General features: G+C 34.3%; 1 protein-coding gene across 1 annotated transcript; it reads right to left on the reverse strand.

Moving 5' to 3' along the window:
- Positions 1–14,763: 14,763 nt before the first annotated feature.
- On the reverse strand, positions 14,764–54,198 carry LOC6042307 (D-aspartate oxidase). Its single transcript, XM_001851385.2, has 5 exons — positions 53,950–54,198; positions 41,004–41,233; positions 16,613–16,736; positions 15,422–15,567; positions 14,764–15,366 (listed from the first exon to the last, which is right to left on the reverse strand). Exons 2-5 carry the CDS (start codon positions 41,189–41,191, stop codon positions 14,808–14,810), a joined length of 1,017 nt encoding a protein of 338 aa, XP_001851437.1. The 5' UTR covers positions 41,192–41,233; positions 53,950–54,198; the 3' UTR covers positions 14,764–14,807.
- Positions 54,199–72,089: the final 17,891 nt, after the last annotated feature.

Here is a 72,089-nt window from a genome sequence, read left to right on the forward strand (position 1 = left end):
ATGATCACCACAATCTTTCCTCGTTTCCCCGCGCCCTGCGCACTCTCAGCTAAGACTCCAACCGTCCAGCACTTCCTCATTTCACTATTGCAAGATATGCATGTAAGAATGAAGAATCCATCGCCAGGCATCGGGCAAGAAATGGCGAAAGGTTAATGGGTTTATTTTGTGCAAAAGCCTCTGAGGAAGAAGATGTAAGATTTGCGTGCTGAGTTGGAAGTTGCAGCTGCAGTGTTGCATTCCGCTGGTGAAGTCGCGCAGCTAGACAAGTATATTAATGATGGTTGTTCGGACGCATGCATGCAAATTTATCACGGCTTTAACTCTTTGAGTGTGCAGCTTATGCGTAGGACCAAAGAGGGCCAAGGAATAGCCTGGAGCTAATTGCATTTTGGCATTAGTTTGCCTCTGTCCAGCATCCATGTGGACTCGTCTCAGTTTGGGCCAGATATTTTTTCAGATGTTGAGACGTGAATCATGCAGAAGGAACGACTGATTGGAATTTACGATTTGGAGTTGTTCTTTTTATTTAAATGTTGAAGAATTTCTTTGAAATCAAAATCAATTTACAGTATTGCAAAAAGTATGTCAGACGGACTATGAAGATAACTGAACCCATGATTGATCGTTACTAGGTGACAGACACCTGAAGCTCTTATTGTTTTGCACATTTCGCTCTCAATAATTGACATTCATAAATCGTTATTCAATCATTCTCATCAGTTGCAAATTGCTTCTTAGTCTGGATCAGCGATTAATTAAAGCTATTAAAGTACTCGAAATAATACACGCCTTCTTTTGTGTTTGCACAACTACACACACGGTTGATTAAGTCATTTATATATAGCCTGAAATATATGCAAGAATCATTATGAATGACAGCAGTATTGGTCATTATCATTATCGAAACCGATTTATCTGTCACTCGGTAGACAAGAGAGAGACCACACAAGTGTGACTGTCTGTCTGTGAAGGCTAAATCGGGCGTGAAGCTTGCTAGAAGTTGAAGACTATGTGAAAGTTCAAGGTCAATAATGGAAATAATGAGCTATGTTTAGTAACACATTTCAAGTACTTTTTTTCTTTGCTTTAGTGATTTGAAGGAAAAAAATAGGAAAAAAAGGAAGGCCTAAATTTTAGCAAAATTCGTGCAGAGCAACCCACGGTTTACAGTTATTTTGGGTTTGTGTTTATGTGATCTAATCGAATACCAGCTGGCCGGCAGTGAAATTATGGGATTGGGAGACTTGTGATTTTCCAAAAAGATTATGGGCAGAGGTGCTCCTCCTTCATGAAACATTGTTAAATTGCAAAAAAAATAGCCTAAAAAAATCGTACAGCTTAAAAAAGGTGTATTTCACGACAAAAAAATGAACGTAAAAAAAATGTTTCACAATTTAATATTTTTTTTCAAATATCGTCATTTTTTATTTATAGTCGCGGTACCACCCTTAACTCAATCGCAAAAAAATTGCTTTTGGTCTCATCGAAAGTTTCAAAAATTTCCGAAAATAAAAAATACATTATTTGCAGTTCCAGAATAATAGGGTACGTTATCCATTAATGGAACCCTTTCCTAAAGTGGATAATCTGAAGTGTTTTTGATGAAAAATTCAATAAAATCACACATTCAAGCGTGTTTTCATCTGCAAATATTTTATTTGGCAAGTTCAGCATCATTTAAAACAATGTTGACTTACACAGCAAAAAATAATGTAAATTTGGAAGCTGTAATTCTGGAAGGTTGAATATTACCTCTTTTATGATGTAATTTTACCTCAATTTAGACTGAAAAAAAGACATTACACCAGAAAAGTGGTAAAATTACACATTTCCAGAGGTAAAATTACACCTTTTTTCTGACATAAAAAATGTACCGCTTCCCAGATGTAATATTACCACGATTTTTTTTCTGTGTACATTTAATTTTCCTTTTAGCCAAAATAAGTGTTTTGAGTTCGACATCTGAAATCAGCTATGGCCACAAGCATTTTCGCAACAAAACAGCATTCTATTTTATGATTGAATTAATTATCCAATCATTTTTTGACTGATTATTTCACCTAAGTAAGTCGAAATAATGTAAGTTTAAGGAACTTTACTAAAATAAAGCGAAGAACTTCTCATTTTGCAGCAAAAATTAGGGGATTCTGTGTATTTAAGCAAATGTTACTCTTAAACATTCAATAAATGCTTGTTTTAATCAACCTGTAATTAATCGTTAATTGTACTTAACTGAAGCATGATATTTTATAATGATAAATCAATAAAAAAACATATTTTGAAAATAAACATGCGTGGTTTTTAGCAAATGTAAACAAATCTTTTGATTTGTTTCGGTCAACTTTTATGTAATTAATATGGAAAAAATTGCATCAAAATTACTTTTTTAAATTATTTTTATGTTTACAGTGGTTTTATGAAACGTTTTCTCTGATCTTTTTTGGAAATAAATGTGTTAAATGTCTATTATGTTTTTTATGTTGTTTTAAGCCAAAATGGTAAACAAAACAACATTGTTTATGATGAAAGGTGAGCAAAATCCATCTTTTATTCATTATATCTATCATTAGACCTACACCATGCATCAAAACATCAAATATTGGATAAATTTGGTATAAAAATAACAGTTTTCCTATAGTGGACCCGAGACTTTCAAATGGCTATTTTTCTGATCAAAAACAAATCTAGCAAAACAATGTAAATGGCTCAAAGCCGAAGTGTAAACAAAGAGTCTGTCCTGCTTACGTGAGTGGATTACATTAAAACCGAACAGGACAGACTCTTTGTTTACACATCGGCATTGGCCCAATTACATTGTTTTGCTTGAAATAACTGATGAAACAAATAGTCAAAATTGTTCAAAAGCTTCAGATTTCATCATTCATCCATTCATACCATAGAATGGATAGTTAATATCTTTCAGAACCAGTGCTTAAAAGTTCTACTTTTCAGCACTAGTATCGAAAAGTAACATTTTTAATTTTTTTTTTAAATTATGATCGATGAATTTACTTTAATTGTAAGCAACTTGTTGCATAAGTTGATTTTTTCATCACACGCCGAATTTATTTAACTCGGTAAACATCGTTGGATAAATGTACGACTCGTGCTGAAAAACCCGTCCTTTTGTAACTTGTTGCATAAACTACTATTACCGTAATCTGGGGTGAATCGGGACTACAGTCTGAATAGGGACAGCAGTTTTTAGAGCTCTTAAAGCTTTTAAATTTGGAAATGGGTGTACACATTTTGTTGGCCTGAGTCTGCTCTAACCGAAACCAACCAGAAAAATCCAAATATTGTGCTCGAACATGATTAAAACTGCTGTCCAATTCGCCCCATGTGTCCCTATTGACCCTAGTTTACGATATGGAATATAATTAATTGTGATTGGATGGCTATTATTTCTCAACAGCTTGCATGATCATATCCTACAACATTGCCAAAGACATCTAACCGATCAATAAATTCCTTTCTCAAGATACAGATTTTCAAATAATCACATATGTTCTTTTTGTATGACTAGTTAAAATTTTAAGGGGACTAGTATGGAAAAAAAACTGATTGTGCCTGAAATCGACTTTTTCAGAGTATTGAAGGAAAATCTGCATTGTTGTTCGAATTCTTCGTGTGTTCTCAAAGTTAGTTCACAGTGGTCTAGATCGCAAAATTAAGTGGGAAATGGATTTTCCGAAAAATAGTGAAATTTTGGAGATTTGGTGTCTTGAGAAGAGTTTTTTTTTTCATAAAATTATTTTTATTAGGTCCTTTTCGGTACTGGGACCTGGTTAGGACCGAGTCGGCTTTTGTAATTACATTTGACTTAATAATTACAGAGGATCTTGTATGTAAATATTAGTGGGAGGCAGGCCCGTATCCAGGATTCTTCAATGGGGGGTGTTTCCTCCCATAAGGCGTTAGGGGTGCATGTGTGTTATAGGAAAGGCGTATATAGTCAACAAATGAGTACCAAAAAAACCTGAAATTTGCTTTATATATTGTAACAGTAACGCTAAAAAATTATCTAAACATCAATAAGTTCATGAAAATATTGTTATTCATGCATATATTATTGATGTGATATATGTGATTGAAAATATTGAAATAACGTTATTGCATCCTTAATAGTTTAGATTGTTTTTTTCAATTATTTTTTTATCATCAGTAATTTTTTTTGCCTCCAAATTTTTCGGGAAAATTTTAAAGGAGAGCCTTTTTTACCTGTACACAACTTGAGCCATCCCAAGCCAAATCAATTTAAAATGGAAATCAACTATGCGTTTTGGTTTTCGCCGTTTTTTATTTTTCTTAAATATCATGAGCTTATAAGTTCGTGTTTTAAGGAACAAGTTTGCCGAAGACATCAGCGAGATTTGTTCGTACCAAATAACAAAAAAAATTATTAGGATTTTGTGTTGAGAAGTATTTTTTTAATCAAAGTGTTTGGACAGTGAAAATCTATGCTCCACAACAATAAAATTGCTTTTAAATTTGTCTCAGTGGCCATAAAGTTGAAATGAAAAAATACATCAAGCAGAAATAATGTTTTCATGGCAAATTAGTATTTTCAACTTGTGAATAAATAGATAATCATTGAATTTGCGTCAAAATCTAATTTCTAACGTTATTTAACTTGAAACACTATTTCATGAAATCATAACTCAAAGTTTTACAATATTTGAAGTGAGTTTTTGAAAAATGGTTGCATTCTTTGGGTGAATTTCATATTATACAAAGTTGTATTTTTAACGATTTTTTATGGTTCCATTTATGGTATGATTTTAGTTATATGGTTATATGGCCTAATATTTAAATTTTTTAGACAAAAATAATTTTTGTTGCCCAACATATAAGCAAACAATATTCCTAGTTGTGAAAACTTCATAAATAAAAAAAACATTAATTTGTCCGTACAACTTTCCATAGAAGTTTGACAGCTGCCCATATAATTGCTTACGAGGCCATTTCACGAAGCCTCGTGAACCACTCGACCACTCGAAATCGACTTTTTTGAACATGCTTAAAATTTTGCGGAGTTGTTTATCCTATCGAAACATGCAAAATCCCTTCTTTTTGGCAACGCCCCATAGTTTTACGATTTTCACCTATTTTTTATTCAGTTTTCAAATGGTTATATCTTGGATACAAAAAAATAGAGCAAAACTCGACTGCTTTTAAGAAACGCTGAATTATATTGCGTCATCAAATTTTTGATTCGAATCAAACTTTACTTGTTAGGGCAAGTTGAAATCTCTTGTGAATTTCAAATGTATAAGCTTGCAGTAGCAGAATTTACCTACATCGATACATGATACATTTTTTTAATTGTTCAAAATGCTGCAATGTTTGATTTTAATCAAAATGATGACGATGAATTGAATCAGCGTCAAATTTCTTTTAAAAATAGCAGTCGAATATTGCTCAATCATTTTTATTTCAAAATATTTGACAAAGTTTTTTTAAATTAAACAGTTTAACCAAATTTCAGCAGGATCAGAAAAAGTAGACCCAATTTAAAAAATCACTTTGGCGTTACAAAGTCAAATTTGGATTTGGATCTGGCCGATAACGATCTAAGTAACTATTTTACTTAAAATCCAGAAGGGCCTATCCAGTTAGTCGAAGGCTTTATAATAAAAATAGCTAGCCGTCTATCAAAGTGTCTTTTTTTTCCAAAATATTTTTCTTATGGCGTATCTGGTAGAAGTTGAGTTTTTGTTTTGGCGACAACGATCAAAGTATTTTTTGAAATATTTTTATGAGGGCGTATTAACCCCTTCCTGCCCAGAGCAAAATCGAGATTTTAACGTTTTTCACCATAACTCGTAACTGGACCGATCAAATTGGATAAAATTCTAATGGTTATAAGCTAACAATCTATATAAACTAATGCAAGTTGAATCAAGTTGAAAACATGCATGGTTGCAGAGAAATTTAGTTTTGAAGACAAAATTTAGTGGTGTTTGGAGTAACCATGGGCGTTAGAGGGTAAAGCTTTTGGTTAAGCTAAACTTTAGTTTTTTTTAAGGCGTCAACGATTAAAGTTTTTTTTTAATATTTTCTTTAGGGCGTATTTAGTGAGAGTTGAGTTTTTCGGTGGCCATCAATGATCTTTTTTTAATATTTTTATGAAGCGAATTTAGTGAGAGTAAAGTTTTTCTCTTGGTGTCAATGACCAAAGTATTTAGTAAATGTTTAGTTTTTCTCTTGGCGTCAATGATGAAAGTATTTATTTTTATTTTATTAAGGCGTATCTAGTGGGAATTAAGTTTTAGTCAAGGCGTCAACGATCAAAGTTTTTTTTTTTTAATTATTTTTATGAAGGCGTATTAAGCCAGAGTTTAGTTTTTTTCAAGGCGTCAACGATCAAAGTTTTTTTTATATTTTCTTGAGGGCGTATTTAGTGAATGTTTGGTTTTTTCAGGGCGTCAACGATCAATGTTTTTTTTAATTATTTTATGAAGGCGTATTTAGTGCAAGTTGAGTTATTTTCAAGGCATCAACGATCAAAGTTTTTTTTTAAATATTTTCTTGAGGTCGTATTTAGTGAATGTGAACATTCAGTTTTTTTTGCAAAAATTTGTATGAGGGCGTATTCAGTAAGAGTTTAGTTTTGTTCTAGGCGTCAACGATCGAAGCTTAATTTTAAATATTTTTATGAGGGCGTATTTAGTGAGAGTTGAGTTTTCTCTAGGCGACAACGATCAAATTTGTTTAAATTATTTTTCGGAGGGCGTATTTAGTGGGTGTTGAGTTTATTTTTTGGCGTCAACGTTTTTAAAAATCTTTTCAGAAGGGCGTATTTAGTGAGAAATTTGTTTTTTTTCTAGGCGTCAACGGTCAAAGTTTATTTTAAATATTTTTTGTGAGGGCGTATCGAAAGAGAGTTGAGTTTTCTCTGGGAGTCAACGATCAGCTTTTTTTTTCAAATATTTTTATGAGGGCGTATTTAGTAACAGTTCAATTTTTCTCTAGACGTCAACGATCAAAGGAGCGTTAGAAAGGCGTATTTAGCGAGAGTGTAGTTTTCCTCTAGGCGTCAACGAACATGGTAGTTTTTAAATATTTTTAGAAGGGCGTGTTTTTTGAAAGTGGAGTTTTTTTTCTTAGCGTCAAATGTTTTTATGAGGGCGTATTTACTGAGAGTTGAGTTTTCACATGATGGCGTACCTAGTGAGAGTGAAGTTTTTTCCTGGGTGACTAAATTTTCATATTCATAAAAAATGGCGGCCCTTCGGGCCTTGTTTTTGTCGGGGCGTTAGGGGTGTAAGCCATTTTTTCCATGGGGGGTGTTGAACACCCATAACACCCCCCTTAGATACGGCCCTGGTGGGAGGGGAGCCGATTACCCGCGGCCTACTCGGGGTTAGTAGGGAAGGGATTGATGTTAAAGACAAGGCGTGGGAAGGGACGGGGGATTGTGTAGGGGTCTTGGTTGGCTCTGCTGGCCTTTGCTTTTGTCCTCAGCCGCAACTCGGTGTCCAGCTGCTGGGGCGTTCTTGCTTTGCTTCCGGTGCAAACCAGAAACGTCGGCTTTGTGTGAAGGCGAGTTATACTAACTGAAGAAAAACTAACTGGAGGAAAACTAACTGAAGAAAAACTAAATGGTTATTTTGGAATCTAAGAGGAACTGATAGATCGGAAAGAGAATATCAAGGTCTAGTTGAGATAACGCGTCTCGCATCGGGATTTCTGGTGGTCTTCCTCGGGCCCTTGAGAAGAGTTGTTGCAAATGGAAAGTGGCAACTTTTGGTTTAGTTGAAAATTAGGGTGGTTAACGATTAGGATGACTTTGAAAATCTAACTTGTCAGGAATATTTTTGAGATTTTTTTTGTCTTCTAGAAAGTTGTTGGACTTGCCAATTCAAGCAACTTAGTCCAAGACAACAAAAATGTATCTCGTAATCTACGCCTTTTACGACCAATTTGAAAGAAAGCATCTGAGCAAACCTTCGAAAATCAGTTTTTTGAACGTGACAATTCGGGGTTAAGTTTTAAAGAAAAGCTCTGAAAAACGAACATTTTTATTTTTTGACATGTCAAATTGGACTTAAGGGTAAAAAGTTACAGCCATTTTAAGGTAAAAAAGTCTTTTCACATTTTGCGTGATGTTTTTAGAGAGGTGGACAAAGGTGGACATCATTTTTTAATTTTAAAGAAATTCAATTAACCAGATTTGCTTTTATATGGTTTAATCGAGGATCAAAAACTACTAGTTCATTAGAAGTAAGTTATGAAAATTATAGGTCGATAGGTGGCTAGTGTCATAGAAGAAGAGTGAAAATGACAGAAAAAGGGCAATTTCAGAGACTAGAATTAAATTAAAATACTTATTTTTTATAGTGATAAAATTTCATAAAACGGTGGACATGATGAGAAAATAACTAGTTTTATTATATATTTTTTGCAATTCCGTCGTGAAACTACTTACTTTTCCTGTCATTCTTGAACGACGAAATAGCCTACTTTTCTGTACCAAAAATAACAGAATCGAATAGCAACACTTTTCAAAATAAATGCTGATAAGTTCTACTTTTCAGCACTCAAATGGGTGCTGAAAAGTTGAACTTTTCAGCACTTGTTTCGAAAAGTAACACTTTTCAACATTTTTTTTTTATTTAAACGGTTGACAAAATACATGAAAATTTTACTTTAAATTTCACTCAATGGGTGTTTTTCGGAATTGCAAAAAATTTTGTATGGAACTCGTTGCAAAACTTGATTTTTTCAGCACTCTTCGTATTTATCCAACTCGGTGAACCTCGTTGGATAAATGTACGACTCGTGCTGAAAAAATCCTATTTTTGCAAGATGCAAGAATTTAAGATGATTTTGATAATATTGATAAAAAAAATATAACTGGAATATTTCCATTTCTTTTCTTATAAATCAATCAATGTAAGCTTTTCAATTAATCTTTAATTCTACCTTTCCTGATACTTTACCCCACCCTAACAAACTTAACGAACAGCTGTTTTTGTGTTACTCGGCATCGCCTTCGTCGTCAAATGCGAAGATCAACACACACAAAAAACAACCTCGTCAACACACAAACTCACACATTAGCTGAGGTGGACAACGCTTCTACACGACGATAACAAACTTCATCTCTGCGTTTTACATTTCGCCACAATTCCTATCTTATCTAAACAAACCCTACCTCCCTTTTACTAGCTTAAACTGTTCCGATATCGCATTTTTTTTCTCTCATGTTTGGTGGAAGAAAATTCCGCTTTTTCACGATTCCCACTAATGTTGAGCTTTACTTTCGTCACCCTGATTCAATCGATAAATGCTGATGAGTTGGAGGAGACTTCTAATGACCAAATGGCACACACGCTGAATGAAACGAGCGGATTGTTGTTACGATTGCTCAACCGCAGTTGCAGGTCGAGCCGTTCGATATCGATTTTAATCTACAAGGTAAAGTCTTCCCCCAGAACAATCGATTTCTTTCACACTGTGACCATGGAATACCTTGCGAACCTTCCTTTTTTTTTGCAGCATGCTTTGACCTTTGACCCAAGGTAACCCAAGTGGCTTTAACTCGTGACAACTTATTAAATTAGGACGACTTTTTTCTCTGGTGCGGTACTCACCTCCGAAGGACTCATGGACATTTTCTTCGAGGAGCTATCACCTTTGCTCATACGCCACAGGACGACCTGTTTTGAAGGGGGGGGGGCAGACCTTTCGAGATCTTTTTCCTCAGCTCAGCTGGCTGTTTTGATAGGGGTGGTTCTCCGGAACAGATCCAGTAGCACTTCCGCTTCCTGGCGGTGCACACAGAACAGAAAACAATAACACACACCTCACAACAGGGGAAAACACTCGCTCACGTGCGACGACCGACGACGAGGACCCACTTTGACGTATGTGCGCAGATATGAAAACAACCGCAACTATCCGTCGTTTTGGGATCGGTTCGATTTTGTGTTATTTTTTTATCGCTCCCTTTATTATTTTATGTTTTGAACAGTGACACCCGCATACATGACGAATAACGCACAAAAGCACAGGACTGCTAACTGAGGGGATAACAAAAGTGACAGAACAGACAGCTGCGTGCCGTCAGTGGGTGTGACAGTGTGAGTGTGTTTTCGCGAAAAAGGTTTGAAAACATTGGACTGATGGTGACAGATGTCACTTGCGAAACGCATGCGCCGCGTTGTCAAATGCAGCGTTTGTGACATGGAGGAAACCGTTCGGGTGCAGATATGGACAGCTTTTGTATTAAATACCTTATTAAATTGAAATGAGTGTCTTTCCCCTTGCGTTTCTCTGAAATTAACATTCACTCCCACTGAGAATTTGGGCTCGAGCCTCGAGTCGATCTGGCTCGAGATCGAGTCGAGGCTCGAGGCAAAATTCTCAGTGGGCTGACTTGAGCAGGATACAATTTTTGTTAAATTTCCTGTTTGTCGATTTTCGCAAAAAAAAAAACAAAATGGTGAACTTTCGTAACAGGATTCCGAGATATGATTTCTTGAAAATAAAATCTGGATTTTTCGAAGCGCCGCGCGCAAAATGACGAAAGAATGAATGATTTTCTAGTATATAGGTACAGTCCAGACTCGATTATCCGAAGGCCTTAGCGAAATTTCGGATAATCGAATCACGATTAAGAGGTAAGCGTGATTGCCACTCACCCAGTCGGCCTGGGTTCGATCCCAGAAGGTCCCGGTGGCAATTTTTTGAGACGAGATTTGTCTGATCACGCCTTCCGTCGGTCGGGAAGTAAATGTTGGCCCCGGAATAACCTAAAAAGGTTAGGTCGCTAGCTCAGTCCAGGTGTAGGAGTCGTCTCCCTGGGTCCTGTCTCGGTGGAGTCGCTGGTAGGCAGTTGGACTCACAATCCAAAGGTCGTCAGTTCGAATCCCGTGATGGATGGAAGCTAAGGTGTAAAAAGAGGTTTGCAATTGTCTCAACAATCAAGCCTTCGAACACCTAGTTTCGAGTAGGAATCTCGTAATCGAGAACGCCAAGGCAATGCTGTAGAGCGAAAAGGGGAAATATGCCCATTTTAAGCCTAATAAGCGGTCGTGTTTGAATGATGCTGGATAATCTGGATTGTTCCTTGAAATTCACTAAAACCAAGTACACCAACAGTAAAGCAACTTTTTGTGAACATTTCTGTTTATTTTCACTTTTATTGAAAGTTACGCTATTCATTTTACAAGCATTTCAAAAAAATATTTCAAAAATGCATTCTAATCTAAAATGCATCTAATGATCAAAAGTGCATTAAATTTGATCTTTTTGGCCAGTAAATGGCAAAAATTTGAATCAACTAATCAAATTTGACTAATATAGTGTCGCAGAAGTCGATTTTGATTTTTAAAATATGAAAAACCAAATACACGAATTTCTTTTCGTGATTTGATTATCCGAAGCAGCCATGTCAGATATACAGATAAATCTGTATTATACTGATTTTTCGATCCCAAAAATAAAAAAATCGGCATATACAGATATTTTTTTTAAAAGATTCAATTTTAAAATTACAACAATTTAGTAATTTAATTATGCTTTAATAGTAGTTTATACAACAAGTTGCAAAAAGAGGATTTTTTCAGCACGAGCCTAACATTTATCCAACGAGGTTCACCGAGTTGGATAAATACGAAGAGTGCTGAAAAAATATGTTTTGCAACGAGTTCCATACAACATTTTTTGCAATTTTGAAAAACACTTATTAAGTGAAATTTGAAGTCAAATTTTCATGTATTTTGTCAATAAATCATTTAAATCAAAAAAATGTTGAAAAGTGTTACTTTTCGAAACAAGAGCTGAAAAGTTCAACTTTTCAACACCCATTTCAGTGCTGAAAAGTAGCATTTATTTTGAAAAGTGTTGCTATTCGATTCAGTTATTTTTGCTACATAAAAGTAGGCTATTTCGTCGTTCAAGAGTGACAGGAAAAGCAAGTAGTTTCATGACGGAATTGCAAAAAATGATTTTAAAGCTTAAATCTGCTGTTAAAAATTAAAAAAAAAATGTTCTGTGTCTTCAAATTTGACATGATACAGATAAAATACAGATTTATTTTTAAGAAAATACAGATCTCCCATAAAATAATCTGGCATCGTAGATCCGAAGTCCCATACGAACCATCGGCCTGTATTCGTATGAGTTATTATATTTGGTTGTAGATTTTCATGATAATGTTGCAAACAGTTAATGAAGAACAACATATTTAATTAAAATAGTGCAACTTGGAAAAACAATATCAAAAAATTAATTTGAAAATTTTGTCAATCATCAAATTTCATTTAAATTAAGCGTCAAAATTAAACATCATTCAAAATATATAAAAATAAACAAAATAAGCCTGTTCCCGATCCTTGGTCAAATATTCGATGGATGATTTTCTAAAAAATTATTCCAATTTGATTTTTATGTACAAAAACCGTTTAAAAAAGGAATCAAATTCCATCACTTTAAAAACATATCACCAATACCACGCAACCATAAAAATGCAATCAGCCATTTTTAAATGCCCGTCGCCGTTATGTTGGAGAATGTTCTCGATGCGTTGGGATTGGTACGTTATGCTGTGAGCATAGTTTCATCGACTTTTTACACAGCATAACTGAAATGTCACTGCTGCCACTTTGCACCTTTATGGTAGCGCAACATTGAGCCTAGCTACCCTGTGGAACATTTTGTATACACGCAAGGGGATGAATGTCTATATAGCAAATATTGAGTGTGTTTTGTGTTGCACAAGGGGTTTGTTTGGTGAGGCAACATGAGATGGGTGGCGAAATCGAGTGAGCGATTCTATGATACTGTGAGACGACTCGTTTGAAATGACGGTTATCGGTAAGCAAAAATAAAATGACAAAAAAAAACAATGAAATTAGAAAATTAGAAACAAAATAAGGATTGTTGTATTTTAAATCTTATTTTCAACGGTTAATTTTGGAATTTTTATTTCACACCCGCCTACGAGTTAGGTGCAAGGTCGTCTCACCTAATTCCAGTCGATTTTTCATGATATTTTAAGTTCGATTTTAGATTCAATGATCAAGCCAACCAACCGAGATTTGTTAACAGAACCTTCTGCTTGACAGACAAAAGCTGCAATTTTGCTATTTTGTACGTATCGTGGACGACATATATGATTTAAATGAGACCATTTTTAATAGTTTAAAAAAATGATAAAGTTTAATAAGTTGCGTATTTCAATTACGAAAATTTTGGTACCCTAACATGTATAGATATCATCGCTGAAATTTTCAAGTTGTAGCAGTTTTAGTGAAAAAGGTAGATTTTGTCATTTTCGTCATTTTCCCATCTTTGCGCGTGGCGCGTCGAAAACCCTGGTTTTTATTTTTTAAATCATATCTAAGAAAGTTGAAAACATAACTTCACCATTTTTATTTATTATGTAAAATTTTCCGAGGAGTCAGATAAAAATATTTTCAGACATAGGCTCTTTGGTCCCGAGACCTTCAAAACAGCATTTTAAGTTTACATACGAACTTTTCAAATGTTAAGCTAGATTTTTGAAACTTTTTACTATTTTTCCCAAATAGCCAAACTAATCACCATTCTTTTGCGTCTAAAACAGCTAAAATCGGAATGAATGGCGCAGAGATATGATTTTTTGAAAAATGTGGTTTTTTGTGAAAAATGACAAAAATTTCCATTTATCGGACCACCCTAACACGGCGTAGGTCACCCTTAAGGCCAAACAAAAAAATACGGGTCAAATTAAAAAAATGAGCCCGATCGGAGAGCTTTTCCCGAATCATGCTGTTTTCGTGGGGAATTGATGTGTTATTGCATTCTTTGAGAAATAAGGAGTAGCGATATTTTTATATTTCCTAAAATATTTTGTAAACTTATGTTCTGTGATTTATAGCATTCTTAAAAAATCTTAAAATGTTTGAACTAAAACATATTTTCGTATTTTTATTTATACCAGAAGAAAGTTAAATTTTAATTTTTGAAAAATACAATTAAACAATTTTTTAGTAATTAAACCAGCGGCTATCAATGATTTTGTTTAAGTAGTACAATAAATTTGATTTGATTTCAGTGTTTCTGTTCATTTGAAAGGGTTTTGAAATGATAAGATGATAAAAACTTAATTATTTCATGCAGAAACTTGTTTCCAAAATATAAATAATAAAATTTGTTAAATTATAAATAAATCAAATCAAAGATGTTCATTAGAAAGCTGATACAAAATAAAATTTTATTTAAAAATTAAGCTGATTAAAAAACTTGCATTCAAAATATAAATAACGAGATTTGATAGATATATTTATCAGGCAAATAAAAATATAATAAACGGTTATCTGTCCAATAAAAGTCTGTAAACCCTGTCGTTAATCAATTTTACTATATTTTACATATTATTTTCAGGTTTATTCAAACCGGCTACAACTTTTGTTGTTTGCTATTTTGCAATATTTGTGCACCAGCATTGCAATTTTCAATCTGTGAAAATATTTTGCGATTCCTATTAAGGTGTTCAATATTCATGAAATGATGCTATAAAATGTATTCTTATATAATTACTAATATCCTTAATTTCAGTATTAGACAAGTACAAATTTTATTTAACATTTTTGTCAGAAAGAAATCAATGTGGTAGAAACAGGAATGTGATATCAAATAAATCAGTTTTAAATTTGACAAATTGACTAGCATAATTTTAAAAACGAAGCGTTTAAGTTTTTAAATTATATTTTCGAAGATAAAATATATTTTTGGTCAAATTTCTTACAAATAAAGTGTCGAAATTATGAACAACCTGGAATGCATTTTATTTCAACCAAAACCAATCAAATTTACAACTTGCTGTTACTCTTCAGCACATCCCCCACCAGCTGTGCCGCATAAATGGCCGTTCCGGGTGCCGTCGTCACCCCATACCCTCCATGACCATAGTTGTGCACCACCTTCAAGTTTCTACCCCCACTCTCACTGCCCATCAGTTCCACCTCAACGCGCACCGGATCCCGATGTGGTCTCAACCCGACCGCTTCCCGAATCACCGGTGCACCCTTCAAGCTGGGCAGCAGCTTCTCGCACCGTTCCCGGATCGCACCGGAGTCGTACTTGCAGGGCAACGTGTTGAAGCTGTCAAAGTTCCGACAACCGCCGAGCGTCACCCCTTGGAAGCCCGGGATGATGTAGGTGTCGTAATCGGCGTAGAATGCGGTTTTCACCCAGGGGGCTTTGACCTTGATGACCTGGCCCCGAATGGGGACCAGCTTGTAGTCGGAGCAGAGCTTTTTGGCGCCCATGCCGGTGCAGTTGACCACCACGTCGTACTTGGTGCTTGAGGCAAGGTCTTGGAAGCTTTCGACTTTTTGCGTTAGGATGCGACCACCGTTGGCTAAAAATCTTTAGAGGAAAAAATATAAATTTATTTAAAAGAAACCCCTAAATTTGAACTCACCTCTTGGTGGCCCACGGCTGAAACAGTCGACATTCGGCCAGCACCGTGGTGAAAAACGATCCGTACTTCCACTCCCCCGGACAGAGCGTCAGTTCCTGCTCGGTGGCGGCCCGATAAACGGGCACAATCTGCTCGATGTAGTGGTTCTGAAATAGGAAAAGCAAAACAAGTCCCGATGATGATGCATCACTTTCCACCCCCCGGAAACCAAAACAGTGATTGATGGTTGCGGTGAGGTGGAGCAGCCTGGTGAATGAGCTTCAAACTGGGGTGCCAAATTGAAAGGAAAAGTTGTGGTTTTGTGTTGCGATGAATGGGAATAAGCTACTTATTAGTTCTGGATGAAAAGCAAACAGTTTTGAGTTGATTTCTGGGAGTGCTTTTTGCGGAATCATGCTGGGAGGAAACTTTTTAATACTTTATTTTTTCAACTGTTGAGCTTGATTTTGAAATTTAAGATTTTTTTTTTCTTGATAGCCCAACAAATCTTCTTTGTATGCATATTAGAGAGTTGGTTGAAATTGCTTGGAGTTTTTGAACGGCGTAAGCAACTCTAGATTTTCATTCAAATATTGTTTTTCGTGTTTTGCCTTTGTTCTGTTCTGTTGTTCTGTTGTTCTGTTGTTCTGTTGTTCTGTTGTTCTGTTGTTCTGTTGTTCTGTTGTTCTGTTGTTCTGTTGTTCTGTTGTTCTGTTGTTCTGTTGTTCTGTTGTTCTGTTGTTCTGTTGTTCTGTTGTTCTGTTGTTCTGTTGTTCTGTTGTTCTGTTGTTCTGTGTATTGTACACCTCACAAACACATTGATCGCATTCATGAGGATGGAAAAGTCTTCCACACAAAAGATACAATTGAATTTCCTCTAATGTGACACAATTAGAAACTTTTGTTGGAGTCACTCCCATTAATCTTTCATGCAACTCTCCCCACCCCCCTTGGGTAACCAATTATCCCAAACTTTGTAAAAGAAACCTTTTAAGGGAGGAAAACTCTCATCTGTCCCACCAAACTAATCCGGTTTCCTTTCCGAAGCATCACCATGATGCATCACTTGAAACGCTTACCAAAGTCTTCTTCTATCCTTCGACCAGACTTTAAGTAGAGCTCAAACAATACCGAAAACCCAACTCAGAAGTGGAGAGGATAAAGGCTGGTGAAAATACTGAGCGGAAAAGGAATGGAAAAAAGCTCACTCACCCTCACGATGCCCGGATCGATGCTGGAAAAGATGTAGCCGGACAGTTGGGCCACTCCGGCTTCGGCCGCATCCGCCGTCTTCCGGATTTCGTCCCAGTAGCGGTACGCATCGGAAATCCATTTTCTGAGCGGTTATGAAAGAGGGAGAAAGAAAAAAAAAAAAGTAGCAAAGAAAGAAATAAACAGAATGAATGGTGGTGCGGAAATAATTAAAGCTGAGAAAAATTTACGACGGGTTTAATGGGCAACGTTTGCCCCACTAAGGTTCTAATTTTGTGTCCACTAGCAGCGATGAAGGGAGGCAGCAAAAGGACCTTCATCAATGAAGCTCGAGAATAGAGGACAGAAAAAGCAACAAATGGACGTACTGTGTACACATTACATGACTAATGATATTTTGTCCGGCGACAAACAGAATGGTAGCAAAATGGCCTGAGGATTTTCCTATTTGTAATTTTCATATTTTCCTCCATTCAGTTGATTTTATCAGCGCTGGCAAATGCAAAAACAAGGAACAAATTATACTAATTTAAAAAGTTTTTTTGGTCTTTTCGTTTTTTTTATTTTGTTTGTTCAATAAGGCCGTTGCAAATATTTTCATAGCCTTTGTTCCTTCCTACAAAACTGGTCCGAAAAATCAGAGGACAAAAAAGTATTGCTTTTAGAAAGCCTCAAAATTTCAAGCGAGGTAGAAGTCTGACGAACTGAAAACAATTACATTTCATACATTTTCTTACAATGATAATCATATTTAGCATGTTTCGGCTCGTTGAAAATTATTTTGATTTTTTTTTTCAAAACAGTTTACAGTACCGAAAAAAATAATTGCCAGGATTTTTTCCGTTAATACTTTAAAATTTTGAAAACTAAGGATTGCGAAACAACTGGATCGGTGTAAAATATTTTTTCTAAGCTTCTAAGTTATTAGAAACACACCTTTGATTGTATTGAAGTTAGTATTGGTCAAATACTTTCAGTTAAGAACATTTAACATATTAAAAAAAAGCATTAATTTAACAATAAAACTACCGATTAGTTTTCTAAATTTTCGCAAATGATTACGCCATATTAAATTAGTATATCTTACAATTTGATTGGCTGGTCATATAAAATGGGTACCGTAAACTGAGGTGACTTTGATAGCCCGGGGTGACACTGATAGAAATTTGATTTGGCCACTTATTTTGATACATCCAATGTAACAGTGACATTTTTGCACATATGTTCGATAATAAGCTATCCCTTAATACTTACATACTCACAATTCTCAAAAATGTTAAGATATTAATTTGACGGGCATTTGAAAAACCTATCAAAGTCACCCGGGCTATCAAAGTCACCCCAGTTTACGGTATATAAATGTTTAAAATTGTGTATCTTCACAGAAAAAAAAGTTGAATTTTTCAGTGTTGAAAATTTGGTAGGTTGAATATTACCTCTTTTTTGCGTAATATTACATAAAAAATGTGTAAAAATGTGAACCTGAAAAATATTCATCAAAAACTGATAAAAAATCATCATTTTCTGAGGTAAAATTAGTCAATTTTTGACACAAAATCTGTCACCATATTTTTTTTTGTGTTGAGAAGGTATTTTATGATCGATTTGGTTTCTTCGAAAAGTGGTAAATTATTATTAGGAACTATCAGAAAAAATAAGTGCAAGCAAATAATTTGCGTTTTTTCAGTAATCTTTTTATCGCTGAAAGTTGAATTCACAAAACAAACATCTTTTGAGTCATAGTACATCATGGTGCAAAATCTGGTTCCAGAGGTATGAACTTTTGAAAAAATAAATTTAACGTTGAAAATCGAACCGATGATTTCCGAAATATAGTCTGTTAAAAATTACAGGCTAACTAGATGTCAATTAGAAAAACTTATTTTCATCGATTTGAATTATTAGTGTGGCTGTATCTAAGAAAAGAATTGTCCGACTTTCAAAGTATTTAAAGAGTATTTAAAAATTAAATTGTTTAAATTTCCGAAAAAAGTAATAAACCTTAAAGTGACAATAATTGAAAATTAAAAATACGTTTTTTGGGAATTTTATTTTTACAGTCATGCCTCGGTTAAGCACCGCATATGGGGGATGCAAAACCGAGGCGTGCATAACTGAAGCACAAAGCTTATGGGATTTTGACTTTACGGAAGACATTGGCTCGAATGAAAAATCATGCAAACATCAAAATATTAAAGTGTTTTTGAATCAGAATGCAGCTATCCATTGCACTTATAATTACATGAAAATTTTCACAAAATACGTATTTTTCCTGTCTGCAAATGCAATTTTTTACTCTAAAAAAAACTCAAAAAAATGTATTGCAATATAGGTATCGTATATATAGTTTTTTGAAAATACTGAAAATTTTCACAAAACTACGTATTTTCAAAAAAATACTGAAAACTTCCGTTTTTTGCAATATTGGTATCAAATAATTGAAATTTTTTCATATATTTCGAATGTAATAACAACATTTTTTGAAAATACTCAACATTTTCACAAAACTTCAAATTTAAAAAAAACTCAAAATTTCAGTTTTTTGAAATATGTGTATTAAATGATTTGGACTTTTTCATACATTTGGAATGTTATATCGACAATTTTTGAAAATAATCAAAAATTTTCACAATATGGGTTTCAAATGATCAAGAATCGAGATATTTTAATGAATTTTGAAAGCTATAACATTTTTTTTTGAAAATGTTAAAAAAATTCAGCAAAGAACGAATTTTTGAAAAAAACACTCAAAATTTCATTGAGTAACAAATGATCGGAATTTTTTCAAACGTATCGAATGTAATACATTTTGGAACTTTGAATTTTTTTGTATAGGAGCAATGATTTTCAATGTTAAAATATGAAACATTCGTGAAATTTGCCGATCTTTTCGAAAACAATATTTTCAAAAAATTTAAACCAAGACTAACATTTTAAAAGGGCGTAATATTGAATGTTTGGCCCTTTTGAAATGTTAGTCTTAGTTTAAAAAATTTGAAAATATTTTTTTCGACGAGATCGGCAAATTTCACGAATGTTTCATATTTTAACATTGAAAATCGACCATTAGTTGCTGAGATATCGACATTAGAAAATGGTGTGTTGTTTGGGTGGGACTTAGAAAACAACAATTTTCCTGTTTTTAAACCTTTGCATGGCAATATCTCAGTAAAAAATAAATAAAAATTTAAATAGAAAGCCAAAGTATCAACATTTGAATGCAAAAAGTGGTTTAAAATGCATTTTACACTAGTTCAATTGTTTTGCAAACATTAGTCTTCAAAAAATGCATGATTTGACGAAAACAAAAATTTCAACGAAAAAAACTTTTTGCGATACTAAAGATCGAATATTATCGAATCCCTGTTTTTTCGGGCCCATTTTGAAGGGGGAGCGACAAAAACTTTAAATATAACTTGTAGCAGCCCACAAAGATAAATAAAAAAATCGTTTGCCTATATTTTCGCGAAAAGTTTTAATCGTAATCAACAACATTTCCGAAGAAACGAAGAAAAGATATGAAAATCCCTTCTCATGATATAGAATTTCTTACATTTACATACCAATTTTATATGACCAACCCCAACATTTTATGGAGACTTGTATGGAAATGATGCATAATTGCTTCTTTTGCCATAGGTCAAAGTTTCATCAAAAAAATACGATGAAAATTTGAATTGTTCAACTAGTTCCACTCCTTGAACCTTCCAATTTCTCAAATCAAACATAATTTTCAACCTGCTAGAATTTAGACCATAATGACCACCAGGCTACCCATTTCCGGCTTTTCCGTACAAAGAATAGAATTGCTCCATCATTCAAGCAGGCCAAACTGTTTGTTGCTGCCCCACATTCCATAACTCGCAAGACCTATGCCACGTGGTTATGGTTGCGTGCCAGTAATGTATTTTTCCTTTTAATTTTGCGAGCCGCCCTTTTCCACCACGGGCAGGGCCATCCATCTTGGAAGTCGACAAATTGACATTTTCCAGGTCTTTCCTCTGTTGTGTGCTGGCATTTTGTAGAAAATAGAAGAATGAACTTTGCAAAAATAGAAGGTTTTTTTTGACGTTGATGGTTTCCTTAACAAAACGAACAAGAAAAACGAAAATATATAAATATATATACCTACAACACACTTATTGGACCAGATGAATGTTTACTTTGCTCATAAGGCAAGCACACACAAACAAAGACACGCGTTTTTTCCCGCTATTTTTGGGACATTTTTGTCTGCGTCATTGTTCAGCTGTTTGTGTCGCTCTGTGTGTCGCGCCTCGCGAGTTCGAGTCTCGAATCTACTGATAATAATTTGTGTGGCCTGTTGTGTTTGTTCTTAAGTCGCTACCGTCATTGCCAAAGGCCGCAAGCAAGCAAGCAAACTGAATTGTCTATTTTAATACGAACATTGTTTGGCAAAGTGAAAGCAAAAAGAGAAATATACATTGTAGAACATTGAACCAAATTTGTTTAAAATTTCTAAAACGTAAGAACATCTAAGTAAAGTAAAATAGATAAGTAACTCAGGAAAGTACGTAACTTACCGCCGTCACCTACAATCAACTTAGAAAATTTGCTGGGCTGATATACGTTGCTATGCAGTTGTTTGTTTACCTTTGATATGGAAACGTCAACTTACCGTAGAATTTGAAATTTTCCAAACCATACGTCAAGTTTCTGATTTGATTACTTCTCCATTGTAGAAGATCGATCATTTAGGGGAGAGTGGGGAGACTTGATCCCCGGGGAGACTTGATCCCAAGCCTGTATCTCGTCAGCATGTGGGTAAAACAATTAGCTTTGTTCTAGAAAGTTGTGCGAAATTGACTAAAACTCATTGTAGAAAACAAAGAAAAAAATTAAAAAATGTTTGGATTGAGTTACACACATTTTTCTAAGAAGTACTGCAAAAAACTTACAAGAGATCTTTTTTCTTTGTTTTGATAAGTATAGAAAACACTCAAAAATTATTCAAAAAAATATTTTTTATACATGAATTGTTTGATAAACATATCAACTCCAAAACCCTTACGCATTTGACGTTAAATTTATCGTCATACTATTTTTACAATCAATTGTTTAAAAAAGTGCGTTAAGGGAGACTTGATCCCTGCATTTTTACAGTCACTGCAATCAGCCCCAAGATTAAAAAATTTGGCTGGGTTTTCGTGCATAGTTTCCTTTAGTATAGTTGTACATAACTAACTGCAGTTTGAATCATTTTTCAAAAGTTCTGTAAACAAAAACTACCAGCTTTTGTAAACATGCTCAATTTAGGTCTAAAAAAGAAAATTTTAAGTTTTTAAATATTTTACATGCTAAACTTGTTAATTTTGAACACAAACGTACAGGTTTAATGTGAAATTGCTGTATCTTATAGAAAATTAAAAGTTTGGATGAATAAAAAACATTTTGCTAAAGATTTCTTCAAAATGTTGAAAGGGGGATCAAATTACCCCCAACATTTAGAAAATGCCGGTTTAAAATATTTTTTTAAAAAGCTTGGCCTTATTCGAAGAGTTTATCTGATGAAATACCCTTATCAGCCAAACATAGTTGAATGTTTAAGCTTTCAATTCATGCAAAAAGATCATAGTTTTGTGAGAAATTGACAGAGTTATGTGCGATACAAAAAAAGGGGATCAAGTCTCCCACTCTCCCTACATTAATTCAAATTCCTAAGCTAAGTACATTTTTTTAGCTAAGTGGTTGTAGATAGCCCATTAAGTCTTTCAATGAAAGAAAACAAACTTCAAGAATGCAGCATACTCTACACAATATGCAAAACAAAAAAGTCACTCAAAGTAGGCCACCCCAAACCAACGGGAATTCCCCACCTGTCGTGCTGTCAAAGCTGTCTTATTTCCTCGCGCGAGAACACTCGCGGGACATGCACTGCCGTGTAGTATCGTATGAACTTGGTGCCTACCTCTCTCCCCCCACCCAAGGTTTTATTATTTTGCTGTAATCAAGTCAAACCTCCACTCAAGAGTACGCACCGACATGCCGTGGCACGTGAATGTTTGTATGTGTGTGTGTGTGTGTGTGTGGTTTGCGGTTAAACTTTGTTTTGCGAATATTTGATTACATCGTCCCGTGCTTCATGATGTACGGGGTCGTACCTGTGCGGCTTTTGACGTTTAATGCAAATGTGTCCTACTGTATTTTATTTGAGAATTACACATTTTTCCAGCTGTCTCAATTTAGTTTTATAATTTTGATTTGATCAAATTGTTAAAAAAAAACTCACAAACAAAAGTTTTTAAAAGTTAAAACTTGATGGTTGAACAGACAATAAATCGGTTATAAGTAATTTGATTTTGACTGTTTGAAGTTTTGTTTAAGCGGCGGTTTCTTTGGGTTATGTTTCGCTCCTAAATATACATCAAGTACTGCTGCGCAAGTTGTTTTTAATTTATGTTTTAGTTTGAAGGGTTTTTTCTACTAGGAAACTGATATTTATCAAATAAGATGAGTGTTTGGATCAGTAACTCCAGAGTTTATTGTTTGGTAGTAAATCAATATTGAGACATGCAAACATATCAAACCAGAACAAAATAAGCCATTTTCTTCATCCAATGATTCATACAAGTCCATAGAAAATAGTAAAGTGTCTTATAGAACTAAAAGATTATGTCGCCCCCTCCCTTCAAAGTTTGCCTGAATAAGGCCGATGCAAATATTTAAAAAGTTTTGTCCTCGGCCCTGGCCGAGGTCAAGAGGGGGGCAAAAAAATAAAAAAATATGAAAATTTGAATAACAAGCCATAATCTTCACATTTAAATGAAAAAAGTGTTTTAAAATGCATTTTACACTAGTTCAGTTGTTTTGCAATCATTAGTTTTCAAAAAATCTAAGATCAGACAAAAACAAAAATTGTATCGAAAAAAAAGATTTTTCATCGAAAATTTTCAAAAAATCTTAAGATTTTTGAATAAACCCAAACACGCTAAAAATGATTTTAAACGCAGAAGAATTGTATTTTAATTTGATTTCAGCTGGTTGCACTTGAATTTTCATTGAAATTTTGAAGTTTATTGTAAAAATTTTTTTTTTTGCCCCCTGATTTTTCGGGCCAATTTTGAAGGGGGTGACAAAAACTTTTAAAATATTTGTACCAGCCTAATCAGGGGACAAAAAAAAATTTTTTCGAGAAACTTCAAAATTTTAATGAAATTTGAAGTTTAATCAACTGAAAACCAGTTAAAATGCATTTTCCCGCGTTTATATTCATATTTAGCATGTTTGATCTCCTTTGAAAACATTTCAAATTTTCATCAAATACCAATGTACAGCCCCACGAAAAGTTTTTTTTTTTTTGCGAAAAAAAAATCCGTCAATACCTCGATATTGTCAAAACTAATGATTGGAAAGCAACTGTACGTCTGTTGAAATTTTAAAGTACAAAAATGATATGTAAATCATGGTTGCAATCCGGAAAATTTTTAAATCAGTTCAACCAAAAAAAAACAACTTGTACTTTTTGTACTTTGTGTACTATTTGTACTTTTTGTACTTTTTGTACTTTTTGTACTTTTTGTACTTTTTGTACTTTTTGTACTTTTTGTACTTTTTGTACTTTTTGTACTTTTTGTACTTTTTGTACTTTTTGTACTTTTTGTACTTTTTGTACTTTTTGTACTTTTTGTACTTTTTGTACTTTTTGTACTTTTTGTACTTTTTGTACTTTTTGTACTTTTTGTACTTTTTGTACATTTTGTACTTTTTGTACTTTTTGTACTTTTTGTACTTTTTGTACTCTATGTACTTTTTGTACTTTTGTACTTTTTGTACTTTTTGTACTTTTGTACTTTTTGTACTTTTTGTACTTTTTGTACTTTTTGTACTTTTTGTACTTTTTGTACTTTTTGTACTTTTTGTACTTTTTGTACTTTTTGTACTTTTTGTACTTTTTGTACTTTTTGTACTTTTGTACTTTTTGTACTTTTTGTACTTTTTGTACTTTTTGTACTTTTGTACTTTTGTACTTTTGTACTTTTTGTACTTTTGTACTTTTGTACTTTTTGTACTTTTTGTACATTTTGTACTTTTTGTACTTTTGTACTTTTGTACTTTTTGTACTCTATGTACTTTTTGTAATTTGTACTTTTTGTACTTTTTGTACTTTTGTACTTTTGTACTTTTTGTACTTTTTGTACTTTTGTACTTTTGTACTTTTTGTACTTTTGTACTTTTTGAGCTTTTGTACTTTTTGTACTTTTGTACTTTTTGTACTTTTGTACTTTTGTACTTTTGTACTTTTGTACTTTTGTACTTTTGTACTTTTGTACTTTTGTACTTTTGTACTTTTGTACTTTTTGTACTTTTGTACTTTTGTACTTTTTGTACTTTTGTACTTTTGTACTTTTGTACTTTTGTACTTTTGTACTGTTTATACTTTTGTACCTGTTGTACTTTTTGTAATTTTTATACTTTTTGTAATTTTTGTATTTTTTAAGTTTCTCTGTATGTTTCACATTACTCATAACTTCCAAAATCCTGCTTTTTAAAACAGTCAACTGCGTAAAGTCAACCGCAAAGATGATTCGTCGAAATGGATTTTGTTTGGGCACGAATGTTCAAAATTAATTCTGATTTATTTTTATTTTTTAAATATCATTAAGATTTACAAATGTAAAAAGAGCCTCGTTTTTTTTTCAATCAAGATTTTTTTTGTCGCACCAAAATTACATTACGTACACAGAAAAAAAGGTAATACTACATCTGGGAAGGGGTACATCTTTTATGTCCGAAAAATGTGTAATTTTACCTCTGAAAATGTGTAATTTTACCACCAGAAAGTAATGCCAATATTTCAGTCTAAAATGTGGTAAAATTACATCATAAAAGAGTGTATATTCAACCTTCCAAAATTACACCTTCCAAATTTACACAATTTTTTTCTATGTACACAGCAAAAAAAATGTAAATTTGGAAGGTGTAATTTTAGAAGGTTGAATATAACTTCTTTTATGATGTAATTTTACATCAATTTAGATTAAAAAAGTGACATTACACTAGAAAAGTGATAAAATTACATATTTCCAGAGGTAATATTACCATGATTTTTTTTCTGTGTAACAATCGATTCACCTTAAGCTTCATAACCTCAATAGTTTACGGTTGCGGTGAAACCTTGGTTTAACCCTCTTACACTGTTGCACCGCACATTTCTAGGTCATTTTTCTTATGTAGAACAGAACGCACCCTACAGAACATTCACAGACAAATGAGTATGACAAACTGTTTCGAATAATTTTAAAAACCTCGTTCAGCTTTTTAAAGCTAAAATCCTTAAAAATAAACAATTATTATGATTTAACCCAACCCGAGCAGACGGAAATAACTTGGGAATTACATTTTTTTATACTTGAAAATACTAGGCCAATAACATTTTATGTTCATCGGGCTACCTACGTTGGAGCCAGCCATAACACAATTTTAGTGCTCCGTTAAATTTTCAACTTTTTCACGCCGCGGGTGAAGTGTTTAATCGCGAACTTGCCGCCCGGAGATGCCCAAGCGTGGCGCTAGGCATGGCAACTCGAGTGCAGCACCGGGGACCTCGCGGAACCCGTCTCCTGGCCGGATTACTAAAAACAATCCGGCCAATAGTCAACTCAAGCCTTCCACCGCGGCGACAGCGTTGGAAGGCATTGACAAAACAAAGCTGCATCCACACTATCGCAGCCCGTACCAGCTACGTGTGAAGACAGCTAAGGCAGGCCGGCAGGCCTCCGGCGTCCCCTCCGTCACCCCCGTCCCCACACGCAACGAGTTCGAGCCGCTGAGTGGTGACGATGAGGACAATAAAGACGACTGCAGCACCAGCAGTAGCGACGACGACGACGACCCTGCACGCGGGTCGAAGAAAGCTGGAACAAGCAAAACTGCGGCGAAGGAAAGAAGACCTCCGCCGATATTTGTCGTCGACACACTAGCAGATCATGTGGACGAGCTACTGGAGGGTCAAACCTACTGTTTGAAGATCGGTAAGAAGAATGTGCAAGTGATCACGTTGTTAAGAGCGAATTACGATAAAGTGTTGATGGTCCTCAAAACACACAACGTGAAATACTTCACATTCGATCCGGCTGAAACGGTGCCGGTTAAAATAGTCCTGCAAGGGTACACGGACCGGCCAGTGGAGGACCTGGCTGGGCACCTTGCCGACGTAAACGTTCACCCCCGGGACATCAAGGTGCTCTCAAGAACGACTACGGTCACAGGTACTCACGTGCTGTACCTACTCTACTTCGATCGTGGTACCGTCAAGCTCCAGGATCTCCGACGGAAAAAAACGTTGGACGGTTTCTGGGTGACTTGGAGGTATTTCTCAAAGAATTCGACAGACGCAGCCCAATGCCACCGTTGCCAAAAATTCGGCCACGGCTCAAGAAATTGCAACCTCCCGCCGCGCTGCGTCAAGTGCGGCGAAATGCATTTCACGGAGAAGTGCAAACTTCCCCAGAAAGCGAGGCTGAGTGAAAGCGACGCTCAGCAGCACCGATCGCTTGTCAAGTGCGCGAACTGCGATGGCAACCATACAGCGAACTTCCGTGGCTGTGCCGCACGTAAAGCATACCTCGAGGAGCAGGCTAAGAAGAAAAAGAAGCTTCCAGCGACCCGGCCGCCTCCAAGATTAAGCCCAACCGTTCCTGTAGCTGGACAAGGCGCGGCAGATCGGATTACTCCAGCGATTCCTCCCGGCTGGGGAGGTTCCTACGCAAGCGTGACCGCGGCGAGCGGTACAGTTCCGGAACAAGCAGCTGTGTCCGGAGATGACCTATTCACTCTGCCAGAGTTTTTCGCCCTCGCGGGGGAAATGTTAACTCGTTTTCGTGCCTGCCGGAACAAGGCAGAACAGTTCATGGCTCTGGGAGAGCTCATGATCAAATTCGTTTACAACGGATAAGCTGCCTCGTGCAGCGCTGCTTTTCGGCGTCAACAGACAAAATCATTCTGTGATCTAGCTTTAAGTTTTCCTCTAACTATCCCCTTTCTATAGCAATTTTGTAGGTTTTTTTTTCCTGAACTTTTTCCTACTTGTGATTAGCCTTTAGAATAACCAATTGTGTCGAAAGACAAATTTATCAACACATAGCTGAAAGGACCTCCAAATCTCTATTAGGTTTAATTGCAAAGAAAATTGTGAATTGATTATTTACTTAATAAAAACTGAATTGAATTGAATTGAACATTTTATGTTATTTATATCAAGATTTGTTATTCGCCGTTATGATTTATTTGTTATTGGATTGTTTTGTAATAGCAGACTAATAACATTTTAAGTTATTTTTCGAACAAATCTTTGTTATTATTTTTTTGTTATTTTAACATCTAATCCGATCATCCCAATAACAGTTTGAGGTATTCTTCCATAACAAAAAATGTTATTCCCAAGTTATTCTGGCCTTCAATCAATATCAGACCGATAACAAATTTTGTTATGATAACATAAACTGTTATTGAACTCTTATGCAAAAATGGATTTTGCAAGAATATTCCATAACATTATCTGTTATTTTAACAGTATTTGTTATTGAAATGGCATGAATTTAGTTATTACCGTCTGTTCGGGAAAAAAAACATTGAAAAACACATTTATTTGTCTGTGTTGCGAAATCCATACTAACAGGTGCACTTAAAGTCTTCCAATTCATTTTATTTGCATATCGCCCGCCACACGCTCGTTACGTAATTTATGGCTTCTTCGTCGTCAGGTGGTGCCGGTTCCGCTAGCATGTTGTGGCCAAGTCGGGCCAGGCCAGGCGACAGCATTGGCATGCCGGGGTTGATTCGGTTCTTCAGGGCGGCGCGGATCTATTTATAAACACCACACGGTTGTTTATACTTCCGTGCGCGTCTCTATTTACGGATTATAAACACCCAATAAAAAATATATGTGTGTGCGAAGAACACCTGCCCGGTGGTGCAACGTTTTAACGTTTAAGGTTTTAAGAGTGGATATTTTGGGTTCAAAATTTTAGTCAAAACATAAGGTTTTTTTTATTTGTGGAGTCAAGTGAAAACTAAATTTAATTTTCAATTTAATTAGACTTTTTAAGATTTTTTTTTCTTAATTACAAATTATTGCTTGACTATCAATTGACGGGTTAGGTGAACTAAACCGCAACGATCGGTGGTTGTTGATGACTTTCACGCATTCAAGCGGTGATTTATTGACTTCTCTGTTGTTTGCGGACAGTCCCTCATTTAGGAATTCTGAAATCAATATCGTCGTGTTTGAAATTGTGTTGATTCAGTACTAAACTATAGATAAGATGTTTAAAACTTCTTAAACATTAGAAATTCTGCATTTTAAAGTGAGCTCAAAATATATATTAAAAGAAAAAAATAACCGGAAAATGCAAAAATCACAACTATAGCAAATGAAATGGAGAGCCTATTGGGATACCGCACAGCGCAATTTATTAAATCCCATCCATGTTTCAAGGTCATGAATGCAACTCGCTGATCCAGCGTCACCGTTGTGTTGACCAAGCGTGCGTTCAATTAACTCTCGACGTCCAGAAAATAATTTTCCACACATTTCCCGATTATAAAACGGATGGACACTGGAGCTTTTAACACGTTCAAGTGAGGCCCATCGGTCGGCGCTCTTGAAACCAATTATCAGCAACGGTGTAAAAAAAAACGTCAAGCACATTCCACACATCAAGCGAGGACCTTCATTCCGTGCCTTTCTGGGTGGCTGAGGGAAATCCAATAACGCAGCATTTTACTGCATTCATATGATCCTATTTTCCCTCCCGAGCAGACGGAAATAACTTGGGAAGGTCAGTTTTTGATATTGTGAGAAGATCGAAATATGTTATTGGGATGATCGGATTAGTTGTTAAAATAACAAAAATCAATAACAAAGATTTGTTCGAAGAATAACTTAAACTGTTATTATGTTGTTATTGCAATAACAAACCAATAACACAGAAGGAATCATGAAGGAATAACAAGATTTGTTATTTTGTGCGGAGAGGTGGAGCAGCATAATAACAAAAAATGTTATTGAACTGGTATGTTTCCATAACAAAAAAAGTTATTATTTTGGTTTATTTGTAATTTGCAAATAAACCTGCAGTTGCCATAACTCCTCTGTCGGGTACCTCCAAGCGACTTTGAATCCATACTTTGAAGACAACTCCAACACTGGATGCAGGATATGACGTCAACGACGAATTCAGCTCTCCAAAAATACCCTACTTCACAGATTCCGACTCCAAGTGAAAGTTGCTGAAAATTTGCTAAATCCGATGCAGTCTCCGAGGTCTCACTCCTGCTCGAACTTCAACGTCAGTTCCGACTTCCTGGCTCTGTGAAAATAATAACAGTTTTTGTTATTCACACATCAAAAATTCTCAATAAATAAATCAATTTCGTTAGGGAATATAACAAAATTAAAAAAAAATGAACTCTCAAAAGTTAATTTTATCGGATTAATTTTAGCTTGAAACCCCATTTCATGGTGAAATAAATGACCCCGATGAAATTGGTCAAAATTATTTCATAGTTCTAGCCAATTTTAGTAAAAAATCAACTTTCAAAATTTCAACTTTTTAGAATAATTTTGGCTTAAGGACCCCATTTCATGGCCAAAATAATGACCCCAACGAAATTGGTCAAAATTATCCCATAGTTCTAGCCAATTTTAGCATAGTCCCTTTGGGGGTATATCAAATAATCAAAAAAATCAACTTTCAAAATTTCAACTTTTTAGAATAATTTCAGCTTGAGGACCCCATTTCATGGCCAAAATAATGATCCGGCCGAAATTGGTCAAAATTATCCCATAGTTCTAGCCAATTTTGGCAAAGTCCCTTAGGGGGTATATCAAATAATATAAAAAATCAACTTTCAAAATTTCAACTTTTAAGAATAATTTTGGCTTAAGGACCCCATTTCATGGCCAAAATAATGACCCTGACGAAATTGGTCAAAATTATTCCATAGTTCTAACCATTACATTTTCTAACAAAGTCCTTTAGGGGGTATATCAAATAATTAAAAAAATCAACTTTCAAAATTTCAACTTTTTAGAATAATTTTAGCTTAAGGACCCCATTTCATGGCCAAAATAATGACCCTGATGAAATTAGACAAAATTATCCCAAAGATCTAAACATATTTAACAAAAGAAAAAATAATAACAGATTGTGTTATGGACACTTAGATACTTTTCCATTTTTGCGATATATGGTAATTTTATTTCTAAGTCAGTATACCGAACGAATAACAAATTTTGTTATTAGAAGAGTTTTTGAAATGTATAACATTTCCTCTTATTAGCGTGTTATTAAACATTTTCAATATAATATCACTTCAATACCAAATTTTGTTATTTTATCAGAAACTGTTATTATTTTTTCTTCTTGAAGTTGAACTTCAGGATAAAATAATAACACTTTTTGTTATTTTTACAGGATTTGTTATTGGAATATTATTAATTTTGTTATTACCGTCTGCCCGGGCTCCCTCGGGGGTTTCTCCCTCCCACTCGACCTCATTTCCCTCGATTTTCCTCGTCAAATTGCTGCTCGCAAGTCATTGTGTGTAACACTCTCTCCTTACTCCCTGTTGGGCACATTTAAAAAAGATGCAAAACTTACATTTAAAACAGTTAAATCTTTATGCTTCAATATGTTAAAATAAGTCAGAAAATTGATTTTAGATGTTCCTTTTTCAATCTTTATTTATTTTTTCAACTGTGTGCAGAAATTCACCTGTAATAGTTGCATATTGCACCATCATCATGCGCCCCGGTTGATGCGCCCATGGGTACAAAGCTTTCAGTAAACGGGAGCCGGAAGATGGGAGCCTGCTGGGGCTGGGACCAGGAATCGTTGCTGCAGGTGTGCATGGCATAATAGGACATGCACGCCAGGAAAAGAGGCCATCGTATATCGGGTTTGGTTACATTGCAATTATGAAGCTGCCAGTTGTCGAAGTTTATTAGGTACTGTGAAGTCTGTAATTTGAACTGATTCGGATTCAAATATATGCTAAAATTTTAAAGCATTATGTATTTTCTTCATTAAACGAAACTAAACATTAGTTTGTGAACTGAATTACTTTACGCCATATGAAAAAGTATATTTTGAAAGATTACTTCAACAACCTCACATGACGATTTGTTTAATTTTAATGTTAAATTTGAATGATCTGTAATTTGAACTGTTTGGCTGATAAGGGTATTTCATCAGATAAACTCTTCGAATAATGCCAAACCTTTTTAAAAAATATTTTAAACCGGCATTTTCAAAATGTTGGGGGTAATTTGATCCCCCTTTCAACATTTTGAAGAAATCTTAAGCAAAATGTTTCTTATTCATCCAAACCTTTAATTTTCTATAAGATACAGTAATTTCACATTAAACCTGTACGTTTGTGTTTAAAATATAAAAGTTTAGCATGTAAAATATTGAAAAACCTAAAATTTTCTTTTTCAGACCAAAATGTAGCATGTTTACAAAAGCTGGTAATTTTTGTTTACAAAACTTTTGAAAAATGGTTCAAACTGCAGTTAGTTATGTTTAACTATACTAAAGGAAACTATGTACGAAAACCCAGCCAAATTATTTAATCTTGAGGCTGATTCCAGGGACTGTAAAAATGCAGGGATCAAGTCTCCCTTAACGCACTTTTTTAAACAATTGATTGTAAAAATAGTATGACGATAAATTTAACGTCAAATGCGTAAGGGTTTTAGAGTTGATATGTTTATCAAACAATTCATGTATAAAAAATATTTTTTTGAATAATTTTTGAGTGTTTTCTATACTTATCAAAACAAAGAAAAAGATCTCTTGGAAGTTTTTTGCAGCACTTCTTAGAAAAATGTGTGTAACTCAGTCCAAACATTTTTTAATTTTTTTCTTTGTTTTCTACAATGAGTTTTAGTCAATTTCGCACAACTTTCTCGAACAAAACTAATTGTTTTACCCACATGCTGACGAGATACAGGCTTGGGATCAAGTCTCCCCGGGGATCAAGTCTTCCCACTCTCCCCTACGCTAAAATACAGTAGCTGCTGGGATGGGATAAACAAAGAGAAAAAAACCTATTGTCAAACTAAACCACTTTCAACATGGCCGCTTCTGTCAACCTAAACCAGTCCTTTCTTATGAGGAGAAAATGAGAAGTATTGTAATTTGAGTTGAAAAAAAATTAAATCAATTTCACAAATAATTGTAAATTGCATTCCCGAGCAGACGGTAATAACTTTGGAATAACATTTTTTGATATTTGAAAATACTAGGCCAATAACATTTTTTGTTATTAATAACAAGTTTTGTTATTCGCCGTTATGATTTTTTTGTTATTGGAATGTTATTGTAATAACAGACTTATAACATTTTTAGTTATTCTTCGAACAAATCTTTGTTATTAATTTTTGTTATTTTAACAACTAATCCGATCATCCCAATAACATTTGGAGTTATTCTTCCATAACAAAAAATGTTATTCGCAAGTTGTGTTTGCTTTCAATCAATATCAGACCAATAACAAATTTTGTTATGATAACATAAACTGTTATCCAACTCTTATGCAAAAATGATTTTTTCAAGAAGAATCCATAACACTTTTTGTTATTTTAACAGAATTTGTTATTGAAATGGCATAAATTTTGTTATTACCGTCTGCCCGGGTTAATAGATTGATTAAAAGATTTTCAATTGAAAGGCTTTTATTTCTATCGTACACCGAATGTTGACTTATCATTTTCATTTAAAAAAAAACAATACATTTCATGAACTGACTATTCTTTTGCCCATTTGTTTTTTTTTTTTGCGCGTTACATAGAAATGTCATCTAGATTGAACAATATTAAACCTGTGCTTCCCATGAAATTAAAATGTGACGTGAAGAAACAACATCGTGGAACTGAATTAAAAAAGCAAAAATAATGATCACAATTTAGCCTATTCTATTTTTTGCTTTTTTGTTTCAACACATTGCCACAAATTGAAAAACAAACTTTTTTGCACTTTGAAGTGAATGAATTGGTACAAATTTGAATTTTGACCAGCCATTTCTTTCGATTCTGACACCTTAGGGCGTGCGACCTATGGAATGTTAACTTTCTTTAAAGTTGAGTAAAAACTGCCGTTGAATTCGACGTGCTCCTCTTTGGGGAACTGGGAAAGATTTACATATTTACTTTCTTTGCGTAACGGGACAACGACAGGAGCAGATCTAAGAAAAAAATCTCACCTCCCATTTAATGACTTGCAGGCTCTTTAGGATTTTTTAGATTGAAGTAAGAAAACGCATTTAAATCGTATTGCATTTTCACATCCAAATGAAAATTAAAAATCTTTCATAAAAAAACACATTAAAAATTGAAGAAGTGAACATGTTTTGACTCATCTTTGATTTGCCAACCATTTCAAGTAATTTGTATCCTGCAGCTCCTTATGAACGGATCCACCGTAAAACGATGGAACATAAACTCAGCCCACGCAAATTTTAACAGCCAAATTCAAAAAAAAAATCTGCGAGGAAAAACTAAACAACACTTCAACCAAAGAAAAAGTCATCCGCATGCTTGAGCACTGAGTTGAAAAACATCATCAAGAAAATTTGAATTGTCAAGCTATCTGAATCACAGATTGCTTGATATTTGTTTTCGAACACGAATTTTCTTGCAAAAAACAGAAGAAGAATACAAACGTAAACACTCAAAAAGAAGACTCTATCCAGCCGTCCCGTCCCAGAGTAGCTGTATTTGGCAAGACGACATTTTTGGATGACTTTCAGTCATCGAAGCTAAATTTGCAAGATTGACATAATTCCATTGTAAAACCTTTTGATAGTACCAAGTTTCATTATTTTAAACAAAATAATCAATTTAATATTAATATTAGGACGTCCTAGGACCCAAGCTGGTGATCTAGCAATTTTTTGCCATTTTGAATTTTGTGTTTTTTTTTAATTGGGTAAAATTGTGGCCATCGATTCCTTATGACCAAGTAAGCCACATAAGCGTACAAATGGTATTAGAATTCTAAAAAATAATTTTCAAAAAGGATGATAAAATATACAAAATATTTATTTACGTTGGGAATCAAAAGAAAACATTCTTAACCCTCTCACGCCCATGGTTACTCCAGAGCACCAAAACTTTGAACTCAAATATCTCGGAACTGACACAATTTTTCATGATGCTTTAAGTTGCAGGTGTTCATGTAGAATGTATACTAACATCTCCCCAAATTTCATCAAATTTGGTTAAGCACAACAAAGTTACAGTGTGAAATGTAAACAAAAATGGGCCAATTTTAGGGAAATAAATAAGACCTGTTTCGAAAGCCCGTAAAAAATACCAAACACAAAATTTTATGAAACAAAAAATGTTTTGCTATCATTTGAACCTTGGACAAGAACCCATGTGAATAACATTGTGAGTTTGGACCGGTTTTAAGTGTTTTTCAACCTTTTTCATTTGGTGCACCAGAGCACCACCTAGGCATATGAGCAACTAAATATTCAGGAGCTCTTTTTTCTAAATTACAGAAAAAGCTTATTTTTATCAAAACAAAAGTTTATAAACGTTTTGACTATTCATAAACAAGACAAAACATTGTTATTAGACCGATAATTTTATTATTTTCCTCATTTTTCATGAAAATGGTTGTTTGTGGGTTTTGAATGAGCCAATCAAAGAAACCTGAAAATGCAGAGATTTTAGAATTTGTAGTTAATACTTCAGAAATATGGTCTTACAGCAAAGAATAAGTAGTTTTTAACACATTTCGAAGCGTTTTCAATAGATTTAAAGAAAACGAGATTTGGTGGTTTAAAAAAGTTGCTCATCTTCCTGATGGTGCTCTGGTGCACCACTTCAAATTCTACTTTTTTGCCTCAATTCGATGTTTGTGGGTCAAAGTAAAGTATTTCCTGCATTATTGTACCAAAATTAAGCCATTTACTATTTTTACGATAAGCAAACAGCTCTGGGCGTTAGAGGGTTAAATACCGTCAGTGGGGGTGACTTTGGGTCAGAAAACGATCAAAATCAAAAACCTCTCGTGATTAAATAACATCGAAAAAAATTTAAAGGAGAATTCTTACTAGATAGTTTACTAACATTTACTCAAAATATGGTGGAATTTAATGAAATCTCAAATGAATAAATGAAACTAAAATGATGCTCATATATAAAGATCCTGTTGAATACTTTTTTCGGCAGTATTGTAGTACTAGCCATTTCAAACAACTTTGCCAAAGACAAAAAATCAGTATCTCTTAAAGCATTTTATATGAAAAGCACTAGGGTGGCATTGCATTCCTGAAGTGGAAATATTTTTTTCTGCTAAATTTGCGTTTCCGACCACAGTGCAACGATTGAAGTAGAGATTTTAAAACTTTCGAAATTTTTGGAATATTTCAAAAGTTGATTTTTCAGAGCCCATTTTATTAATTTTATTTTTTGCCTTCCTCACCTCACTGAGGCAAGGCTATAAAATCACTCGAAAAATGAACTTCTTAAATACGACTCCTAGATATACCTTCACGTATACCTATCGACTCAGAATCAAATTCTGAACAAATGTCTGTTGGGATGTGTGTAGACATGATTTTTTTTCCACACGATTATTTCAGAACTGGCTGAACCGATTTTGGCCGGATCCGCCTTATTCTGTTCCTTTTGGGGTCCCCTAAGACCCTATTAAAATTTATTCTGTTTAGTGAAGTACTTTTAAAGTTATGCCATGAAAAAGTTTTTTTGTAGCTACTTAAAAGGGTGATTTTTGCCTAACCTCAAAGGCCGGGTCTTTTTGCTTCCGCGTGAGAGTCGCGCAGCATGCGTATCGCCCGGTTGCCACAATGCTTAAGCAGTGTCTGTGTCTCTTCTGGAAAAAGTCTGTATTAATTATGTTGCGGAATACATCATTTTGTCTCGACAAAGATTTACACGAACTTTTTACTGTCATATTCAACTCATAAGACATTGTTTACTAAGACTAGGGGGACAGCATGCAATTCCATCGTGCACCTAATGTTGGCATATCAGCACTTTTAAATTCAATTACAGCCCCCTCTTTCTTATTTATTTTGGAGATTTGGTTGAAAAAGAATTGAAAATTGCTGTTCTGGTAAAAACAAGAATTATAAAAATATTGAAGGAAAAACATAAAAAGAATTAAATAGAAGAAAAACTTAATGGAAAAAATAAAAAAACTCTTAAATTAATTTGAAAATACTACATGAATGTGAGGAAGGCACCAACCACCTCAAGGTGGATTAAGTAAGGTTTTTTTTTTGTTTTTTCTGTCATATTGAAAAAAAATAATTTTGCTTTTTTTAATAACTTATCCAAAAGAAACGTCACTATGTCATTAAAGATAGATCAAAATATTGTATTTTATCTCATCTAAAGCATATCAAAAAGTTAAGAAAGGGGCTAAATTTCGTCAAAATAACACCTCAAATAAAAAAAGGTATGTCTGAATTGTTTTGATTATACTCTACAACTTTGTCCAAGACGCCAAATCGAGCAGAACATCCCATCTCAAGACATAGATTAGGTCAAAGGACATAAGGTCGAAATGGAAAAATGTCGAATGACATGAAGTTGAAAGACAAAAATTGTTTCTGAAATGTTTCTGATCAATTAACATTTTTTCAAACATGTTCTTATGTTATTGTACTTCTCAATTTATTATTCGATTTGATTCATTTTTGTTGGTTCACATGAAATATTGAATTAATTCTGACAGGATTAATATTCAAATAATGGAGTTGGCGTAGATTTTTGTTGGCTATTGACATCGGAAAAACGTCGGTACATAGGTCACCCAACCGGCGGTCGCATGATTGTGATGCATGGCGGCATGAAAGTATATCAGAATCTGGGACGGGACGGCTGGATAGAGTCTTCTTTTTGAGTGTTTACGTTTGTATTCTTCTTCTGTTTTTTGCAAGAAAATTCGTGTTCGAAAACAAATATCAAGCAATCTGTGATTCAGATAGCTTGACAATTCAAATTTTCTTGATGATGTTTTTCAACTCAGTGCTCAAGCATGCGGATGACTTTTTCTTTGGTTGAAATGTTGTTTAGTTTTTCCTCGCAGATTTTTTTTTTGATTTGGCTGTTAAAATTTGCGGTTGGACGTGGGTGGAGAATCCTGAGTTTATGTTCCATCGTTTTACGGTGGATCCGTTCATAAGGAGCTGCCTGATTCAAATTACTTGAAATCAAAGATGAGTCAAAAAATGATCACTTCTTCTATTTTTATTGTGTTTTTTATATGAAAGATTTTTTATTTTCATTTGGATGTGAAAAATGCAATACGATTTAAATGCGTTTTCTTACTTCAATCTAAATAAAATCCTAAAAGCCTGCAAGTCATTAAATGGGAGGAGATTTTTCTTAGATCTGCTCCTGTCGTTGTCCCGTTACGCAAAGGAAGTAAATAAACCTTTCCCAGTTCCCCAAAGAGGAGCACGTCGAATTCAACGGCAATTTTTACTCAACTTTAAAGATATTTAACATTCCATAGGTCGCACGCCCTAAGGTGTCAGAATCGAAAGAAATGGCTGGCAAAAATTCAAATTTGTACCAATTCATTCACTTCAAAGAGCAAAAAAGTTTGTTTTTCAATTTGTGGCAATGTGTTGAAATAAAAAAGTGCGAAAAAATCAAATAGGCTAAACTGTGGCCATTATTTTTGTTTGCTTTTTAAATCCAGTTCTACGGTGTTGTTTCTTCACGCCACATTTTAATTTCATAGGAAGCACAGGTTTAATATTGTTCAATCTAGATGACATTTCTATATAACGCGCAAAAAAAATAACGATAGTTTTTAATGGGCAAAAGAATAGTCAGTTCATGAAATGTATAGTTTTTTAAAATGAAAATGCTGATAAGTCAACATTCGGTGTACGATAGAAATAAATGCCTTTCAATTAAAAATATTTTAATTAATCTATTCATGCAATTTACAATTATTTGTGAAATTGATTTATTTTTTTCATTTTTTTTCAATTCAAATTACAATACTTCTCATTTTCTCCTCATAAGAAAGGACTGGTTTAGGTTGACAGAAGCGGCCATGTTGAAAGTGGTTTAGTTTGACAATAGGTTTTTTTCTCTTTATTTATCCCATCCCAGATCAGAATCTGCAAGAAATCTGTCCTCATGCATTTTTTACGATATAGGGGGATGGCGTCGCTATTTTTAGACCACATTTTCCACTTTTTCTCATCGAAACCGACTACTTTATCGACTTCATTTTGCTGGGCGAGATAGGACGCCGTCTATTTTTAGACGATGACTCAGCACTTTTCCACTCTTGCGCTTAAAAAAACCAGGTGGCAGCACGATGTAACGCCACGTCCCTATAGGGTTATGACATTTTTGCCCGTTACCGACAATTATCGACATTACCGACGGCTGATTGATTGCATTGCAAAAAAAACATGTTAACAGAATGAGGTTTGAACCATCAAATTCTTGGTTGTTGATCAGACACGCTACCACCGCGCCATAGACGCTTAATGAAATGTGAGGGACAGAGTACCAACATATTCTTCTTTCTGTAGTATTGCTCGGGGACGCGCCGGCATTATATGTGTTGGTGAGAACTGCATATCGCTGACATGTTTACACGCGGGCAAAAATGAGCTATGAGCTTGCTGCAAAACTGTTATAAAATATAACATTTTCTGCAGCAAATCCACTGTTGCAGATTTTGATATATATTTTTCCTTTGGGTGTACTTCATCATCAGCTAACTGAGGTGTAATTTTGGAAAGTTGAATATTACTTCTTCAATGTTGTAATTTTTCCTCAATTTAGACTGAAAAAGTGCCATTACGCCTGAAAAGTGGTAAAATTACATATTTTCAGAGGTAAAATTACACATTTTTTCTAACATAAAAGATGTACCCTTTCTCAGATGTAATATTACCATGATTTTTTTACTGTGTAGGAATTGTTCCGTTCTGTTCCGGAAGACACGAAAAAGCGTTAGCATATCTCCAGAAAAGTCGAAAATTAATTTGTATCCGAATATATTGCACAAGTTTTAGATGTAAGTCTGGAAAACAGACCAAGGATATACACTAATACGTTATTACACTTCCAAAATCACACATCTGTGTCACGAAATAGTTCAACAGAAGCTCTCACCGTTTTAAACTGTTCAACCTTCCCTCATCGAACTTCAACAGCCCTCCAAAGAGAGCCTTGAGCCATACCTTGAGTTACGTCGTAACACACACACAGTTCATCTGGGGGCGCCACCAACTTATGAAATGTGGAGCACAAAAGCAAGATGAAACAGACAACAAAAAAGAAGCTACGACGAGATCCATCCAGCATGGAGAGTGCCTCTTGAACTGGGTCGACTTTGACTGTATAGGATCGCTTACTTCGCCATATGAGCAGGGGTCGTGAAAATTGCCAGGCAAGTCTCAAGTTGGCTTTAGGGGTAGGGGGAGGAAAAACAAAAGCTTCAGCTCTATAGGTTCATCCCCCAAAGACACATACACTGTTGAATTGGCTCCAGGAATAATGAAGGTTCATTAAAAGTTTTGGACGGGGAAGGAGGTGGGGTCCTTTGAGAATCGAAGACTTGCCATACTCTGATATGTACTGTTACGGATATAATTGGGGAAGGGAGGTGGACACTCACGCACTTAAGGGGCATCTGGCCATGGCTTTTCCATTTATGCCGATACATCGATTACAAGAAGTGGGTTGAAAGTTAAAGGGAACTTTGAAATGGAAATATCATGGGACCGATATTGATTATCAATTGAAAAGAAATTATTTTTTGCTAAACACCCTAAGCTTTCGTTTACGTTGAATCATGCTAAAAAACACACCCACAAAAAGGAGGCATCAGCTGGGTTGCGCGCCACCACACCCAGAATTTAAGGGCTCGAAAAAAAAGCTCTCTTTCAATGACGTTCGGTTTCAGTTCATATCGAGGCCCGGGGTTTTCCAGCAAAAAAAAGGAAAAATAGAAAGAAAAAAAAGTCTATTGTGCACGTGGCAGCAGTGGTCCCGTGGTGCGGCGTGATTGCCTCTAATCGGTTTATTTTCGATTTACACCTCCCACGAGTTTCCTAGGCCAGCAATAGGTCGACGGAGAAGTGCTTGGTGAGCCGTGGTCAAACAACTTTTTTAAAGTTTTCTAATGGTAGCTTTAAATTTGATGTTGGTCGCTCTTAAAAGATCAAAAACCAACGTTTTAAAAACTTTAATATGACTTTATTTCAATTCTCCAGTTGCTTCTCACATTAATTCCCCTAACAGAACCTGCAAAAAGTTACCCCTAAACTCAATATTGAACATTTAAATTGACTTTTCAATTTAACCAACACACACACACACTTATCTCAACACAGATCTACCCGGACTCACCTGGTGATTTCCTCCGTCGGACCGGCGAAGCTGGTGCCCGGCCGAAACAGTCCCGCTGCCACGTCGCTGCACGTGTCCTGCTCGAACCGGTCCGCCAGGATGGTGACGGATGCGTTGCGAAACTGGCGCTGCAGCTCCAGTCCCGTGGTCAGCCCGACCACCCCCGCACCGACCACGCACAGATGCATCGTCAGAAAAGTACACCGAGGCTGGATGAAGATGTATGTGGTCTGGAGATGATCAAGTTGTAAAATCGTTTAATTAAAGCAAATAATCTTTATTAAGTTGAGAATTTTTGGATTTTGGATTTTGGAGATTTTTTTCATTTATGAAACAATTTCATGCATTGTTTGCATAGCATAGCATTGGTGTCTACCCGGAGCTGCTACTTCGTTATTGACCAGGACCCCCAAACATTGCTCCGTGGACCACAGATAAAAAGTAGGAACTAGAGGGTGACGATTCTCGAGATTTTCAATTTCCCGGGAATCGAGAGTTGAATTTGGCCATTTCCCGGGAATTCCCGGGACCCGGGATTTTTTTGACTATGCCAATAGTGCCAATAATTTTAAAAGGAATGGTCATAAATTTGTTTCTTTTCAAATAATTCAGTTACAATTAATTCACATTTATTCAAAGAAATGTTAATTTAAGAAGCCTCAATATTTTAAGGAACTAGTTCAACCTTTAGATTTTTCTTAGAATCTGTAAATACAAGTTCGTTTTTTGAGCTTTTGGGGACTCAAAATTGCAGTTTAAAATTTTACGAATCTTAATTCGCACAGAGTGATTTTTCAAAAGTTGCACAAGCTTGTTGCATGAACTTGTTATTAGTTTTCCGTGAAGTTAAAAAATAGCAAATATATGATTTCCCAGTATCGAGATTTTTGCAATATGATACATAACGACTCAAAACAACTATTTGAACTTGTTTTTTTTTTCTTTTTAAGTTAAACTGGAAATATTCATTGAAGAAATATTTACATTTATCAGGAAATGCGAATGTTCACAAATATCGGACCTTAACAAAGATTAAGACAATCTTTACAGAATGCTAGAGTTTTTTCTTCTGAGCAGTTCTCTAGGATTTCGTTCATTCGTTTTTTTTTTTGTATTTTTTAATCCGGCTGAAACTTTTTTGGTGCCTTCGGTATGCCCAAAGAAGCCATTTTGCATCAGAATTTTGTTCATATAATTTTCCATACAAATTTGGCAGCTGTCCATACAAAAATGATGTACGAAAATTCAAAAATCTGTATCTTTCGAAGGAATTTTTTGATCGATTTGGTGTCTTCGGCAAAGTTGTAGGTATGGATACGGACTACACTGGAAAAAAATGGTACACGGTAAAAAAAATTTGGTGATTTTTTTATCTAACTTTTTATCACTAAAACTTGATTTGCAAAAAAACATTATTTTTAATTTTTTTTATTTTTTGATATGTTTTAGAGGACATAAAAAGCCAACTTTTCAGAAATTTCCAGGTTGTGCAAAAAATCATTGACTGAGTTATGAATTTTTTAATCAATACTAATTTTTTCAAAAAAATTAAATTTTGGTCGCAAAAATTTTTTAACTTCATTTTTCGATGTAAAATTGAATTTGCAATCAAAAAGTCCTTAAGTGAAATTTTGATAAAGTGCACCGTTTTCAAGTTATAGCCATTTTTATGTAACTTTTTTCAAAATAGTCGCAGTTTTTCATTTTTTTAAATTAGTGCACATATTTGCCCACCTTTGAAAAAAAAAACATTCAATATTTCGCCCTTTTAAAATGTTAGTCTTGGTTTAAAAATTTTGAAAATATTGTTTTCGAAAAGATCGGAAAATTTTACAAATGTTTCATATATTAACATTGAAAATCGGACCATTAGTTGCTGAGATATCGACATTGAAAAATGGTGGGCTGTTTGTGTGAGACTTAGAAAACATCAATTTTCCTGTTTTTAAACCTTTGCCTTGCAATATCTCAGCAACTAAAGGTCGTATCAACAAAGTCCGAATAAGCAAAATATAGAGAATTTTCTCAGCTTTTCAAAAATATTTTTTTCAAAAGTGGGCAAACATGTGCACTAATTTAAAAAAATGAAAAACTGCGACTATTTTGAAAAAAGTTACAAAAAAATGGCTATAACTTGAAAACGGTGCACTTTATCAAAATTTCACTAAAGTACTTTTTGATTGCAAATTCAATTTTACATCGAAAAATGAAGTTGAAAAATTTTTGCGACCAAAATTTCGATTTTTTGAAAAAATTAGTATTGATTAAAAAATTCATAACTCGGTCAATGATTTTTTGCACAACCTGGAAATTTCTGAAAAGTTGGCTTTTTATGTCCTCTAAAACATATCAAAAAATAAAAAAAATTAAAAATAGTGTTTTTTTGCAAATCAAGTTTTAGTGATAAAAAGTTCAATAAAAAATCACCAATTTTTTTTTACCGTGTACCATTTTTTCCAGTGTAGTCCGTATCCATACCTACAACTTTGCCGAAGACACCAAATCGATCAAAAAATTCCTTCGAAAGATACAAATTTTTGAATTTTCGTACATCATTTTTGTATGGACAGCTGCCAAATTTGTATGGAAAATTATATGGACAAACTAATGATGCAAAATGGCTTCTTTGGGCATACCGAAGGCACCAAAAAGTTTCAGCCAGATTAAAATTACAAAAATTAAAATTGAAGAAAAAGACCGATTTCGTAGAGAATTGCTCTTCTAATATATAATCTAATATTAAGGTTGAAGAGAAACACAAAATGACTTAATAAGGATACGGAAACTGAACTTATTGAAAAGGGTGTTCCCTCTTAGAAATTACAAATAAAAATAATTTAACAAAAAAACTTTATGCAACAAAATTTCACTTCGAATAAATAAAACTTCAGATAATCGAATCTCGACAAAAAAATTCACTGTCTTATTTTTGATTTTGAGCTTTAAACTACTCCAAACTACTCTAAGATTATTAGGAAATTTTTAAATTCAAGATTCAAATTTGACTAAAGTGTTGTTGCAGAACATAAATTTGATGTTGAAATACGAAAAAAATAATTTTGGTTCGTGATTCGATTATCCGAAGACCCATACAAACCTTCAGATAATCGAACTTCGGATAATCGAAACTTCGGATAATCGAGTCTGGACTGTATTTCATTTCTGAGATGTAACTGATACTTTAAGGTAAATTTTGGGCTCCACATTTTTTTGGGCTTCTCTGAATTATAGTTATTGGAATTTTCGACAAGTTAAAATTTACACTTTCTGAATAACAAGATTAGAGAAGCAAAGGTTTATTCGAACTTGAACATTGAACATTCAATGTTCTAAACCATTTCGAATTTTTAAATGTTTTTTTTTCTGATTAGTTTATAACATTTTGCTTCGATATTTATAAGTAGAAAATTTCCCGGGACTCTCGACCAAATTTCCCGGGAATCGAGAGGTCCAAAAATTGTCGATTTCCCGGGAAATTTTTCTCGGGAATTCCCGCTCGTCACCCTCTAGTAGGAACCAATCATCACCCCTTCGCAATTTTCAAAGGTCCCTATCGTGCTGAGTTTTGAGGGGTTAGTAAGATGGGTATGAAGTCAGGATTCACTGTGGTAGGTGATGCGACCATAAGCAATTTGTTTATCGGCTGAAATTTTAAAAATCTTAGGCAGCTGGCTGCGGAAAAATATCTATCTAGAGATTTAAATATAGTATTACCTAATTCGACCGCGATTCTCCAGAAATTCTACGTCGGCGTGCCTTCCGATTAACGGTGATGTAGGAAGGGCTTCATTCATTCAAATTATTTTATATCATATGCCTTAAAACATATTCGTCGACGTGCCTTCCGATCCTCGGTGATATGGAAAGGACTTAATCCAGCAATACGACTTGCTTGTCTCAAAAACAAAAATCGGATCGTTTCTATCGAAAACTATATAAAGAGAACAAAAAAATCATCGGCCAACGAACGCGCGAACCAAAAAAATGAAAAAGAAGAAGAAAACCAATCACCCCATGCACTCGAACAGCGACACAAAAGAGACGGAAAATAACACGAAAAAACAGGACTGCGCGTCCCCACAGGCACCGCACTACTCATTTATGAAACAATTTCATGCATTGTTTTTCAAAAAGTGAAGCGATGCGAGCTGGTCATACCAAATGGCCACGTGGATTTTAAAAATCTTTATCTTGAGATGGCAATAGGTCGTCAAAAAGTTCAATGGACAAAAGGTCAAAGTCAAATTTCTACTTTGGAAATTTATTTTCTTACAAGCAAATCTGTGTTTTTATGTGATTTTTTTCCATTCATCATTAGGCTGATACCATCGAAAATTTGAAAAATATCAATGAATTTATGAATATATGTTTTATTCTTAAACGTTTGCGTCTTTAACCGATCTGTGGACCCAAACTTTAAATTTTGTCGAAAGCTTACAAAGCTTTTAATTTATTTTTTAGCATTTCCATTCAGTGAAAAAAACTTCTTAAAAATATTGTGAGTTATCTAATTCAATCAGTTTTCAAAAAATATTTCAAGAGATTTTCCGTTCTTTAAAATTATTATATTCAATTATTCTTGGTTGTCGTAATGTTTTTGTTCGTTTTTTTTTTCTCATTCTTTCAAATATAAGCAGTTAAAATTGCTTTCAAAGATGTCTTTAAAATGCTGGGTCTAATTTTTTTCAAGAAATAACTTCAACTGTTAAAGAAAGTGGAAGTGCAATTACCCAAAAACCGTTTAGAACACCTTTCCATTGTCGCGTGCAAAAATGGGAATATGAAAAAAACGACAAATTTAATCCTATACATTTTTGGGAACTAATTTGAAAGATGCAACTTTTGGTATGTACTCAAAACAGTAATATAGTAAATTTTAAAGTAATTACTGTTTTAGTGAAAAAAAACATGATTTTATCTCATTTTTGGCATTTTTTCCGCTTGCGCACGTCGAAAACCCCAGTTTCTATTTTCAAACAACCATATCTCGGAATCCTGCTTATAAACACTACCTTCTTTTTAGTCGGGTACGTAACTTTTCCCTAGGAATCCGATAGAATATTTTTCAAATGTTGGCTGAGTTTTTCGGTCCTCAGACTATTTTTCCTTTAAACTATAACAAATCACCTTTCATTTCTATCTAAGACAGTTAAAATCGGTTGAAATGGCGCTGAGTTATGATTTAAAAAAATGGTTTTTGCGAAAATTTACATAAAAAACAATTATTTGGACGGTGTAGGTCACCCTAATGGCTAAACAAAAAAAAAGATTAAGGCCAAGGAACCCCCAGAAAAATGTTGAGCCCCATCGAAGTTATTTTTTAAGTTTATGCGCTTTTAAAATAGAATTTGCTGTACGCATTCAGGCTCATCTTAATTTTTTTTTTGCAGAAAAATACTCAAAAAATATCTACCTTTTTACTTTCGACCTTCTGTCATACAATTCGTAGACAAAGCTTTAGGAGATGATTAAGACTTATTAGATAAAAAAGAGAACCGTCATCAGGCTGACATTGTGTTTGGGGGTGAGATTGGGTCATTAAAAAAATGCTGAAATTTGTATGATCCAAGCTCACCCTCTAGACCCAATGTCACCCCTGATGATGGTAGCATAGGAAAAAATCCAGGGACAAGGAAAAGGATTTGGAAGCGGGGAAGTTATGATGTTCCATTTTTTAAAGGGGTAAGGGAAATTCTCCACGAAATTCCTGAATAAGTTTTGCTTGGAGTTCGACGGTTTTTGTGAAGGTGAAAGTTCTAGGATACGCTCTTAGCAAGCCTTGCGATTGATTGTAAATGTGTTTAAGGTGAAGCCGTTGATCATTTTCGAAGAAAATTAATCATCGCTATTAAAAATTGTGTATTAAATTCAAAATAACGTATTTCAGCACCAAAAGGAATCAGCATGTGCCGGTTGTTGCCTTCTTGAAGCCACTGAAGGAATTTTTGATCTAAATCAATTGTGCTTCAAAATTTATATAATTTTGTGGCACAGTCATTAACGTTCTAGTTGGCAATCATTGATTAATGACGATTTCCATAACTTAACAAGGAATGGGATAATCGTTACCAAAAGAAATCAGCAGGCACTATTCTAAACAACTTGTTGAAAGAATTTTGTCAAAATATTGAAAGCGACGCAAAACTTTCTATCTTTGAAGAAAAAATCATGACAATGATGGAAGTCTTCATGTTATAGTTATAGTTTTATTCTCAAAGCAACTTTTTGTGCTTAAAAGTGAAGTACGAAACAGGGATTTTTTCCATGTAACTTTTTTTTCTGAAGAGAACAGTCATGACCTACAACTTTGATGATGATACAAAACGAAGGCCATGTTACGCTCCATACAAAATTTCAATAATTTTATGGAATTTTTTTAACGAGGGGAGTAATAAAGGAACGCTCTCTTAGGACTACTCAGAAAAATACTCAATTTTAATTTTGGCAAACTTCATTTTTTATATAAATTTTAATAGACCAAAAGCTAACTTCTGAGCCATAGGGTAAAACGGATGTTCTGTTAGCCAAGTATGATTTTTTGTAACAAAATAGTTTTTGGAAAGTATTGGAAAATGAAAAAAAAAGCTCTACAATTTGCTTTTTTGAACATTGTTGATCCGCCGTTGTACGTTGAACGTTGTTGATCCAACCTTTGTTTTTTCAGTAAAAATTACTAATAATAAGTGTTATTTAAGTTTTAGTTGTTCAGTAAAAATTATTAAAAATGCGTTTTATTTAAGTTCTACTCTATTTTTAGTTCTAACAATCAATGATATCTTGGAAACCGTTAATAAGATGTTTAATGTTAGAAGGTGAAACTTGTGTGAAATTTTCTCAATCTTTTTGAAATCGACTTATTGTTATTTAAAGTTATTTGAAAAATTAGTATTTTTATCATAGTATAACCATTTTTTCGGAATGGTCTACTCTTAAAATATTCAAATTTTATTAGTTATTATCAATATTCAATTTATTTCCGCAGTATTGAGATGAACCCAGCTTCAGTAAAAAAAAATGTAAAATATTTGTTGTTGAAACTTGAACAAGTCAAAAAACGCCAAATTGCAAACAACTCAGCATTCCTACCCCATCCATCCAAAACATTGAGTTTTCCCGGCGTTTTCCACTCAAAAATATTGTCACCTTCGTCACTGCCACTGCCGGTGCGGTGGGTTGTCCGGCTTGGGGTGTTTGCCCTGGTTGGGGGCCATCCATCCATCGTTCTTCGCACTCATCTATGTCCGTCGATATACACAACACATGGACCAGACGACGACCACTTGGACACTTCTGGCGACGCCCTTACGCCGTCGTCGTTGAAATGTTCTGTAAAATATGACCGACGCGAACCGTTTGGGGAGGGGAGCGATGGAGCGCAGTGGCCACAATAACATCAGGGGACAATGGGGTAAACTTTTCTTACCTAACTAAAACTAGTTAACAAAATAAAGTCGGTTCCATTCAAATTGTCCCAAAATAATGTCGTTCTCAAAAACGTAGACAACGTCCTCTGAAATGACAACGCTCTGCCTCAAAACGGACAATGTTTCGAATATTCACTCATTTCCTAAGAGGTGGTCGCCAAACCGGCGCGGCCCGAGCATGGTCGTTGGTGTGGTTGGTGATAAATTAATTAAACGAAAGTTCAAGTGCATGTACTAACCTTGCTGGCAGCGTTGCCAGCAAACGGCAGCTCAGTAGTGCCAGTAGTTTATTCGAGGTGTTTGCTCACAGCAACATATGTGCCAGAGCACACCTCATCACCGCTGAAGGAAACCACAAATTGAGCAATATTCAGGCGAGAATGTTGACGCCCAACAGGTAGAAAGTGGATGTGAGAGGAATTTTTGAACATATGCACTCGAGAAATACGTGAGACAAATTGAATCACATTTTATTGCATCAATTTGTGCAGGTTGAATATGTTGGCTCTTCTGATGTAATGTACAGTCATCCCACATATTCGGAACGGTTTCCAGATCGGCCAATATTCAAAAAATCATAGCAAATCGATAATTGAACTTAATGATTCGCTTTTACCTTCATTTGAAAGCTTTTCTTGCGATCTTTTTAATGCTGTATCAAACATCTGCAAATTTTAACTTTTATATGAAGTTTTTGAAGAATTACTTTGACCCTTGAAATCCACAAATTCGGAACACTTTTTTCTTACGAATGTAAACAAACTTTGGATCTCTCCAGGAGTACATATGTATTTCCAAATAATGACTTCACACACTGAAACCAATGAAACTCAAGCTTAGTGATGTTTTATGTATGGTTTGATAACTTTTTTTGTGAAAATATCAGTTAAATTCAGGTGTTCCACAAACAGGCCATTTGGAGACAGTGTTTTGCTGCTCTGGACAAAATAGTCTTGGAATGAAGTTTTTTGTTCAAAAAATATTACTTTTACTAGTGAAATAGCAAGATAATGTCCAAATGAAGGTTCTAAAAATAGTAGGGTCGACAGAAAAGCTACTTTTGGCATGCTATTGACAAATTATCATAAAAGTGTTCCGAATTTGTGGGTGTTCCGAATATGTGGGATGACTGTAATTAAGGGGCCATTACAGGACTTAATGTTTGATTTTTGATCAAACCAAACACTTTTTTATCGGCAAAAAATACATGGTCGTTATGCGTCGTACCCAGCACATGTTTTAAATTTATTTTAAACATATTTCAAAATATTGGAGAATGTATGACAAAAGATCGAAAAACATAAGATCGAATGTACAAAAGGTCGAATGCCAAAAGGTCGAATGGACAAAAGGTCGAAAGTGGACAAAAGGTTGAATGGGCAAAACGTCGAATGGACAAAAGGTCGAAATTAAAAAAAAAACATTCTTCAAAAAAAATTATGTGAGCCTTAATGCACAAAAAACCATATTACATATTACATATTCGGATTGAAAATTAAACTTTCTGCAAAAAGTGACTATGGATAACTAATTTTAAGTCGAATTTTTCATCTGCCACATTGATCACTCCGTGACGTGCATTTTACACTAGTTCAGTTGTTTTGCAATCATTAGTTTGCAAAAAATGTAAGATTGAAACAAAAATTTTAGCGAAAAAAAACATGTTTGCGATAATAAACATCGAAAATTTTAAAAAATTCAAGAGATTTATAAATCAACCCAAACATCCAAACTGATTCTAAACACAGAAGAATGCATTTTAAATTAATTTCTGCTCATTGCACTTAAATAATCTTTGAAATTTTGAAGTTTCTTGAAAAAATATTTTTTGCCCCCTGATTTTTGGGTCAATTTTGAAGGGGGGGAGACAGAAACTTTAAAAAAATTGCATCAGCCTATAAACTTACACCCAAAATTCAGAGTCGAGATAATCGTTCTCTCAAAATTTATTGAGGGCTCAGTGCCAAAATCGATAGAATAATGGTACCAACTCACACCATCATAACAAATGAGTTCATTCGTTAGTTGGATCAATAAATCTCCAACAAGTGTCATACATCGACTTCTGACTCCTCCTTGGTCACCAAGCTGTGGTGGCCGAGGCAGCTAAGTCAATGGATTGGTTTGTCAAAGGTCTCTGGTTCGATTCCCGTTGTCGACACTTTTGGTTTTTTGTTTGACGGATGAACTTTTTTTGCAAATGAACCTCGAGAGAAGGGTTCTATCGCCCATCTTGAGCTGTGTTCTCTGCGTCCGTGAATGGTACCACTATTCTATCGACTCGAGACCATCATTCTCTCGGACTAGCGCTGCCAGTTTTGGGTGTACAAAATATGAAGAAATATTTTAAAGAAGAACCTCTAATATTTGAAAGAATGGAAAAAACTCCCAAAATATTACGACTGTCAAGAATATGTTGTTTAATAAAACAAAATAAAAATATTATAGGGGAGCTGGGGGTAAGACGGCCAGGCGGGGTAAGACGGCCACCCCACTGTTTTACTAAGTACACTGAAAAAAAATAAAAGTACCAAATTCCTAAATTCTAGGAATTTTGGCTCCTTTCTTTATTAAGTAATCCAAAAAACCCGATTACTAAATAAGGAAAAGAGCCAAAATTCCTAGAATAAAGGAATTGGGTACTATTTTTTTATTTCAGTGTATACTAATGAATATTACTAAAATGTTAAGCAATACTGTTCCTCATTTTGATTTACAACTTAAGCATTTTGGTTAGGTAAAAATATGTAATACTTTCTTTAAATATTTTTTCATGTTAAATTGAAGTTTTACCATCCCTCGAAAATGTTTAAAAAATGCGTTGTGCCATTTGCAAAAAATGTTTTATAAAATAAGTAATTTGGGGGCAAGACGGCCACCTCCACGGGGGGTAAGATGGCCACCCGTAATTTCTAAATTTGGTTTGATAAAGGTTGCATTTTTGAAGGATTTTTGACTGTTAAGACATATTTGACATACTTTCGATAAAACTATCATTTTTTTTATCAAAATGCTATTAACTGCTGGTTCGTCAATATTCCTTACTGTGATATAGCAAAATTCATTGAATAGTATGAAATCCATTCAAACTTTTGATAAAAGTCGCTAATTTTATATTTTTACATAGATTTACTAATTCTAATCAAATACACAAACCAGTTAATTTGCATTAAATTGGGTATATTTTCGTGTACAAAATCATTCATAAATAATATGAAATTCACATAGCCAAAATATACAATTTGTTGAACAACATTTTTCTTCACCTTTGAAACTTGTTTTTTTCTTCCAAAATAGTCATGATTTTCAGAGAAGTCTGTTCAACTAATCATGTAGGTATTTGGGTGGATTTAGCAAAGTTATCAAGTTAATTTATAGCACTGATCGTCTTACCCCACATGAGTGGCCGTCTTACCCCGCGTATTTCATATATGATTCGATTTCAATTATTTTTTAAAATTGCTGAAAAGTATTTAAAATTGGTTTTTAGACCAACTAATTGATGTCATTTCTAAAATGGACTATTAGTAGAACAATATGTACTTGATTTGAGATCAAAATAATTTGTAGTGTTAATTTTATGAGACTTCTACCTTAGGGTGGCCGTCTTACCTCCATCTCCCTTAGAAGTCAATTTGTTTCTAAAGAACTGCTCATATTTGAAAGAATGGAAAACTCCCAAAAAAATGACAACTTTTATGGAAGAACCGCTCAAATTTTGAAGAGTTGAAAAATTCACAAAAACATAACGAGAGTCCAGAGGTTGTTTAAATAAAACACTTAAAAAATATTTGAGAAAAGCTTTGAAAAAATTTCAGAGGTCTAACTTTTTTTTAAAGAACCGCTCGTATTTTAAAGAATGGAAAAATTAACACAAACATTACGACAGTCATAAAAAAGTACTTTAAAAAAAACTTAAGCAAAATTTTAGAAGTCGATTTTTTTGTAAATTGCTCGTAATTTAAAAAAATGGAAAAAAACTCGCAAAAATATTACGACAATCAACAATAAGTTGTATTCAGAATAAAAAAATAATTTGAGAAGTCGCCATTTTTTAAAGAACTGCACATGTTTGAAGAATGGAATAACTCACAATATTATTACAAAATACTATTACATAAACTAATATTTTTTGAGGGAATGGAAAACTTCTCAAAAAGTGGCTCGAAAGTCATTCTGTTTATTTGAAAAAAAAAATGATTGGATAAATAAGGTGGAACCGAGTTATATGGGAAAATTCAAAATAATAAAATTCAGCCAGCAAACTTACAAAAAACAGGAAATCTTAAGATGAAAATGTTTGTTCTAGATGAAAAAAATACCCATCTTGGTTATTGCAGATTCGAAAAGTACATTAAAGTACAAATAATTTACAGTCGAGTAATGAAAAATGGCATAATTTTTAAAACTATTTTTGTGTGTTCTTTTTTCGATGAAAAATACGTTTTTTTTTCTACTGATAATAATACAAAGTCAATGCTTGGAATAAAAAAAAGAATAATAAATAATAACAAATAATCGGACATTTCCAAAACTGGGTAGCGCTTGTCCGAGAGAATAATGGCCTCGAGTCGAGAGAATAGCACTATTCACGGACACAGAGAACGCAGCTCGAGATTGGCGATAGAATTATACTATTGAGGTTCATTTACAAAAAAAGTTCATCCGTCAAAACAAAAAACAAAAAGTGTCGACTAAGGGAACCGAACCAGAGGCCATTGACATACTAACTCAATGACTTAATTGCCTTGGCCACGGCCTCGACCAGATATGAATGTATGACACTTGCTGGAGAATCATTGTTTCAATTAACTAACTCTCATTTGTTATGGTGGTGTGAGTTGGTAGCATTATTCTCTAGATTTTGGTGCAGAGCCCTCAATAAGTTTTTTGGGTGTATAACCTATACATTAAAAACCATTTTTTTATTTTTATTTATTTTCTCAAAACAGGACAAGAACTGAAAAATTTAAAGCGTCAAACTCAAACAATCCTGCAACAAATTTCAAAATATTCTTCCCAGCTCACATTTCATCGTAACCCTCGCCAACACTCGAAACATCGCAATAAGGACCGGTTCGAGTACGGGAGAGAGTGGAATGCGGGGCCACTTTGTCACGAAAACAGAGAGAAGAACCCCTCATTCACGTAATACTCTCACCACCACCACCATTGAGCTAGTTGGGAAGGAGTGAGTGACTGACTGATTGTAGAGGGAGCTTTACGCTGAAAGGATTTGCTTAGAGGCGGTAGAAATTTCCATTGTGAAAAGCTAACTCACAACTTTTCAACAGCCAGAATAATCGCGTATAGTGTAGGTAGTGAAAGTGTATGTGCTTTAGTACTACAAAAGAAGTTGGCAAATCTCAACTAACTTGTTTTTAAGTTCTAAATCATTTTACTCTGATTTAATTTTTTTGTAATAAAATAACATAAAATTTGCAAAATAATTGAAATGCTTAAAAAAGTCAAATTTCCCAAAGACTTTTCCAGAAGTGTTTCTCGAAACATACTTTACCTACCTTCTGCGTTTTGAATGTAGATTTTCCTCCACGCTTCTTTCTCCGCCTCACGAAAGGAAAATCGATCGAGGACGACGACGACGGCGTCAAAGTTTTCGGAGGAAAATGGTTCACTAACCGGTCGCCTGGTCGCGGGTTGGTACAAAAATTTACGAAAACCTGTCGAAGAAGTTACGACTCACTCTCTGGGTTCGACTCGACAGCTGATAGCCAACTGCCTGTTATTGCGCGGAGAAGAGCAGAGACATCAGGGCAGATCGTGCGAGAGGACCAACCAAGTGCTGCGCTATCAGCAGTTGTTGTTGTTGTTGTTGGATCTTGTCTCATGGGGTGCTGGGGAGCGAGCAATTCCGCCGGTCGAGCCCTAATCAGACGTGACGGTATTAATGTAGCAAAAAAGTAGAAGTTGATTGGCTTACAATCATTATCACACGCTTGATTCAAGGTGAATGGGCATTAATTTTCGGGTAGGGTAACTGTTTTTTGCAGGATTTTTTTTATCTACCTAACAGCAAAATTTAATAACCAAAACAAAATAAGGAACGTGAAAAATATTGATATTGAAAGATGAAAAGGATGAACAGATGGGGAAAGTAATTAGTTTCACGATGAAATTGTAAAAATAAAATTTGAGTCGCAACTTTTTCAGAAAAGTTTCAAAAGTTTCACTTGGCTTGAATGTGGTAACTTGACGCAATGGAGCACCCGCAGTCGAGCAGTTTTTGACAGTTCGCTCCATAAGAAATACATTGTAGAAAAAAGCAAAAACTGCTCGAATGGAAGTGCTCCATTGAAGACCACAGCAAAGCAAATGGAGCACTTCAATTCGAGCAGTTTTTGCTTTTTTCTACAATGTATTTCTTATGGAGCGAACTGTCAAAAACTGGTCGACTGCGGGTGCTCCATTGATAACGATTACATCGACCAACAAAATTTCTGCGCAACTCCAATGGAGCATTTCCATTCGAGCAGTTTTTGCTTTTTTCTACAATGTATTTCTTATGGAGCGAACTGTCAAAAACTGCTCGACTGCGGGTGCTCCATTCATGAACGTATAAACAATGTGTTTCTGGAGATCCCAAAGTTCATGCGCAGTCATTTTTGTCAAATTTTGTAGGAAAAAAAAGTCGTAAAAAACAACTAACATTTTCTACACCCAGAACTGGGCATCGGCATACGAGAGAATAAAGAGCACGATTCGGTAGTAAAATGGTACTGTCTTCAAAAAAAGTTCAACTATCAAAAAAAAAGTACCGGTACCGAGACTCGAACCCAAGACCTTCGGCATATTGAACCGTGCCTTTGCCGTATGGGCCACCGCGGTTCGGTGACAAAGTGGCGGTCATGTGTCCATATAAGCCACTCAATAGGATGAACTGTTCCAATGAACGAATGAACACGCGAGAGGACTATACTCTCGCAAAATAGCACTTTCCTCACGTTTCTTTAACTTTGGGTGTGGCATTTCGCTAGAAAAGTAATTAGTATACACATTTCTTCAGGTAAAGTTACACCATTTTTTTTTTCAGAGAAAAAATATATGCCATTTGTACGTTATTATACAACTTCTTTAAATTGATGTGAATTCAATTCTATTTGATAAATTCAAAATTTAAATAATCAATTTCAACAATAAATGCCATAATTCTTAAACTTTTATGATTGTGTAATTTAAAAAAAATGAAAAATGTGACAACCAAAAGTTTTATTATCACCATCATCACTTGCAAAAAATATTTCTAGACTTTTTTTTATTAGAACCTTATTTAAAAAAAAGTCAAGATACAGTGGACTCTCTGGCTGTCGATCCAGCTGTCAATTTTTCAGTCCCTTCAAATAGATTGCTTTGATACCTCCCGCTCTCGACGGTTCCCTCAATATCTACAACGATAAAGTCCACTGTATATCGATGCCTCCTATCTAGCATGGGAGAGAACAGAGGCATCGATATAATGAGGATTTTCCACATGTTTTTAGCCGGTTTCCTGTCAAAATGATAAAAATAAGAAGTAAAACGAGTTCGAGCGCAACCAGTCAAAGCCTGATGTACACAGAAAAAAATATGTAAATTTACACAGCACGTAATTACTGTTTCTTATGTAAACTCACTCAATGTAATGTTGAAATATGATGTAAAGAGTAAAAAGTCATGGAAATTACTCCAATGTAAATCTAAATCTAATGTAAATCATGAATCTAATGGAAACGTTGAGCATGGAAACTCAAATCTGATGAATTTCTACCCGTGTTCGGCTTCCTGTAAATTCCTATTTAATGTAAATCATATATCCAATGTATTTCTGCCAAACGTTGACTTCAAAACTACCCGAACTAAAAATAGTTATATTTTGTTCTCTTTCTATCGCTCTCATACTTCGCTGGCCCACTGCCTGAGCCTCGACCTGAACAAGTTGATGCTTTTGCCGCTCGTTCATAAAATGCGAAGATGGCTCAGTCGGCAGCGGGTAGCAGCAGTAACATCGAACATCCTACCCGTCGTCTGTTCGATTCCAGTCCAGCGTTATTCCACTTGGCCGTCGACGAGAAAGCGTCCCCTACCTGTGAAACAACTTTTTAAAATCCGAATTTCCTTTTGCTGCCCGCTTCAATCATTTTAAAATAGAACATAGGCCACACCCTTTTATTACTGCATTCCTAGTCGAGCTTCTCATTCCCATTGGCCAATCAGAATTAGTTGATTTGAACTAATGTAAATTCCAAAAGTAATGTAAATTCCAAAACTAATGTAAATTTTCAAAACTGATGTAAATTTCCAATGAATCTAACGTAAATTTCCAATGAACCTAATGTAAATATACATCATTTATCATGATACCTTTTGGTACATGATAAATAATGTAAATTTACAGGAATATTTTTTTCTGTGTAGGGGAGCAGTTCTCTACGGAATCGGTCTTTTTTCTTTAATTTTAATTTTTGTATTTTTTAATCCGGCTGAAACTTTTTGGTGCCTTCGGTATGCCCAAAGAAGCCATTTTGCATCATTAGTTTGTCCATATAATTTTCCATACAAATTTGGCAGCTGTCCATACAAAAATGATATGTGAAAATTCAAAAATCTGTATCTTTTGAAGGAATATTTTGATCGATTTGGTGTCTTTGGCAAAGTTGTAGGTATGGATATGGACTATACTGAAAAAAAAATGATACACGGTAAAAAAAAACTTGGTGAGTTTTAATTTAACTTTTTGTCACTAAAACTTGATTTGCAAAAAAAAACACTATTTTATTTTTTTATTTTTTGATATGTTTTAGACAGGGGGATGCTAAAGGCCGCCATCTTGGGTGATTGAGATTGATAACGCGTGTAAACTGCGCACAGTGAAAACAAAAATATTTTTTTATTATTAATTCAATGTTTGTTACAAGAAATACTGTAGTAAAAGTCAAATTACACAGTAGTGAAGTTAAACGTTTCATGTGATAGAAGTACAACTTTAAATGAGGTCATCGGCCCGATGTGTGCTTAATAATCCCAACTTTAGTAGTTTATTTTGCAAATAAATTGACAAAAACCACCTCAAAAACACTTTTAAACGTTCATTGCGGTTAAATTTTACATAAGAACAATAATTACTTTATTTCCATTTTATGTCTGCAGTTTTTGTACTTTTTTTTACAGTGCGCAGTTGCTGTGTTTTGGTTCCGTAACGAACAGCTGTTCTTTGTGCTGGCGCCGAAATTGACAGCTCCCTTTTGTTCTGGTGCCGAAGTTGACAGCTTGTGTTGGCTGCGGGCGAGCTGCCTGTAGTGAGATATAGATGTCGCCCCCCTGGTTTTAGAGGACATCAAATGCCAGCTTTTCAGAAATTTTCAGAATGGGCAAAAAATCTTAGACCGAGTTATGATTTTTTGAATCAATACAGATTTAAAAAAAAAATCGAAATATTGGTCGCAAAAATTTTTCAACTTCATTTTCAATGTAAAATCGATTTGCAATCAAAAAGTACTTAAGTAAATTTTTGATAAAGTGCACCGTTTCCAAGTTATTTTTTTGACTAACATTTCAAATGGGCGTAATATTGAATGTTTGGCCCGATTGAAATGTTAGTCTTAATTTTAAATTTTTGAAAATATTTTTTTCGAAAAGATCAGGAAAATTTTAGGAATGTTTCATGTTTTAACATTGTAAATCGGACCTATAGTTGCTGAGATATCGACATTAGAAAATGATGGATTTTTTGGGTGAGACTTTTAAAAACATCAATTTTTCTGTTTTTTAACCTTTGCATGGCTATATCTCAGCAACTAAGGGTCGTATCAACAAAGTCCGAAAAAGCAAAAAATAGAGAATTTTCTCAGCTTTTCAAAAATATTTTTTTTCGATGGTGGGCAAACATGGGCACTAATTTTAAAAAATGAAAAACTGCGACTATTTTCAAAAAAGTTACTTAAAAATGGTTATAACTTGAAAACGGTACACTTTATCAAAAATTTACTAAAGTACTTTTTGATTGCAAATTCGAATTTACATCGGAAAATGCAGTTGAAAAATTTTTGCGACCAATATTTCGATTTTTTGAAAAAATCTGTATTGATTCAAAAAGTCATAACTCGGTCAAAGATTTTTTGCCCATTCTGGAAATTTCTGAAAAGTTGGCATTTTATGTCCTCTAAAACATATCAAAAAATAAAAAAATAAAAAATAGTGTTTTTTTTTGCAAATCAAGTTTTAGTGACAAAAAGTTAAATTAAAAATCACCAAATTTTTTTTACCGTGTATCATTTTTTTTCAGTGTAGTCCATACCTACAACTTTGCCGAAGACACCAAATCGATCAAAAAAATCCTTCAAAAGATACAGATTTTTGAATTTTCACATATCATTTTTGTATGGGCAGCTGCCAAATTTGTATGGAAAATTATATGGACAAACTAATGATGCAAAATGGCTTCTTTGGGCATACCGAAGGCACCAAAAAAGTTTCAGCCGGATTAAAAAATACAAAAAAAAATCGAATAACCGAAAACTCAGAGAATTGCTGTATACCCTTTTTCAGCCTATTTCTATTATCGGCCTATCAGCACTCTGATCATGAATTACAGCTTTCATAAAATGTTTTTGACTGCTCCAAAGTAATAAATAGCTCAAATAAAAGTGAGCAAGCAACTCTCCATTGTTGAAACATCTGAAAATGTTGATTTAATAGCGAAAAACGGCAAAAGTGATGAGAATTGGTCGAACGGCTTAGAGTGATTAAAATGGGTATATTCCCCCTACACGCTTACGTGGTGGTGCGCGAATAATAGCATGATATCGATTGACATTAACATATACGTTAACATGCCCTTTTAAAATATCAGTCTCGATTTTAAAACTAAAAAAAATGTGGTGTGATCAAAAAATTTCACGGATGACACGAAGACTATTAAAAAACTTCTTTATATTTGAGTGGCAGCATCTCAGAAACAAAAAAAAACGACGAATTTATAGGACATTTTTCAGCTTCTTAAAAAAAATATTTTAGAAATGGGCACTGCTTTAAAAAATAAAAAAAAAGAAGATTTTAGATTTTTGACTATACCTGGAAACAGTACAGTGCACTGGTATTGGTAAACAAGGTGTAAAGATTTCTTTCAATTTCACACGAGAAAATGATGCTAAAAATATGGTATTGCCTGATATTCATATTAAAAATACTATTTCTTCTCTTACCTCGCGGCAAATTCTGTGCCCATACTTTTCTATGGCTCAAAGGATGCCTTTTTTGGTCCGCTAAAATTTAAAAAAAAAATCTTACAATGCAGATTTTGTGAGTTCAACATATAGTGATAAAAAAGGAAATCTTTTTTTATACTGTAGCCATTTTTTGGAATATGTATTTCTAATCAATACGTGCAAATTTACGGAAGATATCAAATCGACCAGAAAATCCCCTACCAAAATACAGATTTTCGAATATTTACAAAGCATTTTTGAATGGATTACTGAAAGATTCTGTGGAATTTTGTTTTTTGTGGATTTTAAAAAAATATGATTATAAGCAAAACAATTATGCAAAATGACTTCTTTGGTCATAAAAATTAAAAGTTTTTGTTTCTAAGTTTTTGTCAAATAAAGAAATACTAATGAATCATTTATCTAAATTTCTTATTTTGTTCAAGACGATACGAAAATTGATTCAAACATTCAAACATAAATAATCAAGTTTGATATTCAATGCCAAAAGCTTTAAATTATTAATTGCCTCATTAAAGTGTGTTGTTAATTCGTAAACTTGTCTATCATTGTTTTTTGTTTAAAGAAAATACAAAAATAAGGATATTGTCATGTATAATCAGTTAAAAAAGGATATCATTGAAATATGCTAAAAAAAGAGCCATTATTTCTCCTTTTGATTCTTAAAGTACAATTTCACCTATTTCTCTCCAAGCTCACCGTCAATCCTGGTTGAAAAAAAAACTATCTCTATCATAGAGCTTCCACGCTTCCTCTCCTTTCTCGCTTGCTCATCACACCCACTTGGCAAGAACAAAATCAGATTATGCTAATCTGACCGGAGATTGATATCTGCTCTACAATCTGCCAGTTTGTTAGAGACCGGTATGACGATGCTGCTTTAAAGGACACCTCTTTTGGCACGGGTTTTTCTTTTCCTGTTTGAAATGTAGTACAACAGATCTTTAAATATTGAATTAAAGATTTTTTTGGTTTATCAAGCATTGCTTTTTAATCAACTCGAAATTACATTATATTTCACCGTTATCAATTTCTACATTTTCACCAAATTTCATGAGTTCTTTTATTTATTTGGTAATTTCGTCAAAATGTCACAAATTCCCCCTCAGCATCAACTCTAATTCGCAACTTGAAACCGGAAGAATACGAGATTGAGCGGCACGTCATCGAATTCTTCAGTTTGAATGGCTCAACGAAAGATTGATATTGTTATAGCGGCGCAGCTAATCTACTTCTGAGTGAGAGCGAGAATAAATATATCTCTAACTATTCACGCTCGATTGCGTAATTCGTGGAATGTTGACACTGAGAGAAATTCTTTTATTTTTTTATCTTTTGCATTATGAGCATGAGCATGGTTGACTGCCAATGAGCTGCTACTCCGTTATCGACAGATCAGCTGAAGTTAAACAATGAATCAAAAATGATCAGTGGGAGCCAACCATCCGTTCACTGTTTAACCTCTGAAGATCTCTACTTTATAAGTCAATACCGGCGCCCTCCCAAGAAGCCTGCAGTTCAACGAAAGGGAGGAATGTTAGTCCGATAGTTGAAGTTGCAGACTCATCAAGCACATAGTTTTTGGCTATATACTTGTTGATACCGCTTGAGACCGTTGAATCCACAGCATCTCCTTCAAGCATCACGTGATTATTTTTTTTGGGTTAGTAGGATAAGGTATTGGCTTTTCGATGCCTCCCGAGCTACGACGCTATGGGGAGGACTTTCATAACAGACCCGTCGGCGAGCCTTCCGAGCAACGATGCTATGGGAAGGTCTTTCTGGTTAACACACAAAATCACTCACACACAGTTATTTTGCTCCACTATTAACTCAACGATCCAAATTGTCAGTGCGTCTTTCGATCATTATATAGAAATGGCTTTTTCACCGCAAAAAAATAAACCTTATTCGAAAAATTTAAACAAAATCCACCCGACGCCGTGCCTTCCGATCAACGATGATATAGGAAGGGCTTTGAAAATCACAAAAGAAATCACTTTTCACTCCGAATATTTTTTACGACCACGCGCTTCCTTTGTTCAATTATGCCTGATGACGCTGCATTTTCAGAGGGCAATCTTCTCCTCGCAGCGCACAATACACGACAAAAAATGCGAATCAAAAGGCACACAAAAAAAAATCACTTTTCAATCCGAATATTTTTTTACGACCACGCGCTTTCTTTGTTCAATTATGCCTGATGACGCTGCATTTTCAGAGGGCAATCTTCTCCTCGCAGCGCACAATACACGACAAAAAATGCGAAACAAAAGGCACACACAAAAAAAATCACTTTTCACTCCGAATATTTTTTTACGACCACGCGCTTCCTTTGTTCAATTATGCCTGATGACGCTGCATTTTCAGAGGGCAATCTTCTCCTCGCAGCGCACAATACACGACAAAAAATGCGAATCAAAAGGCACACAAAAAAAAATCACTTTTCAATCCGAATATTTTTTTACGACCACGCGCTTCCTTTGTTCAATTATGCCTGATGACGCTGCATTTTCAGAGGGCAATCTTCTCCTCGCAGCGCACAATACACGACAAAAAATGCGAAACAAAAGGCACACACAAAAAAAATCACTTTTCACTCCGAATATTTTTTTACGACCACGCGCTTCCTTTGTTCAATTATGCCTGATGACGCTGCATTTTCAGAGGGCAATCTTCTCCTCGCAGCGCACAATACACGACAAAAAATGCGAATCAAAAGGCACACAAAAAAAAATCACTTTTCAATCCGAATATTTTTTTACGACCACGCGCTTCCTTTGTTCAATTATGCCTGATGACGCTGCATTTTCAGAGGGCAATCTTCTCCTCGCAGCGCACAATACACGACAAAAAATGCGAAACAAAAGGCACACACAAAAAAAATCACTTTTCACTCCGAATATTTTTTTACGACCACGCGCTTCCTTTGTTCAATTATGCCTGATGACGCTGCATTTTCAGAGGGCAATCTTCTCCTCGCAGCGCACAATACACGACAAAAAATGCGAATCAAAAGGCACACAAAAAAAAAATCACTTTTCAATCCGAATATTTTTTTACGACCACGCGCTTCCTTTGTTCAATTATGCCTGATGACGCTGCATTTTCAGAGGGCAATCTTCTCCTCGCAGCGCACAATACACGACAAAAAATGCGAATCAAAAGGCACACACAAAAAAAAATCACTTTTCACTCCGAATATTTTTTTACGACCACGCGCTTCCTTTGTTCAATTATGCCTGATGACGCTGCATTTTCAGAGGGCAATCTTCTCCTCGCAGCGCACAATACACGACAAAAAATGCGAATCAAAAGGCACACAAAAAAAAAATCACTTTTCAATCCGAATATTTTTTTACGACCACGCGCTTCCTTTGTTCAATTATGCCTCATTTATTTTTTTATCTTTTGCATTATTGCAAAAAACAGTTTTTTACAATAAATATGATTTTTTAATGTTTTTATAACTTTTGGCGTAATAATAAACAAGAAAATAAAATACTTAATTTTTATTTATTCAGTATTTTTGTTTACACATCATAAATCTCTAAAAAAGTGGTCAATACTCGTTTCTTATTATGAAATGATTACGCAAAACGCTTAATTAAATTTATACATGGCTGTGACTATTCAAGACTTTACATTTTAAGGCTCTGGCATCATCCCAGATCGTCCATTTGGCGGCCATGTCTGTTTTAGAAAAATATTCAAATCTTGATTCAGGATGCATCAATCAAAAAATAGTTTTTTTTTTGTGTTGTTTGTAGAAGCATTTTAATACACAATATCAGCTAATTATAATAAAAAAAAATCGATTTATACATTTTCAACCCAAAAATCTTAGTGGAGTTTTCTAAAAAGCATTTTTTTTTTGAAAATATAATAGAATTACAGAATTTAAACCCAAAAGGACCTCCGCAAAAGGTTGTTACGGCCTATTTATAAAACCTACATAGGAGTTCAAGGCTTTACAACTGAATCCTAACAACATCCCCAAAGCCTTGATAAAACCTTTGTCAACATCCCCAAAGCCTTGATAAAACCTTTGTTAAAACCTAGTCAGGAGCTATGGAAAAATGACATTTCATATACGTCTTCAAACGTCTTATGCCAAATAGGTTTTATTTTGGCAAAAATAAGTCTTCGTCTTGCCAAATGAAATTATGGAGATGGTTGTCAAAAATGGCGATGATAAATAATAGATATTAGAGGTAATCCAAATAGTTTGAAAGCTTATTTCTCGCAATTGATGGCTCAAATTCAGCTGCGGTTGAAATTTTATTGATAAATGTAGGGGAGATAGAGCCAAAAAATTCAACTTGCTTCATCAAAAATCAATATTTTGTAATCATAGTGTTTAATGTTAAAAAATATTTTATTGCAATTCTTTGAAAAAAAAATGTTCAAAATATTTTCAAACATCTATCGCTGTATTAATCATATTGTACGATCAGTTCCTAGCTGGACTCAGAAGCTAGAAACGACCGGCGACTCAACGACCGACGAAATAGGAAGGTGCTGAGTCCTCTTCAATCTCCATCTTGCAATAAAGTATGCGGAATTGGGTCCTAAAATGAAGCTTAGATTGCTGATATTATTGTTTACAGCGATAAAGCTTATTTTTCTGAGTACAATGAACCTTTGTACGACCACAAAGAGTTTAAAATGGATTTTTAAATCAATTTTGAAAAATTAACCTCGCGGTCCTTCTTGACAGAAAAGTTCCTACTTGACAGCTCTTTCCAAGGGGACCATAGTTGATCCATCGAAAAAATGTTGTCTAGTCAAAAAAAAATTTTGCATTAAAATGAAAAAAAGTGATCAGAAATTGTTTTTAATCGTGTTATTTACCGTTGTACATAAAAATTGACATAGGGCTTTAGTACCCAATTGTGAATCTTCTTCTTACATAATCCCCTTGGAGTCCTATCCCTCGCCTAGACCAGACCAAAATACATGATAAAGCTGTCAGACCAAATCTGTCAGACCAAGACTGTCAGACCAAAGAGCAAAAAGTAAACAATCTTGGTCGTCGACGTAGGTGCACACAATTCAAGAAAAGAAAATTTGAAAAAGAATTTTGTTTTTCTATTTCAATAACTGGTTTTGGGCTGCAAAATTGAATGTACGTCAGAAAATGATTAAACAGTGCGGCGTCCTGTTCACCGACAGTTACATAAGCAGTTAAAAGCATTATTCTTCCACTTTAATTTTTGATTACGTTTTCGGTTTACACCTGAACAATCTTGAAATTATTTATGCGGATTTGTGATTCCTCTCGTTCCATCTTTCCCTTGGGCTGGCCAGATGTGGGCATAAAAATGTCAAAATCTCTTCCCCCCTCACTTCGTCTCACCATCCAGCTGCAGCTTTGTTGACAAACAAACGGAGCACGCGGTCGCATGATGGCGGCATCGAGCCAGAATTAGGGGTGATCATGTGATTAAAAATAAAAGTTTTTTCAAGAAAAATAATATTTTTCCGACCGAAAGAAAAAATTTCGAGCATGTTCAAACAATTATTCCTGATGTCGGAGAAGTGATAAAAAAAAAAACAAAATTTTAATTCATAATTTTTCTACAAATTGAATTTTTTCACTCCAACTGGGAACCCCTAGGTCTATCCACGACCGTTTCCAATGACCGTGAGAAGATGCCAGAAAATCCAGCTACAAGCTAAATCCACAATACCAGAAATTCAGCATAAATGTGTGTTTTCATCAAATTTAAATCAAATTTTTCAGTTCTCTATTTTTTCAATCAAGATGGCGGTCAATCATATTCAATCAGAGCACGCGTTTAGCGCCATATTTATGCACTGCTATTTGGCCGCTATAAATGCTCTTTAGGAGCTTATGGTTTTAAGTGAGCTTTTAACATGCCTAATGGCACTTGACAGCTACAGCACCCTTGGTTTTAACAAAGCATGCGATAATACCGTTTGGCATGGCATTGCCATCTGGTGTTCAAGCTTCTATTAAAACTTTAATAAAACCAGTTGGCTTTTATTTCCACCCGGTTTTATGTCCGAGACATAAAACCCTGTTAGAACCTATTAATTAGCTCTTGCTTGTTGGTTGCGGTGAATGCCCAAATAAAACTATTAAGCAATCAAGATGCTACAATAAAACCTCAATAAAACTTCATGGTGGCTAGTTGGTTTAAAAATGTTACTTGGGTAATTCAAACAAGCCATTTGTCAGTTATAGTAGAAAATTGCTAAAATTGAATTGTTAAATAATCTGACGAAATGAACATAAATTTAATAAAAACTGCATGCAAAATAAATTGTACAACAGCATTTACCACTTAATTTTTAAAATGTATCAGTAACGCGCATAGAAAACGAATAACTAGACTAGGAAATGTAGTTGTTCAATCAACGTTAAGTACGTGGCAAATAATGCATCACTTGTGCGCTAATGTGTTAACGAGTGAAGATTCTCTCACATGATTGCGCAAAATTATATTCGATGACTAATGGATTTCGAGAAATGACACAATCACACACAAATGCGAACTTTTTTTACGAGATACAATAAAAAATAAGGGATTTCTTTTTAAGAAGCATTAAGAACAACATTTGCAACTATTTTATTTGTTCAGCACAAAAAGAGAAATAAAATTTCTTCTCAAATGAATCCTTTTATCTGTTTTCTTGTCGAAATAACACTGTAAAAGCAGACGACAATCAGCAATAAAATTGTGTTAATGTTCTTATTTCAACACGTTTCTTGCGACTTTCTTTTTCGGTTGATATCAGTTAAATTCCGATCCGTTCGCGAGGCAATTATCAGCTTATGAAGTTGTAAATAGTTGTATACCAAACCCCAGCGCTATATGGCAAAAAAAAACTGCACTGAAACAAATCGCAACATTCAACTTATCTATTTGAACGTAGACAAAAACATGCTCCAACAAATTCGAACAAAAAAGTGCGAGAAAATAACCAACCGTTACGAAATCGTATCTAACTTCTTTTTTATTTGTGCATTTGTAACACACTTAACTACTTTAACGGACTTGTGATTCCCATTCACTCACGCATTTCGCCCAGCATTCATTCTGTTTTTCACTTCTCTTTTTATTTTTTGCACTGCCTCTTTGGTGGACTCTTTATTTTTTCGGTTGATTGATTATTTCGTTCTCGGACACGACACCATCAGGCGTGTCCCGCGTGCCTTTTCCCCTCCCTGTCCTCCTCCTTTCATCGCCACCCCTCGATTCGGTTCGCATGTCTTGGTCAGCTTTGGGTCGAGCACCCGCAGACAAGGGGATTTTTAACTTGTACCAATTCAATGCTTTTGATTTTTTGATCATTGCTTTTCGAAACAAAATTAATTGCTAAATTTACCAATATTTTTGTTAAATAACCCAACAAAAATACGCATCTTTCATCAAGTTAAACTGTAAAATTGTAGTGTCTATTTGTCTGTGCGATTACTAAATGTTTGTTGGTGCCATTATTGCAAAAAAAAAAATGGTTGTTTTACCGCTGTTGGACCAGTTGTTGTCTTGTCACTCGCGTTCGCGAAGTTCTTTCGTTGGGCTTCTGTTTTACCTTTCTCGGCTACTACGTGCATACTTACTTATGTGTTTATTTTTTGTCAATATAAAAATAAACATGCGAAAAAAAAACACAGGAAACCGACGATGGGCCAAATATTGTACTGTCGTCAATACAACTCGTCAACATTCATTTGTCCGCTAAACATTGGCTGACAAGTGTGGTGGAGCTTTGAGTTGAGAACTCAATTTTGTCTCTTCAGGTGATTTATGATAATGAATTAGTTTGGTATTTGTATTTTTTAAATATTCTGATTGCCACAAGAAAGAGAGGATAATTTTAATAACTCTTTAAAAATGATATTTTATGTCAATGTATAAAATTGTCCCAAAAGTAAACAGTTTAGAAATGAGTTAAAAATGAAGATTAAATGCAGGAAGCAATTTTCCCGCTTAAAAAAAATAAACAAATAAGTAAGAAAACTAACAACTTCAAAAGGATTGAACAACTTCCTTAAGGCCCATCCATAAATTACGTGGACACTTTATAAAAAATCTAAACCCTCCACTTATATGGTTAATTTTTACATACAAAAGTGCATTTAAAATTGTTGATGCACGTTTATTCCATAAAAAAATGGAAGCACTCAAAAAAATATATATTCTTTAAAACAATATTTTTATAATTTGCTATACAGCAATTCCTCACGAAAACAGCATGATTAAAAAAAAGTTCTCCGAGCGGGCTCAAATTGTTTCTGGGGGTTCCTTGCCCAAAATAATTTGACCCGTATTTTTTTGTTTTCGCCGTGTTAGGGTGGTCCGAAAAATGGCCATTTTCGTCATTTTTCGCAAAAACCACTTTTTTCAAAAAATCATATCTCCACGCCATTCAATCCGATTTTAGCTGTCTTAGACGCAAAAGAAAGGTGATTAGTTTGGCTAATTGGGAAAAATAGTAGAAATTTTCAAAAATCTAGCTTAACATTTGAAAAGGTCGTATGAAAACTTAAATGCTGTTTTGAAGGTCTCGGGACCAAAGAGCCTTTGTATGACAATATTTTTAACCTGATTCCTCGAAAAATTTTACATAACATATCAAAAAATGGTGAAGTTATGTTTTCAATTTTCGAAGATACGATTTTTTGAAAATAAAAACTGAGTTTTTCGATTGAAATACGCAAATTTTGGTACCCTAACAGGTGTAGGTCATCGCTGAAATTTTCAAGTTATCGCAGTTTCAGTGAAAAAAGTCGATTTTTGCCGTTTTCGTCATTTTTCCATTTTTGTGCGTGGCGTGTCGAAAAACCCAGTTTTTATTTTCAAAAAATCGTATCTCAGAAATTTGATAACATAACTTCACCATTTTTTGATATGTTATGTACAATTTTCCGAGGAATCAGGTAAAAATATTTTCAAACATAAACTACACGGTAAAAAAATTGGTAATATTTTATTTAACTTTTTATCACAAAAACTTGATTTGCAAAAAAACACTATTTTTATTTTTTTTTATATATGTTTTAGAGGACATAAAATGCAAACTTTTCAGAAATGTCCAGGTTGTGCAAAAAATCTTTGAGCGATTATGATTTTTTTAATCAATACTGTTTTTTTTAAATCGAAATATTGGTCGCAAAAAATTTTCAACCTAATTTTTCGATGTAAAATCAAATTTTCAATCAAAAAGTACTTAAGTGAAATTTTGATAAAGCGCACCGTTTTCAAGTTCAATCCATTTTTGGGTAACTTTTTTGAAAATAGCCGCAGTTTTTCATTTTTTTTAATTAATGCACATGTTTGCCTACTTAAAAAAATATTTTTGAGAAGCTGAGAAAATTCTCTATATCTTGCTTTTTTAAATTTTGTTGAAACGACCTTTAGTTGCTGAGATATTGCCATGCAAAGGTTCAAAAACAGGAAAATTGATGTTTTTAAAGTCTCACCCAAAAAATCCATCATTTTCTAATGTCGATATCTCAGCAACTAATGGTCCGATTTTCAATGTTATAGCATGAAATATTTGTGAAATTTTCCGATCTTTTCGAAAACAATATTTTTAAAACTTTCAAGTCAAGACTAATATTTCAAAAGGGCCAAACATTCAATATTACACCCTTTTAAAATGTTAGTCTTGGTTCAAAAATTTTGAAAATATTTTTTTCGAAAAGATCGGAAAATTTCACGAATGTTTCATATTTGAACATTGAAAATCGGACCATTAGTTGCTGAGATATCGACATTAAAAAATGGTGGCTTGTTTGTGTGAGACTTAGAAAACATCAATTTTCCTGTTTTTAAACCTTTGCATTGCAATATCTCAGCAACTAAGGGTCGTATCAACAAAAATCAAAAAAGCAAAATATAGAGAATTTTCTCAGCAATTCAAAATTAATTTTTCAAAAGTGGGCAAAAATGTGCATTAATTTAAAAAAAAATGATTAACTGCGACTATTTTCAAAAAAGTCACTCAAATATGGATTTAACTTGAAAACGATGCACTTTATCAAAATTTCACTAAAATATTTTTTGATTGCAAATTTGATTTTACATCAAAAAATGAAGTTGAAAATTTTTGCGACCAATTTTTGGATTTTTTGAAAAAAATCAGTATTGATTCAAAAATTCATAACTCGCTCAAAGATTTTTTGCACAACCTTGAAATTTCTGAAAAGTTGGCATTTTATGTCCTCTAAGACATATAAAAAAAAAAGTAGTGTTTTTTGTAAATTAAGTTTTAGTGACAAAAAGTTAAATAAAAAATCACCAATTTTTTTTACCGTGTAACATTTTTTTCCAGTGTAGTCCGTATCCATACCTACAACTTTGCCAAAGACACTAAATAGATCAAAATATTCATTCAAAAGATACAGATTTTGGAATTTTCATACATCATTTTTGTATGGACAGCTGCCGAATTGGTATGGAAAATTATATGAACAAACTAATGATGCAAAATGGCTTCTTTGGGCATACCAGAGAGAACTGCTCAATTTAAATATTGCTGTACCTTAAAGTCTTTGCATCGGAGCGAAAAGTGCTCAGAGACAAACTGATGGGAAATTTGAAGGGCTAACTGAACAAAATAAACTGAAAGGAAAATACAAACTACTTCTATGAGATTTTTTGATTTTTAAGCCTTTAAGTCAAATTTGAAGGTGAGTCTACGATTATTTTTGTTAAAAAATGCTGTGAAGAAAGCCTAATATGTTTTAAAAAGAATCTCTAGAATTCTGGAGAAATTCTCAAAAAATAATACAAAAATCATTTCTGTTGTCCTAACTCAGTCTGTTTGCTTGAATGTCCCATCATATGCATTTTTATCACTTTTAGGATTTTGTCCATTGTTTGTGCTTTTTGGCCATTTTTATATGTGAGACTTGATTTTTCAGTCTGGAAAATATTGTCACCGGAACTAATGTAGTGAAAATAAACAAAAAAAAATCACATGGTTTGAAATAATTATTCTGCCCCTGATCGCATAAATGTCCCATGTGCATTTTGTCACATTTGCGTTAATAATTCAGTTTCGTTCAAAATCGTGTGCTCTTTTCGAAATGTTTACAACAATCAGTTCTTTGTTCAAGAAATCAGGAGCTTCAAATGGGACAAACTTCAAATGGGTTTTTCTCGGCTTGATGTTTTTGCATATGGGACATTTATACGAACATGGGCAGTAATTTCAGCATATGTTGTCAATAATTTAAACCAAATTGTATTGGCCAAAATTGGTCATAGTTTTTGTCGTCAATGAATTAGTCAAGTTTCCGAGACTTTTACCCTTTGTTCCAAGGAAAAGTGATATTTTCATCTTACCCAAAAAGACGAAATGCGCACCATTTATGCTTTGTTTTACTGATAATTATTTATTACTAGTTTAATCACTACTTCTCTACAGAGTGGTTTTCCATGTTTTGTTGTTGTTGTTTGTTTTTTTTTTTATCATTTATTTATAATTATTATTACAGCTTCCTTACTCCTCAAGTCTCTACTGTGTGTGTGTGTGTCTGTATGTGTGTTGTTTTTGTTATTCTTTGTTTAAAATAAATAGTGTACTGTTTCAAAACGAGCTTTCAAGAAAAAGGAAATAAGGAAACCAAAAACACGCGCCGCCGCCGCCGCCTCCACTTCCCAAGTGTCCTCATCCTGGCTTCTCTGGCTCTGGCTCTGTGTTTATCTTCTGTCTCATCTCAAAAGTTGGGGAGGAAAAAACTGTGTGTCGTTTCCGCACGTGTGTCTTCTCATTTTTTTACACTTTTCTTGTTTCCTTTCTTACTTGCTTTTTGCTTCCTTTTTTTAATGTTTAATCAATATAACATTCGTACTTTACATCCTTTTTTTCACTGTCGCTCTTCAATTTGCGATTTTTTGTCTAATTTTTTCGTCTGAAATTCAACCGACTCGAATTCTGGCGCATTTGTTGTGTGAAATTCTTTTCAACTTTTGTTTACACATTCTGGGAAATCATTTTACACGGGTGTGTGAATGTGTAGGTGTGCGCATGGTGATGATGTGTGAGTGAGTGTGTGTGTGTGTGTTCGCTCCCTCGTTCAGCCTTCAATTAAGTCATGAATGATAAATCTCACAATCCTTTATTTTGCTTCCCTTTTTTTAATCTCTGCGCTTCGCCATGGCAAAAGTAAGCATATTATGCCTGTTTTTTTATGTGTTTTTGTTTATGTTTGTGTAAGGATAACAACATAAAAGAAGAGTGTAATCACCAGCAAAACCGTAAAGTCTGAGTCATCCTTTTCTCTGTACTCTCCTCTCTTGTATTTGATATTTTCAATAAGGTTTGAGATAACCAACAACAACTACACATATATTTAAACAAACAGAAACGAGATAAAAACAGGAAAAATCGAGCGATGAAATTATCTGGTTTATCATACATACAGGTGTGACATTAAAGCCTTGTTTAACTCTCTCTCT

Source organism: Culex quinquefasciatus, chromosome 3 (genome assembly GCF_015732765.1).
Source record: "Culex quinquefasciatus strain JHB chromosome 3, VPISU_Cqui_1.0_pri_paternal, whole genome shotgun sequence".
NCBI lineage: Eukaryota > Metazoa > Arthropoda > Insecta > Diptera > Culicidae > Culex > Culex quinquefasciatus.

Excerpts from the sequence above, each read along its gene's own strand:
- LOC6042307 (XM_001851385.2), bottom strand. The coding sequence starts at position 41,191 with ATGCATCTGTGCGTGGTCGGTGCGGGGGTGGTCGGGCTGACCACGGGA. Across the intron at positions 16,737-41,003 it reads CCGACGGAGGAAATCACCAG|AAAATGGATTTCCGATGCGT; the intron begins GTGAGTCCGGGT and ends ATAACCGCTCAG. Across the intron at positions 15,367-15,421 it reads CAGCCGTGGGCCACCAAGAG|ATTTTTAGCCAACGGTGGTC; the intron begins GTGAGTTCAAAT and ends TTTCCTCTAAAG.